The following is a 72,089-nucleotide window of genomic DNA, read 5'->3' as shown; positions in this document are numbered from 1 at the left end:
TTGATCTCTAGCAATTAGCAATCATTGAAGCCTTGCCCAGATTACACATGGCAAATATTGAGGATTAAGGGTTGGCGTCTACATATTGCGTAGTGCAGGGGTTGGGCATAAAGGCGGTTTTTAGTATGTTTTTGCAGGCGTTCTGCTTGCAAGCGGATGGAGCTGCTCATTGACATTGTATAATCCCGCCTGAGAAGAAGCGAAAATTGTGATATTTCAACAATTTCTTCTACCCTCCAAAACCCTTTTTGAAGAGAAGAGCTTTCTGATATATGCGTTTGTTTATTCGTTCCTTCTTTTCTTCATTCCGACATTCGTTCTTTAATCAGTTTTACCTTAATCGTGTTGTTGTTTGTTGTTGTTGTTGTTGCTGCTGTTGCTGTTGTTGTTGTTGTTGCTGCTGCTGTTGCTGTTGCTGTTGTTGTTGTTGTTGTTGTGGGGAGGTGGTGGGGAGTGGGTGGTGGTGTGGTTGTGGTTTTACGGCAGTAGTAGGAATCACTATGAACAGACCTAGAGCCAATATTTGAAACCATCTCAAAATTATCGGATGTAGTTAACAAATTGAAAAAGTTAAATTGCTTGTTTGTTTACTTGTTTGTTCGTTCGTTGTTGGCCCCAGAATCCGCTGCATGCAAATGCTAGTAAGTCTTCATTTACGCATTTGCTCAGTTTTCGTGACCGGCTTGAAGTGTCATGGCCAAATGTCTCGCTAATTAGGATTAACCTTTGTGTACCGCTTATGATTTCAGGAAGAATTAGGATAAAACCGTGACTCAGCGGCTGGAGTTTATTCTTTTTTTAAGCAGTGATTTGTATTGTGCGTCACATTCTATGTTCGTGATTATTACACCTCAATCGTATGTTCATGAACAGCATTGGGTAACTTTAACTGATGATTGATAGCTAGCTTTAATGGGATTACTTCGTCGTGATTCGATTACAGGTATTTCCGTTTAAGTCTTTGAAGCTTTACTTTTCTGTTTGTCATACCGAATCAGGTTTTTGATGATCGAAATTCATCACAGAAATATGGAATGTGTTCACCTCCCACACACATACACATTAGCACAATCACACACACACACACAATCACACACACACACACACACACACGCACGCACGCGCACACACACACACACACACACACACACACACACGGCACACACACACACACACACACACGCACGCACGCGCACACACACACACACACACACACACACACACATTGGGCTATGCCATCCCCAACACCACAAAAAAAAGCTCGTTAACCTAGAAAGACTGAATAGAGAGAGGGAGATACAGAGATGTGGAAAGGAGGGAGGAACAGACAGTCAAGCCCAAAAATTCAAAACGACACATATCAGAAAGAGAGGGTGGGAGGGAGAGCTAGAGACGAATCCAATCAAAAATAATGAAAACACAACATTATCCATTAAAATGTTTATTCCAATTAAAACCATGCACGCTTTCCCCTCACTGGCCTCGTAAGTAAAATTCAGTTTTATCACAGCCTTTCGCTTCCCACAATCAACTGTACAATAAACAAAATATGTATACGTCACTGAAGTATGTACAATTTCAACACGTCTCGAAAAGAATACATGAATATTTATAAAACAGAAACAAGTTTTTCTCTTCAGTTAAGTAACGCAAACAGAGCATCAGCAGCAATGTCAATATTTTATTTAAAAGCACTGACACATATTTAAATGAAAGACAGCATAATATGTTTTGTCGCTAAACACCCCGAGCAGAATCAAATAATAATTACATCGATAACAATATTCTTCAAAAGAAGTGTTTTTCTTTTCGAGTCAGACATCAAAAACAAACACCGATGCAACAATAACATAGATTAGGAGAATTGCAAAAACAGTAAAAGCGAGCAAGAAAAATACGGGAATATTTGAAAGTGATGTGAATCAATCGTTCAGACATTTGTACTATCGTTTTAGCACACTTTTGAAAACACACACACGCGCCTCTTTTCTTAAATAATCATTGAGAAATGCAGATGTGTGAACATTACCTTTCATACAAGTGTTCAATCTCATGATCTCAATTTTAAAAAGTCAAGTTTTTCAAGCAACCCGTATTTGTCTTAAATATATTCTATCAGTCCAGAAGAATGACCCATTTTTCATATCCCTCGAAGCATTTTGAAAGTACTTCCATGAATAAATGAGTGACTATTATGCACATCTTGCTAAACTTCCAGATATCAAATTTAGGTCTTGTACGAGAAGACAATCAGGGCCGGACTAGGCGAAGAGAAGGGGGGGGGGTTGCCAGTGGTGGCCCAGGGGGATGTCCCCCCTGGCGGCAGGGGTGGATCAGTTCATTTTATGACTTTTTTTTTCAAAAGTATATTGTGAAGATATGGGTGTGAAGGCGCGAAGCGCCTAGCTTGCTAGGGGGGTCCGGGGGCATGCCCCCCCGGAAAATTTTGAAAAAAAGGATGCAAAATGGTGCAATCTGGTGCATTCTGAGGATGATCATTACCAGTTTCAGGCAGCAGATTTTGTCACTGATTAATACCCCAAAAATTGAAACTCAATGTAAAATAAAGAAATGCATACCTCATTCAATATTTTAATTTTTTGGCTGGGGGGGGGGGGGTCCGGAAACCCTAGAACCCACCCCCCCACCCCCCTCGTTGTGGGGGTCAGGGGGCGAAGCCCCCTGAAGCTGACGGGTAGGTCATATTCTGAGATAGGAAAATGGTCGTTCCTTGCATGAAACGGCATAAAATAAGCAATAATAAAAAAAAAATTAAATAAGTAAGGTACATGTTTAGGCTAGGGGGGGGGGGGGGGGGGTTGCGCAACCCCCATAACCCCCCCGGTAGTCCGGCCCTGACAATACTCAAATCTACAGGGTCAGCGTTAAAAAATGAATGAAAATAACCTCGCGAGCAGGCCGGCTACTGACCTTCAATGTCTGCATAAATTACTCATCATAAATGCTATCATCAAGCTATTTTGGGTTCCAGTTACGACATGTATTGTTCCGTGAAGGCCCAGAGATATATCCAACAATATGCTAATGAGGCGGATTGCCGGGGCTTCGATGGTATTCGCCAACGTCACTTTTACCCAAGTATAAAGCAAACCCGGCAAATGTGTGTGTTGTCTACTTGACACCAGTGTGTTCCGAGCCAACAAACCATCGTACAGATAATGGGAGGTACTTAATATACTGTTAACGGTTACCTTCACGGGTGAAAGAAGAATGAAAATTTAGTCGAATGAGAAAACAAAGTTCGTTTTGAATTACATTTTTTGAGAGTATCATTTCGGCAGACACTACAATCAAACTACATCAAACTGTCTTTCTACCTGCATGTTAAACGGTTCCTTCGTAATCATTCACTCAGTAAAAGACCTTGCGTTCCATGTTCAAAAGATACCGGCACGGTTGGCCTAGTGGTAAGGCGTCCGCCCCGTGATCGGGAGGTCGTGGGTTCGAACCCCGGCCGGGTCATACCTAAGACTTTAAAATTGGCAATCTAGTGGCTGCTCCGCCTGGTGTCTGGCATTATGGGGTTAGTGCTAGGACTGGTTGGTCCGGTGTCAGAATAATGTGACTGGGTGAGACACGAAGCCTGTGCTGCGACTTCTGTCTTGTGTGTGGCGCACGTTATATGTCAAAGCAGCACCGCCCTGATATGGTCCTTCGTGGTCGGCTGGGCGTTAAGCAAACAAACAAACCAATGTTCAAAAGATTAGACACAAAAAACTTTGTGCGGTTCTCCGAAGATAATCTTCATTGATCATACCATGAAAATATCACAGAGGATTGAGAAATAACGGTTTCATCACAGATGTCTGATAATAGTTTAACAGGTAAAAGTATCACAGAAGTCTGAAAATACTGTGAAGAAGTATAATTGAGGCAATCACAAGTAGGCCGATAAGGTTTTGAACACAGAACTTCGGATTTTGAGAATAATGCGCAGTTATAACAAAAAACAGTAATTTCGTTTTTGATCTCCAGTGACCCTGAAGAAGCACCAGGTAACTCGTGTCAGAGGCCAGGTCAAGGTTATTAAAGATTTCTATCAACACCACATAAACACTAAACCTTTCATATCACCGCCTCTCGCGTGGCTGTTAATTGCCATAGAAAGCATGACAGGGTTGTTTGAGGGCTATGAAACCGCTTCTTCGAGCCTCACACACGGTCATTCAAGGTCCACGACACTTCGTCAATACAGTGGATTTTCCCTTTTGAGACCACCAGAAGTATTTGAAAATCACCTCTTACAAGGGAGGGAGTCTTAAAATGTTGATAGATTAACAAACGTCATGGACGGAAAATTCGAGAAAAAAAGGTCTTGAAATTAAAGGGGGTAAGTTTTACATCGGGGGGGGGGGGGGGGGGGGGGGGGTCTAGACGGGCGCAGTGGCGGGATGATAACACGTCGGCCTCTAAATCGGAAGGTCGTGAGTTCGAATCCCGGCCGCGGCCGCCTGGTGGGTTAAGGGTGGAGATTTTTCCGATCTCCCAGGTCAACATATGTGCAGACCTGCTAGTGCCTTATCTCCCTTCGTGTGTACACGCAAGCACAAGACCAAGTGCGCACGGAAAAGATCCGGTAATCCATGTCAGAGTTCGGTGGGTTAAAGAAACACGAAAACACCCAGCATGCTTCCCTGAAATCGGCGTATACTGCCTGAATGGCGGGGTAAAAACGGTCATACACGTAAAAACACACTCATGCAAAGACATGAGTGAACGTGGGAGTTTCAGCCCATGAACGAAGAAGAAAAAGAAGAAAACATTGGGGTGGGGGGGGGGGGGGGGTTCCACTCTATATCACCTGGTCATTCAGTGTCTGTGAGATGGCTTTTCAAAGGCTCATGCATGGGTCTTCGGTATGTAAAGAGTACTTCTTATTCAGTAGACAAGGACGGGTTTTCTCCCAAATGTACACTTGAACCTTTGAATCCGTCCCCTGCTGGGGTCTAAAAAAGCTATAACAGTGACAGCTGTCTTCAAGTGTACATGTACTGTACACAGAAAGCGACCTGAAAGTACTGAAGGTTCGACCGGTGCTTGAATACATGGATTGAAAGCACGCGCGTAGCTAACAACCCGTAAAATTGAGTAAAGAAAGTCTTCAAAGAATTTCCCCCGTGTGTGTGTTGTGTGTGCGTGCGAGAACGCTTTTTGCTGGCTTCCTCGTCTCTCCTCAATTTCTGCCAGCATCAAGTCCAGTTACAAAGACACAAACACACACACAAAAAGATACACATTTATCAAATCGTTTTGCCTTTTTCTACATTTATGACTGTCAAACTGCATCCTACTATTGTTGCGGTTCTGTTTGCACTAGTTTTGAAACGGTTTGTGTCCAAATTTTTTTGAATAGTAAAATTGTACCTTCCCCAATAACATAATAAATTGCGCAAAAATCTGAAGGTTGACACATTTCCCCAAGTCTGCAAAGTTTACTATCATGTGTAACTTTCACGTAATCAGGAGGACAAAATAAGTTAAGGTTATAAAGGCTTGCTGACTCAGTGCCAGAGTGTACACAAAACAATCTGTAATTATGCACAACTCTAAGCGAATGCACAACTTCTAATAGCCTTGTTGTGACGCAAGAAGGATCATAATTATACGACCATTAATTACATTTCTTATACTCACGTCAGGGCTTTTCCAGTGCCAGTTGCATACATCAATACACGGAACACAAAACACTTACCAAATGGTATTATTTTGATTTATGCCAGTGAACGGTATCATTATGATTAATGGCAGCGTCAATGCGTGCGTCTCACGTGCACACCGCTGCTCTACAGAAATGGTCGTAGCATGATGCACATAAATAAGTACATTTACAATGAAAGCGACGCCTAGGGTAACAGGTATAGCATAAAACGTATGAGGTCTGACGTATGAAGTTCGATTCTCATAATTCTTATTGTAGCAACTATGAACAGCGAATTTACTGAGCAAATTTGATTCGAATCAAAATCAAAGTTCAGATAAGAATTTAAATAAAATAAAACATTTGTTTTTAACCACGCCAAAGCTCAACATTCATTCTGTTCGTCTATTCAGACCTCTTCTGTCTCTGTCGTACATGATAAATGCTCGTATAATTTAGCGGTACACTGTTATCTGCACACTATGTTAGCTTTTGCAAGCTTTCGTCGAGAAACTTATATTCTGCGAACGTGTAATGAGGACTTGAGACAGAAACACTGCTGTTTTCCATAGATACTGAGCATTTTCAGAAGCTTCTCTTCGATGCATAAAAAGCATTATCCGTATTAAAGATTGTTACAGTCATAACATGGTCAAATTTCAGGTACCAATTTTGATCATGAAAATGGCTCCAACCAAAATTTGGTATTTAATAGCATCTGTGGTTTATTTGTCCTACATTCTTGCCTTTTGAGCAGCTGTGGAACTTCAGTTTATTTGCACACACACCCTTTCATCCACTTTTTTTCTTCCACACACATACACCCCCCCTCCACCCCCCCACCCCCACACACACACTCATACATGCGTACAGAGTAACAACAGCACAAATCAAAACCCTAACACTCGCTGGAGTTAAATTGCAATTTGCTGTCAGTGCATAGCCATAGTTTCGACATTTAGCAACAATGCCAGCCCTCAGCCCTTTTTTTTAACAGCACCTCACACATTTTTAAACGACTTTTATTCACGCATTACATAAGACAGGAGCCTTTTCAGCCGGCAGTTAATGTCTCCAGTGAAAGAAGAAAGTTCACCCCCGGACCCGTGGTTCCGTTTCCTGTCATTAAACACAGACACACAGGCACAATTGTTTGCGGAGCTTTCCTCACAGACTAGCATGATCTGTTTTCACACGTTTGCTGCCCTTTAACACGTTGTGCAAATAAGCAAATTTACTTTGCACGATCCATTACTTGCCCGATACTTCCATTGAAGTCATACAAAGTTTAATTAGGGTTGTGTGTATTCCACCAGAAGCAGCCTATCTGTTTCCAGAATACACTATGTGCTGTACGATGTGCATGCCAGTGAACTTGCTGGGCAAGCCGTCCAGCCATTCTAGACATTTTTTCTTCGTCCTTTTTCTTTCACGTTCTTCTTCAGGACTCAGCATCTCGCTCTCATCATTCGTTTCCACTTCGCTGGTTGCCGTGCCAACGGCGGACTTGGGGCACTCCGCGTTAGCCGAGACTTCGGATGTTTCACAAGCGGAAGCAGTTCTTTTGGGCGGAACAGACCCTGAGTTCGTGGTAGTGGATTTGGACGTGGTTACCGAGGGTCTGTGCGACTGCTGTGGCAGTCTGGGTAACGGCGTTGCGGTCTGGGAGCGACGTATGCTGACCGCGGACTGCATTCTTCTTGACCTCTGTCTGGACAACCTGGAACTGAAGGTGAAGGGGATGGTCACCGTGATGGCCGAAGTCCCCCCTCCGGCCCCTCCTCCCCCCATACTCTTCCTTCTCCTGGCCAGTAGGGCTTGGGGTGAATTGAAGAACACTTGTTTCGCTGTAGCCATGGTTGTACTGGTTGAGGCTCTTCGTTTTGATTTAACAGGGTGTTTTCATTGACCACGTCGAAAAAGTCATTGGTTTTTGTTTGGTCATTCGTGTTGCTTCACAAACAAAGTAGAAAAGAACAATCCAAAACCCGTAGTTCTCCGTCTGGCTCAGTGCTAAGCAAAAGACCACCAAAACAGCGTTCTAACATGTCCTCGTTTCACCACTGATCAACATAGTCACAGGGCAGAAGCATATTTCTAGAGCCGTACTTCAGACTCGAAGCCAAGATACTCAGCACAGGCAGAACGAGAGAGACAAACACCAAGATACACGACGCGTTCCAACCTTGTATCGATATACAAACTGGCGCACGATATACACACAGTTTTGAACCCGGCCGTATCGCAAAAAGGTTGGCAAATAAATGGTTTTCTCTTTCACTTAGCTCGTCCCTTCACACGTCTCGGCTCGAAAGTATGTTTTCCCTCGTTGGCTTCTTGGCAAGGGACACGCCAGTTCAAATAACCCAGCGCTCAGTTCTAAATCAAAACGGCTTTTTACACCAAGCCAACCGGTGAGAGCTTTGCTTCAAAATTAGATTTCTCTTCTGCGATTTTTGCTCGGCACTTCACAAGCTCCGGGCAGGGGTAGGTAAGGTGGTGTAGGGTGCTGGGACTTCCACCTGTGGAGATGTGCCAAAAATCAGGCAGGTAAAAGTAGAAGTGAGATAAGAAGAAGCGAAAGGCAAGAGCCTCGAAGGCAGGTGGAGATAAAAACTTGATCCACGTTGAAAAGAGCTGGCTCCCGCTTTTCCAATATTGATAACCCCTTCCCTTTTCAGCGTGTGCCAGAAAGTGATCGGCACACTGACAGCGAGCGGAAAAGCAGTATCGGCTTTCCCTGATCTCAGTTCTCAGGAACAGTGGTCTCGATGAAGATGGCGTAATCAGGCGCGAGATTTTGCCGACTCACGCGAGGTTTTGATCAGTCTTATGGTGGCTCCAGCTCCACAGTTGTTTGTGTTGGATAAGAATTTTTTCTTTCCGGGACGGTGGATAGGTTTTCTTGGGTTTTCTTGGAATCTTAAATTGTTTTCCTGAAACAGTAAAACCAACAATCAGTAGGCCTATAAGCACCAAAGGAACGTGGAAAATGAAAAAATGAAATAAAGAGTATAAAGCGTTACTTACCCCCAAACCCCAGACATAGAAACAAATAAATACACAAGAAAACAAGTCGCGTAAGGCGAAAATACAATATTTAGTCAAGTAGCTGCCGAACTCACAGAATGAAACTGAACGCAACGCAACGCAGCAAGACCGTATACTCGTAGCATCGTCACTCCACCGCCCGTGGCAAAGGCAGTGCCCGTGGAATTGACAAGAAGAGCGGGGTATTCGTTGCGCTGAGAAGGATAGCACGCTTTTCTGTACCTCTCTTCGTTTTAACTTTCTGAGCGTGTTTTTAATCCAAACATATCATATCTATATATTTTTGGAATCAGGAACCGACAAGGAATAAGATGAAAGTGTTTTTAAATTGATTTCGAAAAAAAAATTTTGATAATAATTTTTATATATTTAATTTTCAGAGCTTGTTTTTAATCCGAATATAACATATTTATATGTTTTTGGAATCAGCAAATGATGGAGAATAAGATAAACGTAAATTTGGATCGTTTTATAAATTTTTATTTTTTTTTACAATTTTCCGATTTTTAATGACCAAAGTCATTAATTAATTTTTAAGCCACCAAGCTGAAATGCAATACCGAAGTCCGGGCTTCGTCGAAGATTACTTGACCAAAATTTCAACCAATTTGGTTGAAAATTAGGGCGTGACAGTGCCGCCTCAACTTTCACGAAAAGCCGGATATGACGTCATCAAAGACATTTATCAAAAAAATGAAAAAAAACGTTCGGGGATTTCATACCCAGGAACTCTCATGTCAAATTTCATAAAGATCGGTCCAGTAGTTTAGTCTGAATCGCTATACACACACACACACACACACACGCACACACGCACGCACACACGCACGCACACACGCACATACACCACGACCCTCGTTTCGATTCCCCCTCGATGTTAAAATATTTAGTCAAAACTTGACTAAATATAAAAAGATAACTGACACACAAAAGATCGACTGATGTTCTCTCTCTCTCTCTCTCTCTCTCTCTCTCTCTCTCTCTCTCTCTCTCTCTCTCTCTCTCTCTCTCTCTCTTTCACTCCCTCGCTCGCTCTCACTCTCTCTTTTTATATTTAGTCAAGTTTTGACTAAATATTTTAACATCGAGGGGGAATCGAAACGAGGGTCGTGGTGTATGTGCGTGTGTCTGTGTGTCTGTGTGTCTGTGTGTGTGTGTGTGTAGAGCGGAGGAATTACTCAACTATTGATCATGTGTTTACCCTTTACGCTTGCGTCCAGAAACAATTTTCACAAAAGGCCAAACTGTATGTAGCCTACATAGATTTTTGTAAGGCTTACGATAGCATTAAGCGCCCCGTGCTCTGGTCAGTGCTTTTTCGATTAGGCATACAAGGCAAAATATTTAAGGTGTTAAAGAGCATGTATGAAAATGTGAAAGCATGCGTGCGGTGCGGAAACGAATACACTGATTTCTTTGAATGTATGCAAGGCCTTAAGCAAGGTTGTGTAGCCTCACCGACAATTTTCTCGTTTCTGATCAACGAACTGGCACAGGATGTCATACAACGAGGCAGACATGGGATACGTTTATCTCCGTCTGAGTTAGAACTGTTTGTAATGCTTTTTGCTGACGACATTGCGCTGTTATCCAGCACTGTAGTGGGCCTACAAAACCAGCTTAATGTCCTGCGCTGCTCTGCAGAAAAACTGTGTCTGAACGTGAACTTGACAAAGACTAAGGTCATGGTTTTTAGAAAGGGCGGGCACATTGCACAGAAAGAGAAGTGGTTCTACGGAATGGATCGTCTTGAGATTGTGAACTCGTTTAGATATCTCGGTGTAACCCTTTCCACCCAACTGAGCTGGAACATTGCAGTAGAAACAAAGACAACCATGGCGAAAAAGGGAGTGATCGAAATCGTTAGATTACTGAACAGACTTGGCTGCCATTCGGCAAAGGTGTTTTTCAAACTGTTTGACGCACGGATCGCTCCTATGCTCTTGTATGGTTCAGAGCTATGGGGATATGGAAAGTATGACTCTGTGGAAAGGGTCCACCTGTTTGCGTGTAAAAAGTTTCTGAAAGTGACAATTCGAACTCCAAACAACATTGTGTATGGTGAATTGGGAAGACATCCGCTGTATATTAACTCTGCAGTCAGATGTGTGAAATACTGGTTTACACTGCTGAAGCAACCTGATTCAAGATATTCCAAGATTGCATATAAAGCTTTATGTAATTTGGCATCGAAGGGCCACACAAATTGGGTCTCACATGTACAGCGATGATGTTGTAATGGTTTTGCTGCTGTGTGGATGTACGGAACGGTTGGGAATGAGAAGTGTTTCTTACAAGAGTTTAAAAGACGTTTACAAGATTGTTTTTGTCAAGAATGGTTCTCCTTTTTAGAATGCAGTGAACGTTTTGACATTTATAATTGTTACAAAACATGCTTGGAAAAAGAGAAATACATTGAATTAATCGAAGATATTAAGTACAGAGTTGCTCTTACTCGTTTCCGCGCAGGAGTATCCGAAATCAACGCTCACAAGTTTCGGTACGCACCAAACCAAACGACAAGAAACTGTCCTCTCTGTACAGCTGATAAAGAAGATGAACACTACGTTGTATTTTTATGTCCTTTTTATCAAGACCTTCGAGCAAAGTATTTGAAAATCTCGAACTCTAAGACGCTGCAACAACAACTTGTGTATTTCTGTGGCAATAATGAGGAAAATGTGATGAACAGCTTCAGCAGATTTGTGTTCTTCATGCTGCAGAAGAGACGAACCCTTATAAATGAGGTTCAGTGATATGTCATCAAGGTTTTAATGTATTTGTTGAATTTTATGCGTGACTATAATTTATAACTGTGCAGATACTATTGCTGTTATTTTAACCACTATTGTAAGGGGCTGTGGCCTTAGACAATTAAAGATTTGTTCTTGTTCTTGTTCTTGTTCTCTCTCTCTCTCTCTCTCTCTCTCTCTCTCTCTCTCTCTCACGCACTCTCTCTCTCTCTCTGTCTCTCTGTCTCGGTGCACACTCTCTCTCTTTCTCTCTCTCTCTCTCTCTCTCTCTCTTTCTCTCTCTCTTACTCTCTCTCTCTCGGTGCACCGTCTCTCTCTCTTTCTCTCTCTATCACGCTCTCGCTCTCTCTCTCTCTCACTCTCTCTCTCTATCTCGGTGCACACTCTCTCTCTTTCTCTCTCTCACTCACTCTCTCTCTCTCTCCCTCTCTCTCTCTCTCTCTCTATCTCTCTCTCTCTCCTTCTCTCTCTCTCTCTCTCCTTCTCTCTCTCTCCTCTCTCTCTCTTTCACTCTCTCTTTTTATATTTAGTCAAGTTTTGACTAAATATTTTAACATCGAGGGGGAATCGAAACGAGGGTCGTGGTGTATGTGCGTGTGTGCGTGCGTGTGTGCGTGCGTGTGTGCGTGTGTGTGTGTGTGTAGAGCGATTCAGACTAAACTACTGGACCGATCTTTATGAAATTTGACATGAGAGTTCCTGAGTATGAAATCCCCGAACGTTTTTTTCATTTTTTTGATAAATGTCTTTGATGACGTCATATCCGCCTTTTCGTGAAAGTTGAGGCGGCACTGTCACGCCCTCATTTTTCAACCAAATTGGTTGAAATTTTGGTCAAGTAATCTTCGACGAAGCCCGGACTTCGGTATTGCATTTCAGCTTGGTGGCTTAAAAATTAATTAATGACTTTGGTCATTAAAAATCGGAAAATTGTAAAAAAAAAAAAAAATTTATAAAACGATCCAAATTTACGTTTATCTTATTCTCCATCATTTGCTGATTCCAAAAACATATAAATATGTTATATTCGGATTAAAAACAAGCTCTGAAAATTAAATATATAAAAATTATTATCAAAATTTTTTTTTCGAAATCAATTTAAAAACACTTTCATCTTATTCCTTGTCGGTTCCTGATTCCAAAAATATATAGATATGATATGTTTGGATTAAAAACACGCTCAGAAAGTTAAAACGAAGAGAGGTACAGAAAAGCGTGCTATCCTTCTCAGCGCAACGAATACCCCGCTCTTCTTGTCAATTCCACGGGCACTGCCTTTGCCACGGGCGGTGGAGTGACGATGCTACGAGTATACGGTCTTGCTGCGTTGCGTTGCGTTCAGTTTCATTCTGTGAGTTCGACAGCTACTTAACTAAATATTGTATTTTCGCCTTACGCGACTTGTTCTTTCTCTCTCTCACTCTCTCGGTGCACACTCTCTCTTTTTATATTTAGTCAAGTTTTGACTAAATATTTTAACATCGAGGGGGAATCGAAACGAGGGTCGTGGTGTATGTGCGTGTGTCTGTGTGTCTGTGTGTCTGTGTGTGTGTGTGTGTGTGTGTAGAGCGATTCAGACTAAACTACTGGACCGATCTTTATGGAATTTGACATGAGAGTTCCTGGGTATGAAATCCCCGAACGTTTTTTTCATTTTTTTGATAAATGTCTTTGATGACGTCATATCCGGCTTTTCGTGAAAGTTGAGGCGGCACTGTCACGCCCTCATTTTTCAACCAAATTGGTTGAAATTTTGGTCAAGTAATCTTCGACGAAGCCCGGACTTCGGTATTGCATTTCAGCTTGGTGGCTTAAAAATTAATTAATGACTTTGGTCATTAAAAATCGGAAAATTGTAAAAAAAAAATAAAAATTTATAAAACGATCCAAATTTACGTTTATCTTATTCTCCATCATTTGCTAATTCCAAAAACATATAAATATGTTATATTCGGATTAAAAACAAGCTCTGAAAATTAAATATATAAAAATTATTATCAAAATTAAATTGTCCAAATCAATTTAAAAACACTTTCATCTTATTCCTTGTCGGTTCCTGATTCCAAAAACATATAAATATGATATGTTTGGATTACAAACACGCTCAGAAAGTTAAAACAAAGAGAGGTACAGAAAAGCGTGCTATCCTTCTTAGCGCAACTACTACCCCGCTCTTCTTGTCAATTTCACTGCCTTTGCCATGAGCGGTGGACTGACGATGCTACGAGTATACGGTCTTGCTGAAAAATGGCATTGCGTTCAGTTTCATTCTGTGAGTTCGACAGCTACTTGACTAAATATTGTATTTTCGCCTTACGCGACTTGTTCTTTCTCTCTCTTACTTTCTTTCTCTCTCTCTCTCTCTCTCTCTCTCTCTCTCTCTCTCTCTCTCTCTCTCTCTCTCTCTCTCTCTCATTCTCTCTCTTTCTACGCGCCACAATGCCGCACACTAATAGACCATAAAATGCACCACAAAACGGGGAAAAAATCTTGTCCTTCCAAACAAAACGCCGGTAAAGTTTGCCCCGTATAGCCTATATCTTTCGGTAAAGCTATTCATGCCACCGCATACATCTCGCATTCTACAAATCGAAGATAACGAACCGAGGTATTTGCTTTGCTGTGTTCCGAAAGGCATTAGTGGCTGAATTGTGAGACGGTTGTGTAAATACAACTCCGCAAATATAATTACCCGCCGATAACTTCTGTTCAGCGTTGTGTGTAATGTATCAAAGCCAATTTGGCGGAACATTGCAATTGATTGGGAGTCGAGTCCTACTCTCTCTGAGAGAGAAAGAGAGGGGTGGGGGGGGGGGAGAGAAAGAAAGAGAGAGAGAGAGAGAGAGAGAGAGAGAGAGAGAGAGAGAGGGAGAGGGAGAGAGAGAGAAAGAGAGAGAAAGAGAGAGAGGGTGCACCGAGAGAGAGAGAGAGCGAGAGAAAGAGAGAGAGAGAACAAACGAACTTTATTTTATAAGTAAAATGATTTAAGGCACAATGTAATGTCAAACAACTTGTCCTTAAACAAACAAAAGCATGTAATATTTACCAAAGAAACATTTGTTTATGTACAGATAAGCATAATGAAAATGCTAAATGCCATTTAAATTTTCTTCAAATACAAAAAAAAGTTAGAAAGACCACAAATGAATACAAAGAGAGAGAGAGAGAGAGAGAGAGAGAGAGAGAGAGAGAGAGAGAGAGAGAGAGAGAGAGAGAGAGAGAGAGAGAGTGAGTTTGCGTCTGTGCATTTACCCATATATGTATGTGTGTGTGTGTGTGTGTGTGTGTGTGTGTGTGTGTGTGGGCGTGCCGGGCGTGTGTGTGTGTGTGTGTGTGTGCCCGCAAACTTGGGCTTCGGTGATACAAGTTTGGCCAGGGTTGGTTTTAGATTTATCGATATTCAACGCAGAATGCCTTTGAGCTGTGACGTAAAAATCAATTGTTCATTCACTTTTCGTTTGTGTGTTAGAGCAGGTCTAACTTGACGTGTAAGCACTCGATAAAAACAAATGCAGAGCATTTTCCGACTCTACTCACATGCACACATGTACACATGCAGGCACTAACAAAGGCACACGTACAGAGCCAGGCATGCACACAGAGAGTGTGTGTGAGACAGGGGGAAAGTGAGAGGAGAGACAGACAGACAGACAGACAGAGAAAGATGGAGAGAGAGAGAGACTCAGTCACACACACATCCATTTAAATTTCCTCACTGACAATTAAGGTACTACTCTGGCATCGTTTACCAAAACGATTTATCTCAGTTAAAATAGCGTGATGTGTTAGATTTGAAACCTTGTATTAAAAAAGACTTTTAGGCAACAATAATAACAATTTTCATAGAAAGGGGAAAATAGTTTTCGTGTTAATCAAATGTTAACTGAAAGATATGTACTGTATTTCACTCTCTTGCTCTTTTATTTTTTCTCTTCCTCTAACTATTCCGGCATGATTGTTCGTATTCATAAGCCTTTTTACCAAAAATACTGTTGTCATATAAAGCATTATCAGAGTAGGCTTACATTTCACAAACGTCTGATTGAATTTTAGTTTACTTTTTTCGGAAAAGAATTACAGAGAAAAAACAACCAGTGACCAGCAGAGACAAAGAACAAAAGAAATACACAATAATGCAGCTTAAAAAAACAAATAACCAGAGATAGACAGCTCTAGACTGAAAGAGACAGAGACGGGGTTGAGGCGGGCACGAGGGCTGGAAGGGGGGGGGGGGGGGTGGGGGTGGGGGGGGAGTGCAAATCACGAAGAGACAAAAATTCAAAACAAAACCAAACTTAAGTTAAAACTCACATTTAATCATAAGAAATAAATGCCAACACTTGCCTTTTTTGTTTGAAATTTTTCCTCCGGTCTAACCAAACGATGAAACAATCACAACATTGCTTCCAGTTCTACTACTCACTGCCAAATACACAGAGGAATGCCTTCTTATAGCGTCCTAAACTTTAAGCCAAACCGAGGCACCAGTATAAATATACGCACACTCGGAAAACTCACAATAATAAACGGCAGCGTCGCATATATATACACAGAGGGTATGTCCCAGCGCGTTGTGTCTCAAGTCGAGGTACCGAAGAGTGTACAGAGGTAGGTATACTCTTGTATACTACCCTAGTGTCCCGTATGAAGAGGGTGATATAGTTCTGTTCTCCGCCTCGTTGGTGGTTTATTCATACATGCGCCTTTGTTGTGGTGACTATGTTTTGTAGTCAGCCAATCAGCGCTTTCACGGATTGAACTTGTATGGTAGACCGTTTCAGCCATTTTGACAGGATTTCTATTACTACGGAATGGATGACAGTGTGAACAGGGAAGGCAGAGTGAAAAAGGATGTAGTCTTGAATATGTTAACACCAATAATTAAAGTGGAAAGTATCTACTGGAATTTCGTGAAAAAGTAATACACTATCCCAGCTAGCTACTGTTATGCAGGTCTCATAAATTTTGTAGTACCTTCACTGTTTGTCATTTTCGGCGTCAATGCGCACATGACTATTTCATCCCTAATACACGGAATTGCAGTCGCATGCCACCCCCCCCCCCCCCCCCCCCCCCCCCCCCTGGGACAGTGTAGGTGTCGCTTTGACGTGGGTATCCATACCAATTGCCTTCCCCTGCATGTCGGCGTCAGTAAGTATTGATCTTGAGCGCGCACACATTGTACTGAATGTTTTTCACACGAAGATGCGATAGGCCGTACCTAAGAACGCAGCACTTGTTCATCTTTTAAGTCCAATTTGAAAACTCACTTGTTCCAACAACATTAATTACGGATAGTTCCTTAGTATAGAGTCTGGGGATGTGAGATGTGCATGATGTGTTGTTTGAATCTGACAGTGATTGTATGATTTTTGTATACATGTATTGTTGTCACGCGCTTTGAACTTCTGATAAGGCGCTTTATAAATGCCCGTTATTATTATATTATTATTATTATTATTATTATTATTATTATTATGTATTTGAGCTACAAGAAAAATACACGTTCGCAGAGATTTCTGAATTTCCTAAAGCCAGGCGATGATTTAACCAGCAATAGTAGGCACAGCCACTGTCAAAACTCTTCGGACTGAAAGGTTAACTTTGACATCAGAAGAGGAATAGTCCAAATGTATTTTACTGAGTAGTTTATGGATTTCCTCATCGCGAGATGGTTGCTGATTGCATTGATACCGTGTTGCGATGAGAAAATCCCAAAACAGCGGCGCAGCTTTTGATTACGAAGTGGCTTCAACAACGTGAACTTCGAGAGACGTAAATCATCATACATGTAGTGACACACAGGCCAAGTGTCAGGAGCCACTATTAATTGTATCGTTTTGACACAGTGGCGCTGTTGTTTTGTAAAAACGCCCCTGTAGAACGCTTAGCTCGTATGTGCGGTAACTTCCGTCTCGTGTATGCGACTTGACCATGTACACCACCATCAGATCTGAACATGCCTTTACGTGGGGTAGGAGCATCTTTCAACTGGGAAACTTACAAGGAATCAATAGCCTGGCTACAATTTGCGCGGAGTGTGAATTGTATGCAGAATCAATGTTTTGATAAGGGGCTACGCTCACCTATGTAACTTCAGCGGGACCGACGGACGACGCACTGCAGATTATACCAGCCCGCTACACGTTGCGTGAAAGGAAAACAGGCCAAGCTCTCGTCATAATCCCCAGCGCAGCATAAATAATATGCAGTGCGTCGTCTGTGCCGCTGACTCTGCGCAGATATACTCTGCCCTTAACGGGCACCAGCGTCAATCTGCAAAATTAGTTTATAAAACAAATCTCGTGCTGTACAGGCAGATGCCAGGGCTTCTTATATTGTGTTTTCTATAACCTTCCCTACTCTTACATGGATTACAGGATCTTTTTCGTTCGTATTTGGTCTTCAAGTGAAAGTGAACCTAAAATAGCATGTATCCTTATTCTAATTAAAACATTCATATGTTTTTAGTTTGAACATTTGATCGACCCTCTTTAAAAGGGGGTAAAGTACTACGTAACAGGTCTTCACATAATTTGCATTGGGAGATCCGGCGAAAGAATCAGTCTCTTCTTCTTCTTCTTCGTTCGTGGGCTGAAACTCCCACGTACACTCGTGTTTTTTGCACGAGTGGAATTTTACGTGTATGACCGTTTTTTACCCCGCCATTTAGGCAGCCATACGCCGTTTTCGGGGGAAGCATGCTGGGTATTTTCGTGTTTCTATAACCCACCGAACTCTGACATGGATTACAGGATCTTTTTCGTGCGCACTTGGTCTTGTGCTTGCGTGTACACACGGGGGGTGTTCGGACACCGAGGAGAGTCTGCACACAAAGTTGACTCTGAGAAATAAATCTCTCGCCGAACGTGGGGACGAACTCACGCTGACAGCGGCCAACTGGATACAAATCCAGCGCGCTACCGACTGAGCTACATCCCCGCCCAGAATCAGTCTCCACCTTTAACCCACCCGGCGCGGCCGGGATTCGAAAATCCCCCTCCTGTACACAGTTTCTGAGGATGAAAAGCGCTTGTTCATGTCAATGCTTGTTATTCTATATCTCAGATGCCAGGAGAATGGTTTTGAATAACTCTCACTTACATGTCGTACGCATTTAGAGCGCTTACTTCCCTTTGCTTATCAAACCCCTTCTGTACAGACAAAAGCCAGGTTTCTGACATTTGGTATCTATTCTTCTTCTTCTTCTTCGTTCATGGGCTTAGACTCCCACGTTCTTAAAAACACGAGTGGCGTGCGCACTTGGTCTTGTGCTTGCGTGTACACACGAAGGGGGTTAAGTCACTGTAGCAGGTCTGCACATAAGTTGACCTGGGAGATCGGAAAAATCTCTACTCTTAACCCACTAGGCGGCAGCGACCGGGATTCGAACTCACGACCTCCCGATTAGGAGGCCGATGTCTTACCACCACGCCACTGCGCCCGTCTGGTATCTATTCAAATTGAGGGATGCTCCTGCCCCTTGGCAGATCTGTAATGGTGTACATGATCGCTTACACGGGGAGGGATGTCTGTTCAAATATCTATTTTTGATATTTGCATATATATATATATCCAACAAATGCCTGTCTTCTTCGTGAAAAGAGGGTCCAACAAATTGTCAAACTGAAAACATGAATGTTTTAATCAGAATAAGGATATATGCTATTTTAGGTTCACTTTCACTTTATTCTGATGATTACCGATGCCTCTGGGTACTTCATTCCTCCCTTACCACCAGCTCAACTCTAAAACCGAAAAACAAAAGTTTGACCACATCCGCCTACCACACAACGCAACACCCTTCAACCTGCTGCCCCGACCGCCGGACATACGACAAGGTAAAAAAATAAAAGGCCTTACGACATTCCTGAAGGGATCAATACAAAACAATATTTGAACTCGAGCAGTTGGCCTTCTATTCTTTTCTCTGAACCCAAACACTCAGGCCACTGCTTGAAGAATTCGTTTCCAATTATCATACACGGGTCTGACCAGCGGAAAGGTCGGGTAACACTGCTGTGTTGATGTGCTCCAGTCTTTCGCTCAGACGATGACAAGAGAGGGAGAGAGAGAGAGAGAGAGAGAGAGAGAGAGAGAGAGAGAGAGAGAGAGAGAGAGAGAGAGAGAGAGAGAGAGAGAGAGAGACTGAGACTGAGAGAGAGACACACACACACACACAGACAAAGACTGAGAGAGACAGACCGAGAGAGAGAGACACACACACACAGACAGAGAGACGAACAGAGAGAGAGAGAGAGATAGTGAGAGAGAGAGAGACACACACACACTGACACACACACACACACACACACACACACACACACACACACACAGACAGACAAAGAGAGAGACAGAGAGAGAGAGACACACACACACAGAGACAGAGAGACGGACAGAGAGAGAGAGAGATAGTGAAAGAGATAGATAGTGAGAGAGAGAGAGAGAGAGATAGAGAGAGAGAGAGAGAGAGAGAGAGAGAGAGAGAGAGAGAGAGAGAAATCTATGGTTCCGGGTAAGAACTCGCCCTGGAAATTCCGTAAATAACATTTACCTGAGAGAAAGAAAAGGAGTAGGTGGGTTGAAGTGGTGAGAGGCGAACCCGGAATTTAATGTTGGTATATACCTACTTACTTTCTTTTGTTCCATTTGGTACATGGATGGAAGTGGGTTAGTGTGTGTGTGTGTGTGTGGGGGGGGGCTTTAATGTTCTTAGGACAAAGAGGGCAGCTACATTTTATTTCTAAAAGTAGGGACATGGAAAAGAAGAAGCTGCAAACTTTCGTGAGTTAATAATGAATTCTGATAGATGAACGTACCACACAAACTTCACAATCCTAAATGTAGGAGTACGGAAAGGAAGCTGCTGCGACTATCAGTGAATTAATAATGAATTCATATCGATGAAAATAAAATAAAAACTACAAAAAGGCAAGACACTTAAAATAGGAGGAAAAATCAACATAAAAGGCAACCCGGACATTGAATGCATAATTCATGTAAACTTTCAAATTACGACGTAGCAATGTTAGAAACAATCTGGCAAGGGCGTTTTCAAGGCACGATTTCAGAATAAATTTAGAATGGTTCTTTTCTGTTCAACTACTTAAAAGACAATAATGTTGTATAATGTGATATTGTTATGTTTAGTATGTTCTAACACTGGTTTAAAAAGCACTTTCTGAACACGCACAAAACTAATGAGAAACGTTTTCTTTGTAAAAACAAGAAAACAGACCCGCAAAAAACACATAAGGGGGAAAAAGAGACAAATGAACGAATCAAACTAACTAAATAACAAACAAATTAACTTACAAACAACACGTATCTAATTCTAAGATCTTTTAACTGAGATTGACATTCATTCAACAGGATAAACCCGGGATGTTATCTACCCATACCTAACGAAATGGAACGGATCAAATTAATCATTAAGACGAGCCCTGAAATCCATATCCTGAAACAGATCTGACAAGGTTCATTAAATCAATTCGTCGCAGTGGTGGAACCACCGAGAGATCTATAACTCAGTGGGGGAAACGATTCCAGTTGAATAAATTAACACTCCTGATAGAAACCTGTCTTTGCCATTCCAAGAAGAAGAAAGAAGTGTGTTTAAGGTGCAAACGTCCCGCCAACACGCCTAAATCTAACCTTTTCGCCATACAAAAGAAAGATGAGTGTACCAACGTCACAGAATCTGGAGTAATCTATGTATTCCAAAAATAACTCTGTTGGGATTTTCATTGTCTGTGGAAGAGTTGTATTCCTTGACGGGGCAGCAATGTGAGCTATAAATAGATCAGTGTGATTAATAACCCGTGGAGACAAGTATCCTTAGCGGATTATTTGTTTGTATGTTTGTTTGCTTAACGCCCAGCCGACAACGAAGGGCCATATCAGGGCGGTGCTGCTTTGACATATAACGTGCGCCACACAAAAGACAGAAGTCACAGCACAGGCTTCATGTCTCACCCAGTCACATTATTCTGACACCGGACCAACCAGTCCTAGCACTAACCCCATAATGCCAGACGCCAGGCGGAGCAGCCACTAGATTGCCAATTTTAAAGTCTTAGGTATGACCCGGCCGGGGTTTGAACCCACGACCTCCCGATCATCACGGGGCGGACGCCTTACCACAAGGCCAACCGTGCCGGTTTAGCGGATTATGACTTTATTCAGTTATGCTGCAGAAAAACAGAAATGCTGGAGAAAAACTGTTTGTTTCTACAGCATTTCTGCATAATGTCATCTTTCGCGAGAGCAACGTTTTTTTTCTGCAGTAAAACAGTCTTACTGCGGTAAAATTGAAATCAAGAATGCTGCAGTAAAACGGTGATGTTGTTTTACTGCAGAACAACTGTTTACACTTTTTCTTCAGCATTTTGGCATTATTCAGTTATTCTGCAGAAAAACAGAAACTATGCTGGAGAAAAACTGCCTTTTCTGCAGCATTTCTGCATAATGTCATCTTTCGCCGAAGCAACGGGTTTTTCTGGAGCAAAACATTTTACTGCAGTAAAATTAAAATCAAGAATGCTGCAGTAAAACGGTGCTGTTGTTTTACTGGAGAAAAACTGTTTACACTTTTTCTGCAGCATTTTGTACTGGCTCATTATAATGTTGGAGCATGCGAGCCCCCCTCTGTCGAGAGATGGACTCATCCAGAATTACCAATAGTTGTGCGTGACACGAATGTATTTTGTCTGTCTGACTTCCTTTCCGCCGGAAGTTCAAAGTTTCAAATCAAACAATGGCACCTGTCAGCAACATTGTCACATTTTCCCAGACGAACGCAGTAGTCCACTTCGTGTTCGATTTGCTTCAGAAATTGTTCACGTTCGGCCGCCATTGTGAAGTTGAATATAATGCCCTTATGCTACACGCCTTCTGATTGGTACACTGCGGAACAAACTATTATACTATCCCAGGGGGCGACGAATACAAACGCTACTTTACAAGGTCGTTTGTTTTTCTCCAGAAAAACTGTCACAGACTATTCTGAAGAAAAAGTTAATCGCAATAATGCTGCAGAAAACCAAGTAAACATTATACTGCAGTAAAAAACGTTGCTTCGGCGAAAGATGACATTATGCAGAAATGCTGCAGAAAAGACAGTTTTTCTCCAGCATTTCGGTTTTTCTCCAGAATAACTGAATAATGTCATAATCCGCCAAAAGCCAGTACAACATGCCGCAGAAAAAATGTAAACAGGTTTTCTGCAGTAAAACAACAGCACCGTTTTACTGCAGCATTCTTGATTTCAATTTTACTGTAGTAAAATGTTTTGCTGCAGAAAAAAACGCGGCTTCGGCGAAAGATGACATTATGCAGAAATGCTGCAGAAAAGAACGGTTTTTCTCCAGCATTTGTCTTTTCTGCAGAATAACTGAATAAAGTCATAATCCGCTAAGGATAGACAAGCCGTTAGCTTTACAATGAATAATGAGATCCGATTTCAAAAGAAAGTTTATGCAGTATCCGCTCAGCATGGTCACTGTTTCTTTAGAATTCAGGCAGATCGGAACTCTTAATTCATTGGGACGCCAACGGTAGCATTTGTTTCCCCTTGTTGGCTGACTTATTGACTTGATCTGTTTTACGTCCTCTAAGGACCTGTTGGCGCTATCTTTGGACATGATAATAGAGGTCGTACGCTACGTTTAAGGACAACACACAGGATGCGGGCAGACATTCATCAATGATTAGATCGGATTGTTGTTGTTGTTGTTGTTGTTGTTGGGGAACGGACAGATCGCATTGTCTGTAATTCTGTGAAAGAAACCAAAGCTGTCACAGTTGAGGGGTGGATTAACATATTGTCTGAGATTCCGCAAAAGAAACCAAAGCCAGTAATTTCTTGGCATTACTTATGCAGTTAAAGGCACATTATTCCCCCCTCTGCTTCTTTCTCTCTGTAAAGGTGTAGGGCTAGTTATTTTTCGGTAACTTACCCAACAACCAAAATCACTTACCCAACAACGGGCCTGAATCCTCGATAGCTCACAGGTTTGATGAGTTAGACTTTGAGGGAACTACTTTAGCGATTGAAAAGTTCCGAACGCTCCAATGTACGAAATATACATCTCTAGACCAAACAAACATACTGCATTTAAACTGGCAACTACAGGCTTGAACACATTAATCTCCATATAAAATCTTTGAGTTTGGTTGTTTTTTAAATCCAAATCTAACGATCAGTGCAGAGAAACTCGCTTTAGATCTCGTATGAGTGCAAGCAAACTCCCAAGGCAAGTAACTCTCGTACGACAACAGTAGTTCCCCTTCCAAATATTCTGAACTGAGTTGCTTGGACAAGAGACTGCAATCCGACGGTTAGTTTTCGACAATATTTCATTTTATAAACAGATCACACGCAACCAAATGCACACATCGCATCAATTTAAAGAACATACAGCGGTTTCATACACTATTTTGCCCCAGAAAACGGAACTTCATACAGTTTTTAACGTTGGAACACTGGTGCAAAAGTTCGTCTGCTTGTCCCATTCGAAGAAAGAACATTTCCTAAGCGATACCAAAACATGAACAGAACACACACTATCTGCCTTTACCGGCACAGCAGAATAACAAAATATAACTGTGTACTTGATTTTAGTTCAAAACAGGGAAACTGACAAGATTTGTTAACAGAATTGATTGATTTTCCCTGAACTATACAACCGCGCATTATTCAGTCGCCAGCGCAGGTAGACTGGTTGAGTGATTTGGATTCGATCAAACTTTCGCACAAAAACTCCTCTTTTCTTTGAATAACTGAAGAAAGGAGGAATAAAGAGGTTACATACCTCGTCTCAGTGATTATCAAAAATAATGGTCTCAGTTCGCGGTCATGAAAAAGCTCGCTGAAGCTCGCATTTTTCATGATCCGCTAACTTCGACCATTATTTTTGATAATCACTGAGACTCGGCATGTAACCTCTACGTAAGCCTCCCGTAAACCATCACAGATACTCTCAGGCTTTTACACACAGTACAAACACCCTTTCATTTGAACACTCACCGCTTGAGAACATCCTAGGTGCCCTCCGTAAAGAGCGAGCAATTTTCAAAGAATTTATTTTTGAGTGGTTTATCTTACCCCTGAGCCATCGTGAACCCGTGTGATCCAGTTTCCCTTTTTCAATGCAGTCGTCAGTTAGTAATTTGAATGCGACTCGCTGTGAGCTTATCTGCAATAGCACGTTTATTATTTACCTCTGACTATGCACGAAACAAACGGCTGTGGTTCACAAGAACTCTCGCGATGGCTTTTGACTGTTCAGAGGAACTGGCGATAGACATAAACCGTCGTCTGCTACGAGAACCACGACCTTGCGTGACCTTGCTTCCGGCCGTTTCTTTTTTCAAACTTTCAAAACTTCGAATTGTACTGATCTTGTCTTGATGAAAAAAAAAATCTTTTATGATTTAAGAATGTTTGTGTAACAAGCTGTCAATTTATTATTTAGATTTTAAACTTTAGGTCTTGCGCCAAAACGCACCACGGTCCGATTGTCTGACAGACAATCCGCAAAATTAATTCTTTGAAAATTGCTCGCTCTTTACGTATGGCACCTAGGATGTTCCCGTTTGGTGAGCGTTCAAATGGAAGGGTGTTTGTACTGTGTGTAAAAAGCCTGACAGTATCTGTGATGGTCACAGTTTACGGGAGGCGCACTGTGCCTTTAAGCTTCATTGCTTGGAGGTGTTTTCGAAGAATGGGCCAATGCGGATATGAAGTTAATGGTGTTTGCTTAATTACTTCTTAAATAGCATTGTCTTACATGCAGCTGTTCTTATCCGTTGGGTGTAATTCGTCTCACGTATATATATACGACAGACTTGTTCTCAAACCAAGAAGCTCAAACAGGATTTAAAACCTTGTTTCATAGGCTATATTTCGACATCGGACACTATCTATATATACTCCAACCTTCTTGATTTCGAAGAAGAGTATTTGAACATTTGTTTTTCAATGACTACAAACTAAACTTGAATTTCGTTAACAGCCCTGACATTTTAGGTGTGATATGCATTTGATCTTTAAAGATCCGGTGAGAACTAAATTTATTTGCCGGGTTTCAATCGCTTTCTGAGACTAGGCCTACGCGCTTTTCATAGCTGGCCATGACAAATTCTCCATATTTGTTTCATATTTATTATATATGGACGAATTCTGTTATATTTTTTATTTCCTCTGTTTTGTAGATATAATTTCGGTTGTTGGCAATAATGGGCGTGTCTGTGGAAACGCCCGCAGATGAATGTAGTCTGCGCCTAACCCCTATCCATCATTCAACTTTCTTCTTTATTCACTCTGCTTCAAAGATTGCAAACATAGCGGTACACCAACAAAAGACGTTGTGGGGGTGCACACATACACTTAGTGTCTAGGCGTGGTATGCACGAGAAAGTGACCAACCGGGTGGAATCTAGCCGCGGGTTCGGATTGGTTGAAACTGGGGTTTGTTTTTGACTTCAACTAATCCGATCCTGCGGCTGGCTATTCGGTAGGTAACTTTCTCGTGCACACCTACCCAAGAAGCCGATGTGTCAATGTTCACACAGTCTTACCCTCTGCCTGACCAGCACAGCACAGAAGCCAGCAAGAAACAAGAAATTTCTCACTCAGTCACAGCCACCAACTGAGAAGGTTATTTCCCTTTGACCATTATAATGTTTCTCTATAAGTCCTTGTAGAATCCTATACACACCAATAACTCCCTAACCGTGTGTTTGACTGGTCCCAATTTTTGTAAGGACCGTCTCAGGAACCTGTTCACCAAGTTTGGTGACGATCGGTCCGTTCATTCTTGAGATCTATATGCGAACACAAACACACAAACAAACACACAAACACACAAACAAACACACAAACACACAAACAAACACACAAACAAACACATCGACCGAAACCTATACACACCCCTATACCGGGGGTGTAATGACAACAAACCGCTGTCTGACACGAGTTAAAGACTTGTTAACTTACTTTCGTCTTTGTTTCCACAGTTGCTCTTCGGTCGTAAGAGTGTACACAAAGCATTGTTCGGCCATTCGGTTAAACGGCTAAGAAATTGCTTTCCGTCTTTTTAAGCAGGTGAAGCACATTTATTTTGCCGACGACTCAGGTGATTAGGAGGAAATGAGATACCCAAAGGCCTAGCGATTCATTATTTTCCTTAACCTGTTGTATAACGAACTAGTTGATCGCATTTTAGAAAAAAAGAAGGCTGTTGAATGGAAGCCGTTTTACATTTACATTAGTCTTTTTCTTGCTTTCGGTGTTTTTTTTCTCGTGTTTTTTGTTTTGTTTTGTTTTTGTGGATTTTGTTGTTTTTGTTACTTTGTTGTTGCTATTTTGGTGTTAGTATTATTTTATTTTATTTTTATTTGCTATATTTGATTGGGGGGGGGGGGGGACTGAAAAGTGTTGGCTATTTCGATTGACATTTTCCAGTTATTTCACCAAATTTTAACAAATGTGTTGTGAATATTACTGTTTAGGTTACTCCTCCAAAGGCACGTGTAAACAAGAAGGGCAAAGCCCATACGACTCACATGCTTTACACATTTTTCCTACCAAAATACATGTGACCTTGACCCAAGGTCAAGGTCATCCAAGGTCATGCAACACAAAGCTGTTAATTCAAGACATAGGAAGTGCAATGGTGCTTATTGGCTCTTTCTACCATGAGATATGGTCACTTTTAGTGGTTCACTACCTTATTTTGGTCACATTTCATAAGGGTCAAAGTGACCTTGACCTTGATCATATGTGACCAAATGTGTCTCATGATGAAAGCATAACATGTGCCCCACATAATTTTTAAGTTTGAAACAGTTATCTTCCATAGTTCAGGGTCAAGGTCACTTCAAAATATGTATACAATCCAACTTTGAAGAGCTCCTGTGACCTTGACCTTGAAGCAAGGTAAACCAAACTGGTATCAAAAGATGGGGCTTACTTTGCCCTATATATCATATATAGGTGAGGTATTGAATCTCAAAAACTTCAGAGAAAATGGGAAAAATGTGAAAAATAGCTGTTTTTTAGGCAACATTTATGGCCCCTGCGGCCTTGACCTTGAAGCAAGGTCGAGATGCTATGTATGTTTTTTGGGGCCTTGTCATCATACACCATCTTGCCAAATTTGGTACTGATAGACTGAATAGTGTCCAAGAAATATCCAACGTTAAAGTTTTCCGGACGTCCAGACGGACGGACGGACGACTCGGGTGAGTACATAGACTCACTTTTGCTTCGCATGTGAGTCAAAAATGTTTGTTCCCATGAATTTTCCGTTGTGCAGTCAACCCACAAATGAATGGATTATATACACAAATACATAAAATAAATATCAATTTTTGGATTGATGGGTTTTAAACAGTGTCCTATTTGTTCATCATCAACCCACCAGATGAAAAGGCAGCACACACACACACACACACACACACACACACACACACACACACACAGAAACACACACACACACACACACACACACACACACACACACAGGCACACCTTCCTCCCCTCGCCCCTCGCCCCTCTCCCCCCCCCCTCCTCTACCCCCTTTTCAATAATTCTGCTCCCTCATCGAACATTGTACTTCAGTCGCCAAATAGCCAGTTCCTGTGAATCAGCTAGCAACAGCGCGTACACAAGACGTGTATTGTAGACAAACTCTGCCGACTTGTCCTAATCCGCAAAGACGACACCGATTGAATTACGCACACTTGACCACAGCTGCGACCTATGACGTATGGGATCGAGAGCGTCTACTCACAATTAATTTACTTCTATGTTTGGTGTACTCTGTTAGGCGTTGAAATGTTTTTAATACGAGGTTTGGATTATGAAATGTTTCCAAACATACGTTAGCTACCATTATTGTAGCTCGGCTTCTGCCGTTGAAAGGTTTCTCAATACACTTACTCTAATATCATGTGTCTGTTTTGTTCGGTGGTGTTTTTTTGTTTTTTTTAACAAGCGCCTAAAATTAACTTCTTTGGCACAAGGATGTAATCCCAACTGTCGCGATATTAAGGTTGGTGTCATATGCTGTTTTGGTTGTTTTAAGAGCAGATGAACCACACTTTTCCATCCATTGTAATTAATTGTATAGACAATAAATGATCTTATCTTATCTTATCTTATCTTATCTTATCTTATCTTATCATATATTGTACGCTATCTTGCGACGAATACGGAATTAGATTTTTCTGTCAATATAAATTAAAAATATAACTTGAAATCTGTCAAATCGCATTTTTTTCTAAATAAAGAAGCTATCATTACAATTGGGTCAACCTTTAAAGTGGCTCGAAATGGGGGGGGGGGGGGGAGAGACAGGGAGGGTATCATCACGGATGTTTTGTCATTCTTAGAAAATGCACGTCAGACGTGAGTCGTTGTTGTTGTTTTTGGTGGAGGTGGTGTGGGTGGGGGTGGTGGTTGAAGCAGATTTGTGTTGTATAAACATCGACTATGAGCAACTATGGGGTCTTCGTTCAGTTTGGCACTCTTCCTTATCACTTCCCACATCACACGCACTTATACAAACCCTGTCTGGAGTTGAGACAGCCACCACTATCACTCGACAAGTCTACGAACACAACCTTATAAATTATGCATGCGCCGCGCAACAGCTAAGCCCACCCCACAACTTCCTGGTCGGCATTTGTTTAGCAGCTTTCAGGTACCTCGAGCATTAAATTATCACTACGATCTGCGGCTGTCATGCTGCCATGCGAATCAAAAGTGCCCGTGATTCTCTTGAACATTTAAAAAAAAGATTATACAAATTACGACTAGGCATAAATCCCGTTCCCGACGTGTCATCTTTACGACCTGCAGAAGAAGGAATTTTAGTACCTCTCTCTCTCTCTATATACTAACTGGTTGTGCAGAAAATCTCAAGACTTCCTTTTTGGGGTAAAACTGTCTTGCGACAGAGACATTCGTTCAGGACATTCTGCTGGGTTTTGATGAATTTGGAACGTGATGTGTGGGTAAAATAATGACTTTTTTTTTTAGAAACATAACAGAGCGCTCATAACTGTAAAAATTTCAGAAACAAAGTGGTTTAGGCGCTCACGTATGTTCATTTCAATGAGAATGTGTCATAAGACATAACACTCACTTTCTGTTGTTGTCTATACTTAGACTATAGTGCTTATACGTCCCTTTGTTACTTGAAATAATTCGAGTTAAAGCTCCAGTATAACACTGACATCTTCGTTACATACATGGAGCTACTGTTTACACTAACCACAGGAAACAATATCATTTATTGAGAACATTACCGTATCTATAACTCAGTTATTTATCCTTTATTTTTCATTTCTTCGTCACGTACTTGATGGTTTCCTCTCATGTACTTATTTAGTTTTATTCAGTGAGTCTCAATTATCGTACCTAGTAATTATAAATTAAATGCGGACAGTGTCCTTTCTTTAATTCATTGTGCTTTGTGCGGAACATTCTGTTCCGAGTAATATTTGCTACACAACACTTCACATGGCTTGACCTGGCGTAGGATCTCAGATCTCAGATCCAGCACTGCTTAATAAATACTGTTGTACTATTTCAAATGTTATGTCTGCACGGCGATTTAACAGAGTGTTTAAATCCAAGGAATAAATTTTGTGTATGCATATTCAAATTTGAACTAATGCTTCTGCCACAAAAACCCAGGTATCCCGATGTGATTAACAGCCTACGTGGGTGGCCGAGTGGTAACGCACTTGCGCTCGGAAGCGAGAGGTTGCGAGTTCGACCCTGGGTCAGGGCGTTAGCAATTTTCTCCCCCCTTTCCTAACCTAGGTGGTGGGTTCAAGTGCTAGTCTTTCGGATGAGACGAAAAACCGAGGTCCCTTCGTGTACACTACATTGGGGTGTGCACGTTAAAGATCCCACGATTGACAAAAGGGTCTTTCCTGGCAAAATTGTATAGGCATAGATAAAAAATGTCCACCAAAATACCCGTGTGACTTGGAATAATAGGCCGTGAAAAGTAGGATATGCGCCGAAATGGCTGTGATCTGCTGGTCGATGTGAATGCGTGATGTATTGTGTAAAAAATTCCATCTCACACGGCATAAATAGATCCCTGCGCCTTGAGTCCGAGTCTGGAGATACGCGCGCGATGTAAGACTTCATATAACTTACGTCGGCCATTAGCTAAGCTCTTCCACCACTGCATCTGTCCGCCCATCTCTCGCTCTCCCTCCCTGTCACTGTCTGTCTGTTTGTTTGTTTGTTTGTATCTCTCTCTCTCTCTCTCTCTCTCTCTCTCTCTCTCTCTCTCTCTCTCTCTCTCTCTCTCTCTCTCTCTCTCTCTCTGGATGGATGAAAAACGATCTTTGCTGTATCTACTCCATTACCCTCAAAAAATAAAGTTGGTTGGTTCGTTCGTTCGTTCGTTCTCTCTCTCTCTCTCTATCTGGTGCATGAGGAAAGTTCCCAGTCTTCTTCTTCTTCTTCGTTCGTGGGCTGAAACTCCCACGTACACTCGTGTTTTTGCACGAGTGGAATTTTACGTGTATGACCGTTTTTACCCCGCCATTTAGGCAGCCATACGCCGCTTTCGGAGGAAAAAGTTCCCAGTAATCTCAGAGAGAGAAAAACATACCGTATGATACGATGTCTATCGCTTCAAACATCCTGGCCCACAGACGTTTCTAAGTAGCTCTTCTGAGTTTCTATGTAGCAAGTGTTTGTGTCCCACAGCCATGATCTTTCTGTGCTTAAGATGAAAGCCCGTGCCGTTCATAGGTAACAAGCCCCGTGTTTGTTAAAACTGACTCAGTGATAACATCCATTCCACCTGCCCACACTGATCTGTTTGTCTCATGCGAACGTCTAACTTTGTAATCTCACAGGAGCATATTCTATCTACAGCCGCTTACACACCGGTAGCTGGTTTGTAGACATTGATATCTTTGTCTAAGAAGATGTTTGACTTTGAAATCACAGAAACGAAGATCATAGTTTTCTCTAACTGTAGTTAACTGATACAATTGGAAACTAAAGTTGGCAAAAAAATTATTGCAACAAATTTCAAACCCAAATTAAAGCATTAATTCCTGTGTCAATTCATTAAAACTGTATATGCCAGTTAAGGCCGTTCCTTCTGGATTAAATATTTATTTTACAGGGATCACGTGACCGCCGATCAAGTAAGGCTACCGTCAAGATCGACCAGACAAAAACGGAAGAGCCGAATGAAAAATCGACAACAAATCACAATAGGCAAAATTTGCAACTTTGACATACGAGAAGAAGGTCAAACCAATTATCTACCCTGAACAGATTGTTTTGTTTTGTTACCTTGCGTATTTCGCGTGCTATGCTATTCCTACTGATGCAGGTGTCGATCGCAAGAGCGGTCAAAAACGGAACGTTTTACGTCAATTTGTATGGGTATCATGTCAAAAAGCGCTACATTTTAGCAATGACTTGGTGGATTGCTTTGAAACTTTCAGAATATTTTACCAACATACTAGAGATACTTTGTGCGAAAGTTTGGATCGTTACGGTTATTTATCCAGATGTGACGCAATGTTTCGGAAAATGTTGTTAAACTTGTCATAGGATTGTTCACTTGTGTCCAAAAAATTCATGACTTTGCATATCTACAGATAAATGATTGATACAGATTTTTTATATGTTTCATGTGCGTGTAGCCGCTGGCGTTAATTTGCTAGTCATGCAAACACATGAGGAAAAAATGGAACGTTCACGGTGTTTCGCGCTTACAGCTGTTATCGCTGCGTGCCTCTTAAAACATGCGACGGTCACGCTTGGCTGGGCATCGCTGTGGCACCAGAATCATCGCTTAAATATGTAGCGTGTTTACAAGCCCAGCAAATTTGCGTCAGTGCTTACACGCACATAAAACTTTAGCACTGTGTGTATCAATCTATTTTCTAAAGACATGCAAAGTCATGAATTTTTTGGACCCAAGGAAACAATCCTATCTTTCTTTATTTCTTTATTTGGTATTTAACGTCGTTTTCAACCACGAAGGTTATATCGCGACGGGGAAAGGGGGGGAGATGGGATAGAGCCACTTGTCAATTGCTTCTTGTTCACAAAAGCACTAATCAAAAATTTGCTCCAGGGGCTTGCAACGTAGTACAATGTATTACCTTACTTGCCAGTTTCCAGTACAAAGGACTTAACATTTCTTACATACTGCTCAGTTGACTAAAATCTTTACACAAATTGACCATATTCTATACAAGAAACACTTAACAAGGGTAAAAGGAGAAACAGAATCCGTTAGTCGCCTCTTACGACATGCTGGGGAGCATCGGGTAAATTCTTCCCCCTAACCCGCGGGGGGTCTCGTGTTACTCAAAAGTCACGGTTCAACGAACTATGACCAGATCAACAGGATCTTAGAAATCGATGACTTCATTGCGAACTCGGGCACTGAGAAATTGTTCGACACCAGCAATGAACAGGCCAACATGGCTAGCAAACAAACAAGCCTGCGTGCGTGAAGGGGGTGAAGAATATCGAGATGACAAAGTATACTCACTAATTTATGGATTTTCTTTTAAGCGTCAACGACAAACTTCAATTCTGAATTATTATCTCCGGTGAAAGATGCGCATATCGGTTCTTAGTTGTTGTTTTTGTCCTCGAAATTTTAAATACTGAATCCACGTACATGGTATAGGACCTAAATTTCGAGGGGTTTTCTTCTATTTTTGTCGTTCTTTCCTTTTCCCTCTCTTTTAGTTTTTTTGTTTTTTTGTTTAGTTTTTTTGCCACTCGATATCTTTCTTTTCTTCATGTCTTTCTTTCGTTCTCAACCTTTTTGAATTAATAGCCGCTACTGCCGTCAGCCTAACAGCCATTTAGCTAAAGCCCTTCAACAATAAGCACTAAAGTCGATCATTTGTACTTTTACTGGTGCCCGACACCCCATTCAAAAACAGCACGACGTAAACACGGATATGTCCGAGTCTGTTGTACCTACGTCACGTGTCACGTGACTCATGAAGGGTCACAATAAAAAGTAAAATCGCCGGGATTGACACAGTGCGTATCGCTTGTTATGGGTGGAGAGTTTTATTTCCTCTCCAGGGCCGGACTACCGGGGGGATTATGGGGGTTGCGCAACCCCCCCCCCCCCCCCAGCCTAAACATGTACCTCACTTATTAAAAACATTTTTTATTATTGTTTTCTTTTATGCCGTATCATGCAAGGAGCGACCATTTTCCTATATCAGAATATGACCTACCTATCAGCTTCAGGGGGCTTTGCCCCCATCCCCCTGGACCACCACTGGCAACCCCCCCCCCCCCCTCCTCTTAGCCCAGTCCGGCCGTGATCACTGAAGTTGTGCGCTTTCCTGGCGGTAGATGGATATATCAGTCACAATTAAGTATTCTGACACTTCACTCGCCCACAGTCTGCCGTAGATCTATCTGTGGTCGGTAATCTATCTGTGGTCGGTAATGTCCTAAATTTTCTTTGCTAATTTTGCTGTGATTTATCTCCGGTCAGTTTGGGCCTTCCACTTCTCAGCCAAATAGAATCTTGCAGACAACAAATTCCCGTGCTTTTTTCCCCTCTTCGTGCAGAAGAGTAAACTGAAAATGACACATGATGGAATAGGGATTTTGCACCGATAATTGCCGCGAAATCTTGTTTACTGTATAAAAAAAAAAGTGGGTTATTGGAACGTTCAAATTAAAGTCAAAACAAAACAATACATCAACGAGTACATCGACCCTCTGGTCTTTATAGCGGACAGACAAACTGTGACAAACAAAATGTGAGAAATGAATGAAACTAATCCGATGAATTTCGTCCGATCTCTGGCAAGGCGGTGTCGTCAGTACAAGTTTGATTCATCTCTGATATTAAATGTTTCTGTTTGTCTGGCCACTAAAAAGACGGTTGGGTCGTTGTACTCGTGAATTATTAGTTTTGTCATAAAATAAACGTTCGACTATACTACCTAACCATTCTTGTTTTTTTAATTCTGAATTTTGGAACGTAAGCTAAATAAAGTTGTTTTTAATTTCTTCTGTTGTGCGTGTGTGTGTGTGTGCGTGCGTGCGTGCGTGTGTGTTGTGTGTGTGTGTGTGTGTGTGTGTGTATGAGTGCCAGGGTTTGCTGGTCAGTGTGTGTGTGTGTTTGTGTGTGTGTGTTTGTTTGTTGGTGTGTGTGTGTCCGCCCTGCTGTTGTACATTGGAACTCTGGCGCGCAAACGCGCGCACACACACACACACGCGCGAGCTTTCCAGCTTATATTGTGTATTCATCTGTAAAAGTCGAACAGTAGGCCTACATGCGTTGGTTCACCGCACTGATCATTTTTTTTATCTGAGATACTTCAATGCCTGGTTGTAGAGCGCAGCTAAAGGGAAAGTACTATGTCCCAAATTGAATACATGTGACTGAGTTGACTTCCTTGTTGGCTAAGTTTGTACACACACATACACACACGGCGAGCGAGGGAGCAAAAGCAAGCAGAGAGAGAGCGAGAGAGAGGAGAGAGAGAAAGAGATAGAGAGAGACTTTCCAAGAAAACGCAACGCAAGAATTTCGAACTTAGTTTTATTAGACACGGGAGCAAAACGCAAAAAGAACAAAGAACAATGTGGAATCAGTGGTATTTAAACGCCCCACATGATGTGCTTGGCAAATTCAAAAGAAACCCGTCGGATTTTAAGGAACTCCAATCAGCAATCTAAGAAATGCCAACCAGTCCCACTGTGTGTTCAGTGTAGCTTTTTCTTCTAACAGCAGTCTGTAGTGAATCGATTGTTCACACGTTAACACATAAGTATATGGTGCTGCAAACATGTTTTCTACTGCTACTAGAGCCTTGATCTACCCTTGGCCCAGGAATCAGATGAAGACAAAACAACATTTCAAAAACAATCATCTAGAATGTGCTGTTAACAATCTGTTATTTCTGGCCCCCTGACGCGAGTACAACCAATTACTTGTATTATCTATTATCCCATGACCTGCCTCTTTGTCTCTGTTAGCTGAGGAGGTGATTATTCTGCATATTCCATCACAACCATATGGATATCCCATCACAACCGAGTTTCGATCTCAACTGTCATTGGTCATTGTCTTTGATTTCAGAGTACAATTGAATAATTTATAGAGGTCATCTGCATATTCAGAGTTTACAGATGGACTACTTTTTTCAACATACGACTGAAATATTTTGTGGTGTCAAAGTCAATATCACGTAGTGAATAGGCACAGGCCTACATGTGTCAATATTGAGAAAATAAAGAATACTTCATACGATACGCACATTCTGCATGGATTTAAAGAGCGGAGTCGAGATATTTCGCTGGCTGAAGCGCCGACTGCATGGTCAAAGGCATGTTCAACGAGTATCGCGAGTGGGATCAAGGGACGATACTCCCTAATTTTTACACAGACAGCCATCTACACAGAACCGTGAGAGAGAGAGAGAGAGAGAGAGAGAGAGAGAGAGAGAGAGAGAGAGAGAGAGCAATCAAAACACAACCCAGTCACCTGGTAGTTCGAAAACTCAATCTGAAACTGACATTGATTGTCGAAGGCATGCCTGCGGTGCATAACTCTGGAAAAGTTGTCGTAGCTGGGAACCCGTTGAGATCCATTCCAACGCAAAAAAAATTATCAGAAGACTCACCATGAAGTCAAATCAAACGTTAGGTTTTCTCATTTGGTTATTTGCTTTGGCTTTAAGTGTATTGCTTCGATTGATAGCTGAATCTGCTTGCAACCGTGCTGTTCAAGACTGTTCGAACTGTCGTCTGCTAGACGGGCTTGTGTGAATCCGAGTCGAGTCAACTGCGGGGTTCAGCGACAAATGAGGGAGTGGCACCAAAATGAAAAGAAGAAGACGAAAAGAAGTTGGAGATACAGTTAAGATATATGGGGAAGAGAAGAGGATGTGAGGTGTTAGATGTATCCAACCTTAGGTGTTCAAACTCAAGACCGGGACAAAGTAGAAAGCGATGTACCGCGACCGACTCTCAGTGCCGACATACAACTTCCAAGCTTTATTGCTTAACGTCTACAACAGGCGAAGTATTGAAGCTTTGGCTCACCTAAACCCGACGACTGAATATGTAAGTGATCCACGTGTGAAAACCAAAACAGAACAGCGCGATGACAGCCAACATTTACTGACACTGAAACAGTAACACTGCATGCGAACTGACTTGGGTCAACGATCAAACCAGCCCGGCCCGAACTGAATTTGTTGCGCAATTCTCGTGCGCAATTCTGGTAAAAATATAAACCCGGTATGCCGAATTGAGTATAACGAAAGCCGATGTCAAATATACACAGGGATATTTTAAAATGACTTTCAAAATGTAAAAGCAGATAGCAGACCTTTTTATAAGCAATATAAATGACTGAATGTCCACATACAAGTCGAATGACGCCGTCCATTATGCTGACAAATGGGAACTAGCTTTGCGCATGAATTCATTGACATGAATTTCGACTGCGGAGGCTTTTGGCAAGCTGAAAACAGGCACGGGCAGGTTTTAGTGGAAAAAGCAAGTCGGAGTAATGGGATAAATAGCTTACACACCTCGTCCTGAATATCTTGCATATTTTCCCTCGGGTCGATTTTCAGGTATTACCTCGCCAAAGGCTCGGTAATACATGAAAATCGACCCTCGGGAAAATATGCAAGATAATCAGAACTCGGAGTGTGTAACCTATATTTATTTTATCTATTAATGTTGGTTGCGAGCAATCGCTTCAGGTGCTAGGCATTGTGTTGTTGTTAGTTGTGTGACATGTACGTCCAGTCACAAGACACCAGCACGTGGAATCGTGTCTAGATGTTAAGTAAGACAAGTGACAAGAGAAGGATCAACATAAATAAATCAACTTCTATTCGAAAAAAAGAAGAAAAAGAACAATGTTTGAAATCTAAAGATAAAAAGAAAATCGTCTTGCTTTGGGGGGTCTTTTCTTTTTTGCTATTTTGAAATTTGGACAAACTGAGAAACTCAATATGATAAGTGAAGATATGTAGGAAGAAGAATCAAACTCTGCTCCTGTTGTTGATAAGTAAGGAAACCTCTGGCTGCATGGGGCACTGGTGTCACCCGCTGAAATGTCGAACAAATATTGGTGTCATAGTTTGGTCATCTGGTGGTCAGAGCGTCAACACGGTCTTTGTCAGTTCAGAGTCACCGCATTACTTTCTTATTCAGAGACACAGACTCTCTCTCTCTCTCTCTCTCTCTCTCTCTCTCTCTCTCTCTCTCTCTCTCTCTCTCTCTCTCTCTCTCTCTCTCTCTCTCTCTCTCTCTCTCTCTCTCTCTCTCTCGATCGGATGTTCCATTGTTGTGTTGTAACTATAGACGCTTGGTCTGTGCACCTTGAAGAAGGCCTGCGGGCCGAAAATTTGGATTTAAAAAGATGCGACATTCTGGCTTGGTTTTGGACTTTTTATTGTGTTGTTTAAATAAGCTTTTTTAAGTTTTAAAAGGTTTTCCAGCCTTCATTGTGTGGAGTGGTGCAGAGGAAAAAGAGTTTCTTGAATTCTGTATATATATATATATATATATATAATATAATATGTATACAGCAACAATTAGTTGAACAGTAAAACCAAACAAACAAGATATTAGTTGGCTACCCAAATTTTCGGTCAAAGACCTTCCTCAGGGGCGTGTAATGCATATAATTATATATCTGTCTCTCTCTCTCTCTCTCTCTCTCTCTCTCTCTCTCTCTCTCTCTCTCTCTCTCTCTGTCTATCTGTCTGTCTGTCGCTCTCTCTCTCTCTCCCTCCACCCCCCCCCCCTCTCTCTTCCACCATATCTATCTCCCTCAGTCTGTCTGTCTGTCTGTCGCAGTGTACTGTCGTGGCTCTCCCTTTTCTCTCAATGAGAATAGATCCACGTGTCATCCCACATTAGTGTATATATAAACACAAGCACACATGTAGATGCAAGTTTCAGGCGCACACATACGAGGTATGGACCATATGCATTGACATGATCGCGATCGTTGGATATTTGTAATACATTAATCCCCCCCCCCCCCCCCCCCCCCCCCTTTCTCATTTCTAGCAACCCTCTCACTCGCTGGTTGTTAGAAACGGAACAAAACTTACGCGACGCAGCACACAAGCATTGGCGAAGAAAGCCAGCCTCACACCAGGCATGCCATCCATCTGACCGTCCACCCATAGATATGGGTGTCACCCCAGGCTCCTGCTTTTAGTTTGAAGCCTCTTGCGGACACGTCATTCACAGCCATCGCCATCCTCATGTTGACCCCGCCTAGAAAATCCATGTGGTTGTGGCTGGCGATGACGGCAGGTTTGTTGGCGAAAGGCTTGCTGAAGGTGATGTATTGATCGCCTCTATATGCAAAATGGTTTGCGGGAGTATACATAGTCACAACGCCTGTCTCACCTAAAACACGATAAAACACACGTACGTGTATGGTATCCTCAAAGCATCAAAAAGGTATCATACCTCCTGACGAAAAAATAACGGGGTACTCATGCTCACCTGCCACACGCTCCAATGCAGGCATATTTAAGTCTTAAGGGGTTACTAGTGTGTTCAAACCGCAGCTTAAATCCATTACACATTTTCTGCACAGGTTCCTCTAAGCAATATGAACACATCTGTGCAACCAAAAAAGGGGGTCACCTTATTAACTTTTAAAAAAAATTTTTTTACTGGGGGTGGTCAAATATGATTTTGCGAAAAACACTGTGATTCTTAACGTGATCCTAACTGACATATTTAGCTTTACAAATGATAAATAAAACATTACTTTGTGTAGATAAATGAGTGGAGAGTATCACTTTATCATAATACGTTACTTATCATGTGCATTTTCAGAAAATTATCGAGGTTTGTCGAGGGCGTACACATAAAATTAGCGGTAAAAACGTTTTTACACAAAAATGTCAGCTTATATCACAACCAAATTTAAACACAGCTAAGTTCACTATATGATGTTACAATACCTAAGAAAAAATAAGGAGTTACCTTATTGCCTACTCCACAAGTATCCCCGCCCCAACCCTACCCCGATATCTTGACTGACAAAAATGATTAAAAAAAATTCATTTGGGAGCCCAGTAATCCAGTCGGTTGGTGGTGCACTGGACTTGTGATCCATGTGTTTGAATCCGGGGTAAGGGGTGGGGGTCGGTACATTTGGGTGCAAAGTTTCATTAAGATCTGTCCAGTAGTTTTCTCTGAATCGCATTACACATACACACGCACACACACACACACACACACACACACACACACACACACACACACACACACACACACACACACACCATGGTGGATCAGTCAGTATAGAAGGGGGATATACTTAGAATTCAAGAGTGCAGATCGAGGTCGCGAAGCGCCCCAGACAAAGACTGATCGGGGGCATGTGTCCCGCCCCCCCCCCCCCTCCCCCATGACATAAAAATCGCTTGTGAGATTCTTTACACATTTTCTGCATAGGTTCCTCAAAGACACACAGACAGACACACAGACACTAGTCGTATATATATATAGATGTCACAGTGGAAATGAGAATCCAGTGAGATTCCGAATCGCACTAGTGGAGATTGGAATTCCAGTTTGCACTAGGGCAAACTAGAATTCTCATCTCCACTGGATATTTGTTCGTGAAGATTGGAATTCCAGTTTGCCCTAGTGCAAACGGGAATCCAGTTTCAGTGGAGATGGGATTTCCAGTTTTCACTAGGGGAAATAGGAATTGGGGGAAATTGGGGGAAATAATGTGTTTAAAGGTTTATAATTGTTGAGTCATTCATGACTTTAAGGCTTACTCATTTCAGGTATTGAAATGCAGACATAAATTTTTTTTATTGAATTGATATAATCGAACAACACAGAGTAATTGCGCACAATAAGGTTTTATCATCAATATCATTAAATCATATCACAAAGTTAAAAGTTTATAAAAGATGAAGCATGAAAGGTAGGCCTATCTATGCTACATGCCTTCACACACACTCCCACACATATGCATGCACTCACGCACACACACAAACATGCCTTTTTTGCTTTTTCTCATTTCACTGGAAATCCATCAACAGTTCTTGCAAAATGTGCTTTCTGGGTGACATTTTGTACAGCAGTCTATGTTTGCTTTTCGGCAATTGCACCGTTTCGTTAGACAGTTGCCCTTGCATTTGCAGACTGTTCTCGAAGAGCAAGCGACAGACTTGGTGCTCCATCTCGTAGAAGACCGTGATGTTTGTATCAGAGTTATTTCTTTTAAATTGCTTGGTTCAACATGACACTCTTAAGTTCCAGAAACTCTACAGAGCGCATGTCCACAAGTTCAACACCATCGAACCAGTTTACAATGATTACAGCAACGCTGAAGACTTTGTATTGTAATCTGTTTCCTGCAGTGGATCTGGATGTTAGTATTTTACAAGGCAGAAGGCGTGCATCAGTGTTTGTTCTGTCGGCTTGGTGGATTTTAATGCCAACTGTATCATCAATTGAGTACACCTTGTGCAGTTTTTGTACCTGCTTTTGATACCGGGAATCTTGTCTCTTATTGTGCGCAATTACTCTGTGTTGTTCGATTATATCAATTCAATAATATTTATTTTTATTTCTGCAGTTCAATACCTGCAATGAGTAAGCCTTATAGTCATGAAATGGTTTTAACAACAATGTTAAACCTTTGAACACATTATTTCCCCCAATTCCTATTTCCCCTAGGGCAAACTGGAATTCCAATCTCCACTAACAAATATCCAGTGGAGATGAGAATTCTAGTTTGCCATAGTGCAAACTGGAATTCCAATCTCCACTAGTGCGATTCGGAATCTCACTGGATTCTCATTTCCACTGTGACATATATATATATATATATATATATATATATATATATATATATATATATATATATATATATATATATATATATATATATATATAGAGAGAGAGAGAGAGAGAGAGAGAGAGAGAGAGAGAGAGAGAGAGAGATGATGTATTAATAAATAACCAAGAAGGTATTGGCCAGAAAAGTAAAACATTTCCTTTTTCCCGAAAGTTAGAGCAAAATCAGCCATTTTTATGTCTTATTTTCAGCACAGGTGTAAGAAAAAATCATGAATCCACAACGCTTTCATCCATATTCCCGTTACTATTTTTAGAAGGTCACTGTCCACAACGCTTTCCTCTACTTCTTCCCGGCAAAGCCGGCGTACGGTGCGCCACTCACCAATGGCGAAGGGCCATATCAGGGCGGCTACCCGGCGAAGCGGGTATTCATCTAGTAAGTATTATAATATACGTTGAAAGTGAAGCCTATTTTGAGTTAATTAATTAGTGACTCTGACGATGAATTACGTAAAGTGGTTGTGGGAGAAAAATGCAAAAAAATAACCCAAACCATTGTGAACCTGCATGGGTACGTGCCACCTAATGTGCTACGATACGTGCCGCCAACGAAAATCAGAAGGTACAATCAATCACGATACTGACTGCATTCCTTTAAAATTGGGTAAAATGAGCCTACGCCCGAAGCGCAATCAAACGGACTTTGGTGTTCAAATCCCAGAAGTGTAATGCCGTGTGTGTGTGTGTGTGTGTGTGTGTGTGTGTGTTATCCAGAGAGCAAGGTGGAGAGAGTCAGAGAGAGGGTGGGGTGTATGTCTGTGTTTGTAGTCCAATTGCGAGAGAGTAAGTGCATGTATGTGTATAAGCACGTGCGTACGCGTGTGTGTGTGTGTGTGCGTGTGTGTGTGTGTGTGTGTGTGTGTTTGTGTGCGTGCGTGCGTGTGCGTGTGTGTGTGTGTGTGTGTGTGTGTGTGTGTGTGTGTGTGTGTGTGTGTGTGTGACTTCGTTTGTGTTTGTTCCCTTGTGTGTGTTTGTGGAGGGATGAGTCGTTCGGGGCTGGTCTTGTGTGTTATCTTTTTTCTTTTTCTGAAATTCCGCAATGATAACAAGGCAAAGCGGCCTCAGTTTTAGAGGCAAAGCCCAGTCAAAATGTTTTCAGAAATGTAGAGCTAATATGGACCGGTTCCTAATAAGGACCACCTCCTGTTCTGACAAACTAACGGCGCTAGAGCGCTTAAAACAATTCCATTCACTCTTTCCGGCGGATATTTAGCAAGTGTCAACTAAAAACAAAAAACAAAAAAGTTGCAGAAACACAAACCTCTAAATCCTTATGTAAATAGTCCCGTAAAACCTGCGGTACGACCGAAAGGTTACAAAAAGCATTCACGGAGACAGAAGCATCCAGACCTCGCTATGCTACATTGGGGTGTGCACGTTAAAGATCTCACGATTGACAAAAGGCTCTTTCCTGGCAAAATTGTATAGACATATATAAAAATGTCCACCAAATACCCGTGTGACTTGGAATAATAGGCCGTGAAAAGTATATACTCGCCTAACACGCTTGAGATTTACTGGCCGATGTGAATGCGTGATATAATGTGTAAAAAATTCCATCTCACACGGCATATTGTAAACGCCATGAGCCTCCCCAAATAGGAGAGGGTATGTGCGTAGAAATACTCACTAATAATAAAATGCTAACTTGGTTTTTGTGTCCCCAGAACTAGTGTCCATTTGGGACATGACGTGGTTATATGCTAGGAACCATCCAGACCCAATCACAAACAGACCTTTACATTTGACAGGTGTCTAACCAGCCAAGTAAGAGGTGCTCTTCTGACTTAATATTTCTGTCTCCAGAACTAGCGTCCATTTGGGACATAACGTGGTGTAAATGTTTGTTTGTTTGTTTGTTTGTTTGCTTAACGCCCAGCCGACCACGAAGGGCCATATCAGGGCGGTGCTGCTTTGACATATAACGTGCGCCACACACAAGACAGAAGTCGCAGCACAGGCTTCATGTCTCACCCAGTCACATTATTCTGACACTGGACCAACCAGTCCTAGCACTAACCCCATAATGCCAGACGCCAGGCGGAGCAGCCACTAGATTGCCAATTTTAACGTTTTAGGTATGACCCAGCCGGGGTTCGAACCCACGACCTCCCGATCACGCGGCGGACGCCTTACCACTAGGCCAACTGTGCCGGTTGGTGTAAATGTAACAACTCCCAGAAGTCTAATGCCGTGTGTGTGTGTGTGTGTGTGTGTGTGACACACAAAGTGGAGATTCCATCACGCTAAGAGAAACGTTGATCTACTAAAAAGTAGCCCACGCTCTTTGAAGCAAGTAATCAAAAACTTACATCTCATGGCATCGACTCGATGTCCTAGTTTCCCAGACGTATGCTTGTTTTCTGATAACAAAACAACACAAGTGGCGTTAGTCAATATCAAACCATTTAGTAAATATGTCGGCCTGAAACTAAAAGATCAACACTGAAAACCAGTCATCACCGAGTAGGAGAAGGCTTCGCAAGCCGAAGACAAGACTGGTCACGCCCGACTCCACGAAGCATGCACACGCAAAAGGGTTGTTCTCTGGAGCTGGGTACCAAACAGGGACACTGGAGTCAAAAACTGAACTAACTTCAAATTCATCAACAATGTGACATCAACATCAGGACACTGTGAGCATAGAAATGTGTAAATAAAGCTTGTTCGTGAATTGCAAAAAAATCTTACTTTTTGGTCAAATCAACTTTGTATTATGAGCGAGCAGACGATCGAGAAACGAAACTTCAAACCGTCTGAAAGTGGCGACGTTACCACGCAACGGGACAACGGGTGCATATATAGCCTATCCTTCCGCATACATTCTGTGTGGTTTATATTAATACAAAAGAAGTTCGCCACAAAATCATTAAATTACATATTCTTACTCCGAGTCACATATTAGCATTGACGCAGTCGATAAGCTAAGGTGTCTGAAACGCTATCCCGCCTATAGTCTAAGGGAAGCAACCCAAGCTAAAAAAGTAGCAAGCTTGCTACCCTGGGTTGCCTCCCGTAGCGTATCACGCCACAGATCTCGTACCCGGTACGAGACACCCTCATTCGACTCCTTTCAGCCAGAGAGATAAGGTCGTTTTTTGCGCTATGCTCCGAGGCCGTTTCGTTTTGTCAGCCTGACACCCACCGGCCTCGGCCTCCCGTCTTCTCCTAGCTGTTTCCAGTTGGTGAGATTGTTCCTTATTTTATTTTGACATTGTATTTGATTCTGCTGGAAATTGCTTACGTCCTCTGGACTCAGAAGTTTCTTCAGCGGTTTCTAGTTGCGTTGGTCGCCATTTTGGTGGCCATTTTTTGCTAGCACGTGGTGTTTCTACTGAGTTGGTTTTCGTCCGTGCTCGGACGGTGAGCTTACTCGGTAGGAAGTTAGTTTTAGATGCCTTGTAGGTATCTTTTTCTTGCTAGTAAATATTTTTTCTGCTGAATTTCTTGTCCGCTCTGGACTTCGATTTTACAGTAGTTGTTTTGTTGGCCTCCAGTTGGAGCCATTTTTCGCTAGCACGCTGTGTTTCTACTGAGTAGTTTTTCGTCCGTGCCCGGTCGCTTTACTATCTTGGTAGGCTGTTAGTTTTAGCGGCTACTGCGCTAGAGCTAAGTTTATTTTCTACTAGGATTCTTTATCCGTTCTGGACTTAGAATTCTACAGTAGTTGTATTCGGCGGCCGCCTTTTGGTAGTCGTCCTTTATCCTAGCATGTTGTGCTATCGAGATGTTTACGTCCTTTCTAGGAATGTAAACTACCTTGGTAGGCTGTTATTTAGCTTCTTACGAAGCTATTATTATTTTGCTAGTTGATTATTCTGCTGATTTTTAGGTCCGTTCCGGACTTAGTTAAATTTTCAGTAGTCTTTGTTTACCTCTTGTCAGCTTCCGTTTTCGGCAGCTGCACTTCCGGTTAGACTGGTATGCCTGTTTGGGTCCGTGCTCGGACTTTGAACATTTTGCCAGTAGCAGTTTTTGTAGCTACTTTTGTGGCTTGTTTGCTAGTGCTAGTTCCGGTTCTGCTGAAGCTTACGTCCTCGAGACTTGTTACTTTTCAGTAGATTACTTTCTCACGTCGCCGGCAGGGCGTTTAGTGAGAAAAGACGGGGGGGGGGGGGGGGGGGGGGGGGGGGGGGCTTCTTCGTCTTATGCCAATAGCCCCATGGTACATGTTTCTGATCCTAAGACTAATTCGGTCTTTTCTGTGCCTTTTTCGGCGCCGGAAGAGACTCCGTCTGTCTCTCAGACGTCAGTTTCGGCCGCTTGTGCGGCCGTTTCTCCCCCTTTGTTGACACCAGAGCCTAGCGCTCTGGTGGCTAGTCTTATTGCTTCTTTGCTTACAGAGATCCGTACTTCTGGGGGCGGGCGTCCCTTGCTTGGTGGCTTCGAGGGTGACGACGGCAGCTTCGGATTCCGGACGTTTTTTTTTCCCGGGTCCTTGTCGCTCACTTGCGTTTCCGGAGCGTCGGCCCAGTCTACTGGCGCTCGTGTTGTCTCTGGATTCCACTCGCTGGGACAAGCTTCCCTTCGTGGCCGGCCTCGGTGGCTTCCGCTTGCGGGAGTGCACCTGAGCGTGTCCCTTCGGGGACGCGGCCAGTACAAGGTATGTGCTCGCAGCAGCCGTCTTCGGCAGCTGCACTTCCGGTTCCCGGAAGTAGTGGTTCACTGGTTGCGGACAGACCATGGTCCCCTCCGGTTCGAGCTGCGCTTTACGTCAGCAGTCGTCCGCGACAGCTGCTTCCAGTTTCGGCCGGAAGTAAGAGGTTCACCGGCTAGTGCACAGGCTGCTGTCACGTCCGGTTCGAGCTTCGACTTACGTCAGCAGTCGTCCGCGACAGCTGCTTCCAGCTCCGGCCGGAAGTAAGAGGTTCACCGGCTAGTGCACAGGCTACTGTCACGTCCGGTTCGAGCTTCGACTTACGTCAGCAGTCGTCCGCGACAGCTGCTTCCGGCTCCGACCGGAAGTAAGAGGTTCACTGGCTAGTGCACAGGCTACTGTCACGTCCGGTTCGAGCTTCGACTTACGTCAGCAGTCGTCCGCGACAGCTGCTTCCGGCTCCGACCGGAAGTAAGAGGTTCACTGGCTAGTGCACAGGCTACTGTCACGTCCGGTTCGAGCTTCGACTTACGTCAGCAGTCGTCCGCGACAGCTGCTTCCGGCCTAAGCCGGAAGTAAGAGATTCACTGGCTAGTGCACAGGCTACTGTCACGTCCGGTTCGAGCTTCGACTTACGTCAGCAGTCGTCCGCGACAGCTGCTTCCGGCTCCGGCCGGAAGTAAGAGGTTCACTGGCTAGTGCACAGGCTACTGTCACGTCCGGTTCGAGCTTCGACTTAAGTCAGCAGTCGTCCGCCACAGCTGCTTCCGGCTCCGGCCGGAAGTAAGAGGTTCACCGGCTAGTGCACAGACTACTGTCACGTCCGGTTTGAGCCTTGCCCTACGGCAGCAGTCGCCCGCGACAGCTGTTCTTCCGGTTCCGGCCGGAAGTGTAGGTTCACTGGTTAGTGCACAGGCTACTGTCACGTCCGGTTTGAGCCTTGCCTTTCGTCGGCAGTCGTACGTGACAGCGGCGCTTCCGGTTCACGGAAGTAGTGCCTCGTTGGAAAGCGGACAGTCAATGATTCCATCCGACTTGAGCTGCGCTATACGTAAGCAGTCGTCCGCGACGGCTTCTCTCCCGGCTCCGGCGGGAAATGTTAGTTCATCGGCGTGTGGGCAGCCCATGGCCCTTTCCGGTTTGAGCTTTGCCCTTGGCTCAGCAGCTGTTTCCGGCAGCTGCGCTTCCGGCCTTGGCAGTAAGTGTAGGTCAAGCAGGTTACTGTCACTTCCGGTTCTGGCCTACGGCCTACCTTTGGGTTCCGAGCTTCAGCTCGTACGTGGCTCAGCACCAGCTTTGGCATAGCGCTGCTGTTGCTGCCGCTCTTCCGGCTCCTCCCGGATTTTCAGGTTCAGTTCCCGCTGCTTCCGTTTGGTCGCCGGTGAATTTCGAACAAGGCTTGCCCTATGGGCATACAGGCTTCTTGCCTCTGTTGGGACAGCAGCATCCACACACTCCGGTGGTGGCCGCTAGCTCCTCTCTCCCACTTTCCTTGGAAAATCTCCTGCGGGCGCTTTCTCGCGCTCTGGCAGATTCCTTGGCGCCCTTTACCCTTAGTAAAGAGCAGGACGCGGAGGAAGTGTCTTCCTCCTCTCCACACTTACAAGGGTGAACGAGGCACAGATGAGGCTGTCCTCTCTGCACTATCTCCATGCGGTCTCGTGCAGAAGGGACTTGTTTCTTGCCCACTCCCGGTTTTCTGAGGAGTCGACAAGGAACATTCTCAGATCGCCATCCTTGGTGGACGGTCTCTCTCCGGCAGCCTGGCCCCTCATGCCAGAAGCAGGAGATTGAGACCAACAGAGAACAGCGGTTCCCTTCTTTTGAGCTTCAATCTGAAAGCAGCAAAAGCAGGGCGCTCCTAAGCAGGCTATACCTCAGCGGACTCAGCCTAAGCGGCCTCAGTCCTCAGCTCAGGTGAGATTGTTTCTTTCACAGCCGTCATAGGTACGCTGGGTTTTTGAAACAACAGTTGGCCTTAGGGCTTCGGGGTTTTAGCCTCGGCCGGAGCAACAGCCATCTCATCCGTTGGCGGTGGTGGTTGTTGCTTTCCTTGTGCTTGTGGCTTCGGGCTTCGACATTCTTTCTGTTTCCCAGCGTATGGGTGCTGAGAGGTCGATTTCCGTTTAAAAAGGGGGTTTCTGCCTTTGGGCTTCCCCGTTTTCTCTTTGCCACGAGCTTCTGGACTTGGTCCAGGTTTGTCTTTCGCCGAGTCTGACTCTGTCTTTCTCTAGCGATCAGACGCGTTCTGGTGTTTCGTCCAAACTTAAGGTTCACTCGAGTTGGCCTCGGAAGTAACATTCAGATCTTCCTGAGGGTGCATTGTCTGGGCAATGCATGTTTGAGAAGTCATTCTTGGCTTGTCACTTTTTCTCAGGTTTTTTGGCTACTCCTCCCCTTTTTGGGCAGAGGTCTAGCTAACGTTCCAGTTTTCTCGGTGCTGGCCTCTAGGCCAGCATCTTTTTCGGCGGCCGAAACTTTTGGTTTCTTACTTTGCCTGTGTACTTTGGGTACTTCGGTGCAATTAGTCAGGTCGTCATTTCCCGATTTTGACCTTAACCCCTCAAAAAATACCTCGGAGAATGTTTTGAACTCTGTGATGTCTGTAGATTACAGATCCGACGGATGACACTCTGTCATCCTTGGGCATTTTGATGTATTCAAGATGGCGGACAAGATGGATTCCAGACTGCAAAATAGTCGAAACTGCATGCTATAAACTAGCAGAACTGTATTTATTTATGTTTTCCGGGAGATAAAACGGGAGTTAATATGCATAACAACAGTTACATGATTAGCAGACACTATAACCCGAATGGCTGGTCTGTTGAGGGACCGTTAAAACTGGTTAACGGAGCAGGATGATATAGTTAGTTTTAGCAATATATTTTTTCAGTTACAGCTAATGGTTTAAGCTTATATGTGTTGTGGGCTTTGATTACTGTTGCACTTTGCTTGACCTTCATCGCATTTCAAGGTCATATGAATGTCAAATGTTCATTCAAATGATAAAGGATTATACTATTTTTGAAGATAAAATGACGAAATGTCTTCTTAAAACTTGCCATGAATAAAAACGTTCACCAACACTGAAGGTCACACGTTTTCAAGGTCAAACAATTTCAAGGTCATATATTTTAATGTCTGCAAAACCATCACTTAGCACGTGCATCACTACAAAGATCACTGTCAAGAAGACGAAGCTGAGATTGTATGGCAATGTAACAAGAACAGGCGGGCTCTCCAAGACCATCTTACAGGGTATGGTGCGCGGAAAGAGAAGATAGAGAAGACAAATGAACAGAGGGACAGATATCATTACAGAGTGTATTGAGAAATGTTTTGCAACTTTCGAAAAATTGCTCACAGCCGCCAGAGGTGGAGATAGCTTATGAAGCGCTCGTCGTTGAAGTGACCCTACCATCCTGGTGGGTTCCAGAATCAATGAGTGACTTGGTCGGTGAGCAAGCAGATAACAACTTAATCCTGGAAAAGTGGCTGTAATACCCAGAATAACTTAAAGTTATCTTGTGCTCTTTTTAAAAAAAAGATCAGACGAAAGGCCTTGTAAGGTGTCACAGCGCCAAGCGATTGACACCATATACACAGTGTTGTGTCAGTTAGTGACGCCCCGAGGAGGTGTATTAGGCGTCATGTCAAGAGGCTAAACCTGATGTACCATGTCTCATATACAAAAGACCTCTATCTCATAACGTAAAGGTCATGGCGACGAACCAGGGATACTGGTTAGTATGCACTTTACCTCGCCGATGACCACACAGGATGATGTGTAGTTTACCACTCCAGATGACCAGGCGGGATGACCACGCTGGTTTACCACACAAGATGACATGGTCATGCAGTGAGTTTCCAGTTTGAGGGCAGCCACCATCGATCCTTTTTTCAATTGCCGAAATGGTAGCGGATGACTATGCCTGATGACCAATAAATGACCACGCCCGATGATTACGCAGGATGTCATGTAGATTACCAGTACGGTGACCGGTGAGAATTGCCAGTGCGGATGACCAGTGTGGATGACCTGTGCAGATGACCATGAAGGATGACCAGTGCAGATGACCAGTGCGGATTACCGGTGCGGATGTCCAGTGCAGATGATCATGAAACATGACCAGTGCGGATGACGAGTGCGGATGATTAGTGCGGATGACCAGTGCATTATTATCATGGACGATGACTAGTGCAGATGACCAGTACAGATGATCATGAAGGATGACCTGTGCGGATGACCAGTGCAGATGATCATGAAGGATGAATAGTGCGGATGACCGATGCGGATGATCACAAAAGGATGACCAGTGCGGATGACCGCAAATGATGACCAGTGTGGATGACCGATCCAGATGACCAGTGCTGGTGACCGGTGAAGGTGACTGTTGCACATACCCAGTGCGGATGACTACGATGGATGACCAGTGCGGATTTGTGCAATTTCCAAGGAGTAGACATCGACATAAGATGGCACACGCACATTGACCGACTGCGCAACCACAGCATGCTGTTGCACATGGTAAATTTCTCCACAGCCACACTTCAAAATTAGCATGACTTCAGTTGGTGTAGGTTCTACTCCAGGCGGTTTTCTGCCCATCCTACAACCACCCAGAGTCAACCGGATCAAGATTTGGAAGATCCCCGTAGAATTGCAATACAGCCCTTTTCAGATGGACGTTCAGCAATGGGCTGATGTGGGCGGTAGTTTTTGATTTATGTGGACTGGTGCTTGGAGGTTCTAGCTAGCCAGGTTTTATATCTCTCACGTGATATGTTGTTTGAGATTTTGCACCTGTAGCACTCGCTTACAAACTGCGACATTTGCTGAAATACTTCACCGATTTTCACGCATGGATCTCTGGGACAGGCTGATCTTTCTTAACCCAGTGTGGGATTTTCAGTGGGGCGACCACCCCCAACCCAGCGCGTCCCCGGGTGGCGGATAGGGGAACGGTCTTCAGATATGGAGATCAGCCGCTTGCGGCCGCGGACCAAACTGGCTCCGGGTGGGATCCCGGAAAATCCTCCCCCCTGTGCTCTCAGGGTAGGACGTACGGGCCATGAGCTAAGGGTGAGGTAACCCCGACAGAAAACCCCGAATGCTGAAGACGGAGGACCCGGGCCGCACGGCGCATTCTAACAAACCACGGGTACACGCACTTACGCAAATGATGACACAATCAACCAGCACAGATGGAAATGGCGCTCGCCCATTGAGGACCCCCCAGGGTGGAGCAGCGTCGGGTCCCATGCCTCAAAGGGACCCAGCCCCAACTACTGGAGGTCCCTCCCGTCTGTCTTGTCACGCCAGGGGACGCGGGAGGAAAGTGACTGGCACCACCACAACCAGGAAGAAACCCAGTCAGCAGCGACCTTTTCAGGTCATGCACTGGAACGCAGAAAGTATCCTGAACAAGAAGACAGAGTTGGAGCATATCCTGCATGAGAAGAACATCAACATCTGCTGTATTCAGGAGACGCACCTGACACCCCAAAAGTCCTTCAAAGTGAGAGGCTACCAATGCCTTAGGTCCGACAGAACAGACCGAAGCAAAGGAGGAATCCTGACCCTCATCAGGAACAACATCAATGCCTGTTTGATAGAAACGCACATGGAGGACTCCGAATATCAGGTGATTCGAATTCAGACGAAGACATCAGAATTCCATCTTGTCAACTTCTACTGCCCCAATGATAGACACCTCGCCCTTGACACGATCCCCGCAAAGGCCTCCAACTTCATCGTGGTGGGTGACTTCAACAGTCATTCACAGAGTTGGGGATATGACCACCTGGATCGGAGAGGAGAAGAGGTGGAGAACTGGCAGGACGACAAAGGTCTCATCCTTTTGAACAGTCCCTTTGACTGCCCTACATTCTACTCCAGAAGATGGCACACTACATCCACTCCTGACCTAGCCTTCTGCACGGAAGACATGCACCAGCTAACCAGCAGAGAGGTCGGAGAACAGCTAGGTGGAAGTGACCATCGGCCAGTCTTTTTGACCCTGGGCATGGAGTCCTGCACTGAAGCTTCCTTCCCACGGTGGAACTACAAAAGAGCGAACTGGTTCCTCTTTAGACACCGCACCAGCGAACTCACCAAAGACATCAGAGTCGAGGGTCGAGACATCAACATGGTGGCGAAGGACTTCAACATGAGCATCCTCAGAGCAGCGCGTGAGTCCATTCCCAGGGGTGCCAGGAGAGACTATAAGCCCTACTGGAGCAATGAATTGCAGGAACTGGATGATGATCTGGCAGACGCCAGAAGGGAAGCAGAAGTCAACCCGTCACAAAACAACAACATCCGCCTCCAGGAAGCCAAAGCCAAATATCTCAAAAAGAAGCTACAGGCAAGACGGAGAAGCTGGCAAGAGAAAACAAGCTCTCTGAACCTTGAGAAGGATGGCAGAAAGCTCTGGAGGCTCACCAAGCAGTTGAATGATGAGAACACCAGCAGAGGAAAGATCACATTAGAAGAGAACGGGAAGGTGCTAACTGGAAAGCATGCTGCCAACCAATTTGCTGAAAGCTATGCAGCTGAGAGCAACCTCCATGTTAGCCCCGAGAAACAGAGAGAAGCAAGAAGAGAGAAAAGAGAGAGACCTGCCAGACAGTCGACAGTGGACGCCATGAGTCAACCACTCACACTCCACGAGCTGCACTCAGCTCTGAAAAAGTCAAAGGCGAAGAAGTCCCCTGGCCCAGACGGCATCACCAACGAGATGCTAACCCACCTTGGTAGTGCAGCAGAGAACAAGCTACTCGAGGTCTTCAACAGCAGCTGGCAAGAAGGATCGCTACCACAACTCTGGCGAGAAGCGATCATGATCCCCATCTTAAAAAAAGGGAAGGATCCAAAGAAGGCCACCAGCTATCGCCCAATCAGCCTCACCAGCTGTGTTGTGAAGACCCTGGAGAGAATTGTGAACGAGCGCCTCAGGTGGTACCTGGAATCCAGGAACCTCCTCGCCCCTGAACAAGCTGGATTCCGACAGTTCCGCAGCACTGAAGATCAGGTCACTTACCTGGCGCAAGAAGTTGAAGATGCCTTTCAGGAACAGAAGCTGGTCTTCGTCACCTGGATAGATCTTCAGAAGGCCTTTGACAAGGTCTGGAAAGATGGACTCCTTCTAAAACTGCTGAGGAAAGGCGTGTCCAGCAACATGTACCAGTGGATTCGCTCTTACCTCTATAACCGCAGGGCAAGAGTTAACGTCGACCAGACCAAAAGCAAGAAGTTCCTCCTTCGTCATGGCGTCCCTCAGGGCGGAGTCCTCTCCCCCACACTCTTCCTTCTCTTCATCGACGATCTGGTGTCTGAGATGCCCAAGGGGATCAAAGCTGCTCTCTACGCAGACGACCTTGTGATCTGGTGCAAGGAGGAGCACGCAAGTACTGCCACCTACAGAATGCAGCAAGCGGCAGATAGGCTGAACGCATGGGCAGAAGATTGGTGCGTCTCCATCAACAAGGAGAAATCTTCCACCACCCTATTCACACTGTCGCCAAAGCAGAAAGCCGGAACCATTAGGCTTGGTGGAACTCCTCTGAGAGAGGATGAAGAAGCAACGTACCTTGGTGTCACCTTTGATAGACGGCAGACCTGGAAACCACACATTGCACAGGCAGAGACGAAGGCCCGGCGCAAGCTAGCCATACTCAGGAAGCTGGCAGGTACCACCTGGGGAGCGAACGAGAAGATACTGAAGACAGTATACCAGGGAACAATCAGACCCCACCTCGAGTACGGCTCCACAGCGTGGTCAACCTCAGCCAAGACAAACCTGCAGACCCTTGACCGTGTGCAAAACCAGGCCCTCCGACTCATCACCGGTGCAATGAAATCCACGCCCATCAAGGAAATGGAGAAGCTTACCACCATCCAACCCCTCTGTCAGAGAAGAGAAGCCAAGACTATGGTACAGGCCGAGAAGCTCAAGTGCCTACCCGACCACCCCATGAAGCACAGACTGAGCAACCTCACCAAGAACCGGCTTAAACGGAGCAGTTTTGTACACGAGAGCAAGAGACTTTCTCGACAGTACAGGGAAGTCCTTCCACAGAACACTCTACCTCTGACTCAAGAAGAAGAGGAAACCCCCAAGGCAACAGAGAAACCAGGCATCCAGATCTGCACCAGTGTTCCACATGTTACCTCAGGAGACGATCAGAATGACACAGCTCGACAGGCACTCACCTTAGCCCTGATCGACGAACAGTACCCAAAAGAGGCGTGGATCCATGTATACACCGATGGATCAGCAACTAACGCCGTGCTCAATGGAGGTGCAGGCATTCTCATCCAGTTCCCTGGGGGACATACAGCTACATCCAGCGTTGCCACTGGCAAACACTGCACAAACTATAAAGCAGAAGCAGAAGCTCTCATGCAGGCCGCCTCCTTCGTTCAGGACTCCGCAGACCCTTGCTACCAAGTTGTCTTCCTCTCGGACGCCCTTTCAGTCCTTCAGGCCCTAGAGAACGACAAACTCCCACAGCTGGCCAAAGCATTACAGATGGTCAGACAAACCAGAAGAGTTGTCCTCCAGTGGATACCAGCACACTGTGGGATACCAGGAAATGAAAGGGCAGATGAGCTGGCAAAAGAAGGAGCCGTGGAAGACCAACCTGAAAACAGTGTCAGCTTTAGTGAGCAGAAGACAATCATCAAGGCATTGATGAGGCCAAGGACAAACAGAGATGACTACCACACAATGTCCAGAGAGCAGCAAGTCAACCTCATCAGGCTGCGTACTGGCCACAACAGGCTCAATGCTCACATGAACCGAAAGTTCAAGCTGGCGCCATCACCAACCTGTGCCTGCGGTCAAGAGGACCAAACAGCGGAACACATCTTACAGCGATGTCCCTTACTAGATGAGGAACGAAAAGAAGTGTGGCCGTCACCAACTCCCTTGCAGACCAAACTATACGGCAGTCGACAGGAGTTGGAGAAAACGACAACATTTATCACCAGTGCTGGACTGATTGTGTAACCTCTGCGAACGCCAAGAAGAAGAGAAGACGCATGGATCTTCTGCAGAGAAATTAAGCACTCCTACGAACACACTGGTTAATGAACAGCTGTCACCAGATGGCATACGCTTCCATCTAAAATAGCTCTATCGTCTGGTAAACAATCAAATCGGAGAAAACTAGTCTCTCACGATGTTCTTTGATCATCGCCCGCCATTTTGTAAGATCAATTTACAAGTTTTATCTTCGACAGTGAAACCTGTGCTTTGGAACACCATACGCACTAATCACAAGTCCACGAATAACACAGGTTTCACATCTTCTCAGCCTGGATGTAATTCCATACACACTCATGTGCAAATTGTTTCCATTTAGCAGAATGAAACACGTCAAATGCCTTTGTTTTTTGTCTTGGAAGAGGAGCTGAAGTACGGACACGGACAACACTACAGGCCATACTGTACGTGTCGTCATATTACTCATTACGTTTTCCCGACGTCATGAAGTTATGACGCCATTCTAGCCCTTTTTTCTATGGAATGCCTTTTGTGTCTAAACAAATAAATTAACATTTGCTAATTTTCCTATAATTAATTTTGTCTCAATTTGCCCAAGGATTTAAAGATGTCATCCTGCGGATTTGTAAACTTCAGGAGTTAAACTACCCAAAACCATTAAAACATTTTCCGAGGTATTTTTCAAGGGGTTATTGCCCTGCCGTAAGGACTAAATGGCCGGCCTACGGGCAGCAAGGCTCTCGGCCTTAGCCTGTGTTATAGTCTCCTGCCTGTCGTGTTGCGACTTTGGCAATTTGGTTCTTGTGCTTGCATGATGTGAGTTGGGACGATTTCTGCCGGGTTGGGCTTCCGGCCTGGTCACCCCTTTTTCACTTGCAACTATGACTATTACTTTTTTCTCCTGAGAACTCTGGTCTCGGGAGTCTGACTGCTGGTTCGCTTCACGGTTTTCCGTCTTTCTTACCAGCCTCGTTCTTTCTGTTTCGGTTTTTTTTATTCATTTCAATTACCTACAAGCAGTCTGCTCTGCGAACACGCTGGCTTTTGTCATTTTGTTTCCGGCCTCCGGTCACATTAGGATTTGGCCACTGCGGGTCCGCATTTCCGGTGCTTACGCACTACCTTAGGTCGCTTCGTCCTCTTTTTTACCCCTCTCTCTGCTTTCGCAGGGATGGGCAGGGGACGACTGGTGACCGTCTCCCTTGAGTTTTGCTCATTGAGTTGGACTCTGGTACTTGGTACTCAGGCGTCTCTCTCTTTCCAGTTTGGAGTTTGGTCACTCTTCTGGAGCTGACTGTTCTCTCAGGGGCCTTTTTGGCCTCACTCCATCCCAAAGTTTTCTTACTTTGGCATTTTTGCCTTATGGTCTCCGTGAGGGTCGGTCCTTTTCAGGGCTTAGCCGGCAACCTTACGCACGGATCTTTTCCAGGCCATTAGCATTTCCTTCCAATTTTAAGGGGGGGGGGGGGGGGCAGCTTGTCCTTCCCTCTACTTGGTCGGGTTTATCCAAGACTGGGGTCCTTTTCCGGACTGTTTTACGGTTCAGAAGATTGGAAGAAGTGCTGGGCACAGCTTCTGGCTCTCTTATGTTGTCTTTCGCATTTCTTGCCTGAGAGACATTTAGGCTGTCAATCAGGGTGGTTCTCGGTCCGTTTCTGTCCTTTGGCAGTGGGCCAGTTCCTGGCAAGGGTTTAGAGTGAGTCAGTGGTTTCTTTCTCACGGGATCCTTTCCTGACTTTTGGCAGTGGGCCAGTTTCTTGGCAAGGGATTTTCTTTCCCTCCGCCTTGTCATAGCGTTATGCTATCTTTCCCTCGGCTCGGCCCGAGCTCATTTCCAGGGCCTGGGCCTCCTCCTTAGCCTTTTTGGCTTATGAGGTTTGGATGATGTCCTGCGCACAGCTTCTGGCGCTAGGATTTTGTCTTATCAGGTTCTGCAGACATTGCTGCCCTCTGTCAGGATGGGTCTCGGCCCATTCCTTCCTTGGCGGCAGCTGGTTTTGTCTCTCTAGAACTTTAGAGTGAGTTTGAACTTTTTGATCTTACCCACCACCTTGTTGGAGTTATCTGCTAATATGTGACTCGGAGTAAGAATATGTAATTTAATCGAACATTTTTAATTAAATTTTCATTTGATTAATATACTTACCCGAGTCACATAGGTAATTCCCTCCCACCTTCCCCGCTTTTAGTTTCTTTGTATTCTAGAAGTCGAATGAGGTTGTCTCGTACCGGGTACGAGATCTGTGGCGTGATACGCTACGGGAGGCAACCCAGGGTAGCAAGCTTGCTACTTTTTTAGCTTGGGTTGCTTCCCTTGGACTATAGGCGGGATAGCGTTTCAGACACCTTAGCTTATCGACTGCGTCAATGCTAATATGTGACTCGGGTAAGTATATTAATCAAATGAAAATTTAATTAAAAATTTTCGATTTTGATTGAAATAACAGGACAAATAACGCCAACTTCGTAACACGTAAAAGAGGAAACCACGTGCACTGACAGTTTTTAATGGACAGATTGCAAAAATTGTGGTCGTCATTTGCTTCTATCTTGCGTTCTACACGCGTGTTACGAACTGTGCTAAAGTAGTTACAACTTAAAATTAAATAGTGGTTCGTTTGTGATGATTATAGGTCTGTGTTGTGCAAAAGTAAGGGCTGCGGGGAAACCACACGTTACGAAGTTGACCACGGAAAAGTATGGTTAATATTTCAGACAGGATTGATCTTCTGCAAACAGCACTCATTCTACTAAAAGTTCATGCATTTCTGATGTTATACTTGTCATTGCTCATGGGCGTTTACTTGTTTCTTTCATTCAGCACGTCCGAGTTACTTGCTTCATCCAACTGCACGTCACAAAATACCCGCCATTTTGGCCTCTCGATTTGTCACATTCGCGGAAATTCCGAAATCACAAAACTTTGTGTTTAAGTAGAAATATTGTTTAATAGCTATTGCATCATCAAGCAACATTCAGAAACACATAAAGTAGCGTAGTCACAAATAAAACGTTCACATTTGTGATTTCAACGCAATGACCCTCTTATTTGTGGTAGCTAACTCCAGAGAAGAACCCAAAACCAATTATTTTAATTGTGAGCACATTTTCAAAGTTAACATAACTTATGTATATATTTTGGATTCAGAGATTAATGCGGATTACAATGCAACCATAGCGTTCTCTATTATAGTTAAGATCGCCATGAATGCAACCATTTGTAAATATGTTAGAGAGAATTTTATTTTAATGACAACTTTAATTAACAAATTTGTTCATTGATGTTCATCAGTCCGGACTGAGACGAGGATTCCTTGACTAAAATGTCGATCAATTTGAGTGAAAAAGGAATGTCACCACAGTGCGGCCTCAACTTTTGTAAAATAAAACAAGTCGCGTAAGGCAAAAATACAACATTTAGTCAAGTAGCTGTCGAACTCACAGAATAAAACTGAACGCAATGCAATTTTTCAGCAAGACCGTATACTCGTAGCATCGTCAGTCCACCGCTCATGGCAAAGGCAGTGAAATTGACAAGAAGAGCGGGGTAGTAGTTGCGCTGAGAAGGATAGCACGCTTTTCTGTACCTCTCTTCGTTTTAACTTTCTGAGCGTGTTTTTAATCCAAACATATCATATCTATATGTTTTTGGAATCAGGAACCGACAAGAAATAAGATGAAAGTGTTTTTAAATTGATTTCGAAAATTTAATTTTGATAATAATTTTTATATTTTTAATTTTCAGAGCTTGTTTTTAATCCAAATATAACATATTTATATGTTTTTGGAATCAGAAAATGATGGAAAATAAAATGAACGTAAATTTCGATCGTTTTATAGAATTTTTTTTTTTTACAATTTTCAGATTTTTAATTACCAAAGTCATCAATTCATTTTTAAGCCACCAAGCTGAAATGCAATACCGAAGTCCGGGCTTCGTCGAAGACTACTTGACCAAAATTTCAACCAATTTGGTTGAAAAATGAGAGCGTGACAGTGCCGCCTCAACTTTCACGAAAAGCCGGATATGACGTCATAAAAGACATTTATCAAAAAAAAGAAAAAAACGTCTGGGGATATCATACCCAGGAACTCTCATGTCAAATTTCATAAAGATCGGTCCAGTAGTTTAGTCTGAATCGCTCTACACACACACAGACACACACACACACGCACATGTAACGCACATACACCACGACCCTCGTCTCGATTCCCCCCTCTACGTTAAAACATTTAGTCAAAACTTAACTAAATGTAACAAGTCGCGTAAGGCGAAAATACAACATTTAGTCAAGTAGCTGTCGAACTCACAGAATGAAACTGAACGCAATGCAATTTTTCAGCAAGACCGTATACTCGTAGCATCGTCAGTCCACCGCTCATGGCAAAGGCAGTGAAATTGACAAGAAGAGCGGGGTAGTAGTTGCGCTGAGAAGGATAGCACGCTTTTCTGTACCTCTCTTCGTTTTAACTTTCTGAGCGTGTTTTTAATCCAAACATATCATATCTATATGTTTTTGGAATCAGGAACCGACAAGGAATAAGATGAAAGTGTTTTTAAATTGATTTCGAAAATTTAATTTTGATAATAATTTTTATATTTTTAATTTTCAGAGCTTGTTTTTAATCCAAATATAACATATTTATATGTTTTTGGAATCAGAAAATGATGGAAAATAAAATGAACGTAAATTTCGATCGTTTTATAGAAAAAAAATTTTTTTTTACAATTTTCAGATTTTTAATGACCAAAGTCATTAATTCATTTTTAAGCCACCAAGCTGAAATGCAATACCGAAGTCCGGGCTTCGTCGAAGATTACTTGACCAAAATTTCAACCAATTTGGTTGAAAAATGAGAGCGTGACAGTGCCGCCTCAACTTTCACGATAAGCCGGATATGACGTCATCAAAGACATTTATCAAAAAAATGAAAAAAACATCTGGGGATATCATACCCAGGAACTCTCATGTCAAATTTCATAAAGATCGGTCCAGTAGTTTAGTCTGAATCGCTCTACACACACACAGACACACACACACACACACACACACACACGCACATACACCACGACCCTCGTCTCGATTCCCCCCTCTACGTTAAAACATTTAGTCAAAACTTAACTAAATGTAACAAGTCGCGTAAGGCGAAAATACAACATTTAGTCAAGTAGCTGTCGAACTCACAGAATGAAACTGAACGCAATGCAACGCAGCAAGACCGTATACTCGTAGCATCGTCAGTCCACCGCTCATGGCTAAGGCAGTGAAATTGACAAGAAGAGCGGGGTAGTAGTTGCGCTGAGAAGGATAGCACGCTTTTCTGTACCTCTCTTCGTTTTAACTTTCTGAGCGTGTTTTTAATCCAAACATATCATATCTATATGTTTTTGGAATCAGGAACCGACAAGGAATAAGATGAAAGTGTTTTTAAATTGATTTCGAAAATTTAATTTTGATAATAATTTTTATATTTTTAATTTTCAGAGCTTGTTTTTAATCCAAATATAACATATTTATATGTTTTTTGAATCAGAAAATGATGGAGAATAAGATGAACGTAAATTTGGATCGCTTTATAAACAAATTTTTTTTTTACAATTTTCAGATTTTTAATGACCAAAGTCATTAATTCATTTTTACGCCACCAAGCTGAAATGCAATACCGAAGTCCGGGCTTCGTCGAAGACTACTTGACCAAAATTTCAACCAATTTGGTTGAAAAATGAGAGCGTGACAGTGCCGCCTCAACTTTCACGAAAAGCCGGATATGACGTCATCAAAGACATTTATCAAAAAAATGAAAAAAAAGGTCTCGGGATATTATACCCAGGAACTCTCATGTCAAAGTTCATAAAGATCGGTCCAGTAGTTTAGTCTGAATCGCTCACACACACACACACATACACACACATACACAGACAGACAGACAGACACACACATACACCACGACCCTCGTCTCGATTCCCCCCTCTACGTTAAAACATTTAGTCAAAACTTGACTAAATGTAAAAATCGGGATATGACGTCATCAATATATCTATAAAAAAATAAAAAAACAAGTCGCGTAAGGCGAAAATACAACATTTAGTCAAGTGGCTGTCGAACTCACAGAATGAAACTGAACGCAATGCCATTTTTCAGCAAGACCGTATACTCGTAGCATCGTCAGTCGACCGCTCATGGCAAAGGCAGTGAAATTGACAAGAAGAGCGGGGTAGTAGTTGCGCTAAGAAGGATAGCACGCTTTTCTGTACCTCTCTTCGTTTTAACTTTCTGAGCGTGTTTTTAATCCAAACATATCATATCTATATATTTTTGGAATCAGGAACCGACAAGAAATAAGATGAAAGTGTTTTGAAATTGATTTCGAAAAAAAAATTTCATAATAATTTTTATATATTTAATTTTCAGAGCTTTTTTTTAATCCGAATATAACATATTTATATGTTTTTGGAATCAGCAAATGATGGAGAATAAGATAAACGTAAATTTGGATCGTTTTATAAATTTTTATTTTTTTTTTACAATTTTCAGATTTTTAATGACCAAAGTCATTAATTAATTTTTAAGCCACCAAGCTGAAATGCAATACCGAACCCCGGGCTTCGTCGAAGAGTACTTGACCAAAATTTCAACCAATTTGGTTGAAAAATGAGGGCGTGACAGTGCCGCCTCAACTTTCACGAAAAGCCGGATATGACGTCATCAAAGACATTTATCAAAAAAATGAAAAAAACGTTCGGGGATTTCATACCCAGGAACTCTCATGTCAAATTTCATAAAGATCGGTCCAGTAGTTTAGTCTGAATCGCTCTACACACACACACACACAGACACACACACACAGAGTTAAAACTAACGCATCAGGGCCGGACTAGGGGGGGGGGGGAGTTACAGGGGTTGCGCAACCCCCCCCCCCCCCCCCCGGCTTAAGCATGTACTTCCCAAACGCTTTTTTTTTCTTCTTCTTCATTGCCTATACAGCTTGCTGTCGAATTTACTTTTTTGTTCAAGGAGAGGCTCCCTTTCCCTCCAGAAACATCAAAAAACGTTCAGCTTCAAAGCCCCCTTGCAACCCCCACCAAGGGGCTTAGCCCCCTGGACCCCCATCTGTAACCCCCCCCCCCCCCCCTAGTACTTACCTAGTCCGGCCCTGCGCATCATATCTAGGCTACTCCATGTATAATTTTCAAAAAAAGGCAAACAGATAAAATGACTGTGTATTTGTTGTTGGTGTAGTTGTCCCTGAAGGAGATCTTGTGCAATCCTCTCTCACACACACACACACACACACACACACACAAGACCGCACAAACACGCACGCACACACAGAATGGTCGACTTCGACAGTGATCTCCGTTCTGTTCTTCATAGTTAGGATAAAGACATCGTTCTAAGGTCAAAACAAGTCGACATTTTGAGACTGCTGCGGGAAGGAGACCGTGATATTGTTGCATCATTCTCAACTACATGTAGTTACAGAAAAAGTGTCGTCTGCTTCGTAGCCAAAGTTGATTATCAGGTGACACTTTTGCCATATTTAGAATTGTTTGCACAGTAAATACACCCGCGAAAGATAGCTCGCTTGAAATTGTCATACATATCAATTCCTTTGTAATTTAAAAATTACACAACACCATGAAAAATCATTATCGACGATTGCGAATCTGCTTATATCAATAACACATTACGAAAACCTCTAAATATGTTTTAAAAAATCGATTTCCTCTCCAGAAAAGGAAAACAAAGGCATCATGTCAGGGATAAATGAGACCCGAAGGGAAGTAACTCATTTTGACCGAGTTCAGGATGGGTAAAGCTTCTACAATCATTAACCTACCCTAGAGCTTGCGTATCAAGATAATATATTCTTGGAATTGTCATACTAAGAGTTAAAGATATGGTCACACTCAGACAGGTTCACATTAGGTTATTTTTCCTGGTCCTCGCACTCCGAAGTCTATGATATTTTCCAGTGACACGTTGTTCTGCTGGCAACCAGCTCCGCCGCGAGCTTGGGCATGAACGGTCACCAAGAAGACCATTATCTCTCATATGCATGCTGTGTAAAAGCTATTAAAGCTGTGGTCTATTTATGACTTTCTGGGGCTACGAGGTTGAAAAATAGGGATAAAATCATGTACAGAATTCTGTACAGCACTACCCGAAACCCCACCTATACGGCGTGTATGACCTTGAGAGCTTCAGTCAACGCTTGGATTTTGCAGTGGTAACATCCGGTTTGCTCTCTCAGAGCTGAGCATATTTGTCAAGAAGGATCGAGCAGAACAAAATAAACGACTTGGTAGGGATTCGAACTCAAGGCCTCGGGGCCTCGAAATGTCGGGGCCGATGTCTTAACCGCTAGGCCACTTCACCAGTGTTGTCAAAGAGCGACCACAATCCTGAAAAACAGCAACAAATCCAGGGTTTTTGTCGTGTTTTTGCTGGGTAGCTGCAGTTGATATGCAATAAATCTAAAACTACAAACAGCAGCCTCGCCAAATTTCACAGAATGATAACAAAGACCCTCATCTGGATTCGCGCTAGTACTTGGAGCAAACAGAACTCGAGAATGGACGTTGTAACTGTTTTTCGTTAACAATTTGCAAACGTTCGTAACGTCCTAGAAACAAACGTGACATGCACGTTACTGTGTACACTTTGCAAAAAATGGTGTCATTACATGTGTGCCAAGTTTCAGAAACATTCTTTAATGGGCTCAAAAGACATAGCCTCACGACTTTGAAGAAAGAAAAAGTAAAATCTTACTCTACTACGCTATTCTATTTTTAGACGATGACGTCTGCAAAACTCATATCAAGGTGGCCGAGTGGTCAGGACACACACTTTCCACTAGGTTAATTGCACAAAGCGCAGCGATTGAAACCTTTTTCTTTTATATAAGATCTGCTGTTAGGTGTGTTGTTTTTGAAATTTGTCTTTAGCACGGTGTTCTGGTGTGCAAGCGCGTGCGTTTATGCATCTGTCTGTCTGTGACTACGTGTGTGTTTGTATACATGTGTGTGTTCTGCGCGAACTTAGAATCCGGTTTCATTCTAGAATGGACCGGGTCCAGGTTGGAATTCTAACCCTGCGCAAGTACAGGGGTGCCATTCTAGAATAAAACCCTTGTTGCTGGTCCATTCTAGAATCGGCCGTGCGCAAGGTTGGAATTTGGGTCCAAGTTGGAATAGTCATTTCAGTTAGACTATCACACAGCCAAAGCCACAAATGTGGATTTTCTGTTTGTTTTTGTTTTTTTGTGTGTTTGGTTGGGGTTTTTTTCCGGGTTTTTTACACTTTACTCAAAGACATCGTGAATTGGGATTGTGATGTTCTGAAAGTGATTACGATTTTGAGAGACACTCAGCACTGATCGCTACGAACGGAAATTTCCGGACTGACAGTGTTTTGCTGATCTCGCTTGTAACTTTTAATCTTATTCATATACATGAAGTTGGTCTTCTGAATTGTGAAGATATAATGTCAACTTTTTTTAAACCTGTGACAACAGCTCTATAACTCACTCTGTCCTTCTGTTGGTCTGTCTGTCGGTTAGTCGGTCTGACCGTCTGTCTGTCTGTCTGTCAAAAAAATTGTCAAAAAACCGGACATTTCCGAGAGGGAGACAGCGCTGACATTGCAAGCGGCCGCAACCGGCTCTCATCACAAAAACAACTGCCCTGCAAACAATACCGCCCTGGTAGTCCCCCTTGCTATGGTCTGCCTTTGTTTATTGCGTACTCAGGAGTGTCAACTTTCTTGACATGACATCGCAAGATCGCCAAAGGATTTTTTTCAGGGGTAGACAAATCAGCCCCATTTTATCAAAGGGAAGGTGCAGGTGGAGATAATTCAAGGGAAGACAACTCTGTCTTACCTACAAACATTACGGCCCCCTTTATTCAAGGGTTTCATTCTAGAATGGCACCCCTGTACTTGCGCAGGGTTAGAATTCCAACCTGGACCCGGTCCATTCTAGAATGAAACCGGATTCTAAGTTCGCGCAGAACAGGTGCATGATAAAAAATAACCCGAAGACCTCCAAATAATTATACTTTTTGAGTTTGTGTGACTGTTCCCGTAGCTTGATGTTCACGGTTTACGAATTAAGGGACAACCAAAAAGGCGTTCTCTCTGTGTTATAACGGACAGATAACGGTTCTCTGTATACTAGACCGTTATGACCTCGAGACAATGCTCTTACAGACTTAAACACTTGGCGATGTCCATCCCCACAGCTCTATTTCGTAGCATTCCAACTGTCTGATTCGTCACAGCAAATGCCAGATTGTGTCTCGCCGCTATCAAGACGACGATGAGAAAAAAACCAGTGTTGTCTCCATCTGACGTCATTTTTTTTTTAATTTTATGACGTCATGTCTGCATTCTTCTGTCTTTTTGAGTCTTCTTTATTTCTTTCTTATACAGCACAGCTGTGTTCAAAACACGTGAACAGTTCTTTTCTGCAACTGCTACTGAGCAAGTTGTTCACATCATCCGTGAAGGCTATACGCATCCTATCGGAGAACGAGAAACAAAATTATAGAAAAAGTCCTTTAAAAAAGTTGCGCGAAAGACACCAGGAACAGTATTTTTTACCTCTTTTCAAACGATCATAACTTTTGAGCCCGTTGCTTTTTCAAATAGTGAACAGCTCGCTTTCGCTCGCAGTTCAATATTTAAAAAAAAACCTCGTGTAAATCTGGTACGACACAGCAAGCCGTGTAGTATTCTCTATACATACATACATACATACATACATACATACATACATACTTACATACATACATACGCACAGACAGACAAAGTTGACGATCGCATAGGCTACACTTACGTGAGCAAAAAAACTTTTAAATACAAAATCATCTAGGGATATTATCTGCCGGAATTCACACGCAAAGTTACACAAACATCTGTCGGTTCTTTTTCTAGGAATGGCTGTGCGCGCGCGCACACACACACACACACACACACACACACACACACACACACACACACACATATATATATATACACACCATAACCTCATCTCGATTCCCAGTCTATACGTTACTTAAAACATTTAGTCTAAACTTGACTGAATGTAAATTCATACATTTTACTCTGCACGGACATCAGCCTGGGTGCAGGAAGATGTGTGGTATGTGTCTAAGTGCCTGGATGGAAATGGATGGAAAGGTCGATGCTGATTTGCAACGTGGTGTACATGAAAAGGGAGGTACATGTATCTTGAAAGTCACAGTCCAGCGCGTGTAAACATTTTGGATTCACCATCTCAGATCTGGTTAGGTATTAACAGGGTTCGTACAGGTCATGGAAAACCTGGAAAGTCATGGAATTTGATTTTTTTTTAATTTTCCAGGCCTGGAAAGTCATGGAATTTCAATTCAAGTCATGGAAAGTCATGGAATTTAACAAAAATAAGAAAGAAAAAAAAAACTTTAGCACGCCAGCGGCTATTTTCGTCGCCCAGCCATTATCCCCCCCCCCCCCCCCCCCCCCTTTGCCAGCCAGCAGCGATTTTCGTCGCCAGCACAAGGCTTGTTCGTATGACCAACTTCTCGTTCGTATTTGCATACGAGAATAACGGTATTTTTAACGGCACTTGAGCCAAAGCGAGGCTCACTTCCTTCCGTTATCTCGTCGTGTCGTCTGCGCTGCATTTGAGTCGGTTTCGTCGAAGTTTTCTGCTTTTGTTTTTGCATCGATAAAGTACTTTAGCGCTTCGACAAGCAAGATGGAGGATGATGAGTTTGAAACTTTCTTTCGAGTTGTTTCTTGACAACAAAAAGTATGCGGAATTGGAACGAATTACCCAGGAAGATCTTCGCAATGAACTGTGTATCGCGGTGAAAAAAAATGACAGTTCGTCAAGTCACAGTGACGGTTACGAAACGGAATTTACGAAAGTGCAGATGGATACAAACAGTGGCTGGTCCAGTTTAGTGAAATGACAGGACCAGCAAACATTACCGATAATCTGACTGCGTAGCTTGTCGAAGAGACACTGCGTAGAAACTGACTCAAATTCAGTGCAAAGCAAGCCAGTGTCAAAACTGGCAGTGACAAGACGTAACAAGTTTGCGTGTTCGGAAATGGCGACCTGTGGATCTAGTCATGGAAAATGTTATTGAGGCTCATGGAAAGTCATGGAAAAGTCATGGAATTTTGTTTCTAAAAACCAGTGGGGACCCTGTATTAACAAGGTATAATATCTTCCTTCCACTTGAAGTTGAACACATAATATATCCAAAATCAATATTCTCGGTGTGTTCTGCATGTGGAGCATGGAATTTGTTTCTCATGTATTCTCTTAACAGACACCAATAGCAATAGCAATCAGTTGAATTAATTCATCCGAAAAAGTCTTACTCGGCACAAGAAGCAGTCATGATGCTGATATTTGGAGCGATGTACTTTGCCGATTATAACTGTATTCAGCTGTGTCTTTCAGAAAACAGGCAGGCCAAATATACGCTTTACATCTTGTGTCTTTCAGAAGACAGGGAGGCGAAGTACTTACGTTTTACATCACGCTGTGTCTTCCGACAAGACAGGGAGGCCAGATACTTACGCTTTACATCACGCTGTGTCTTTCACAAGACAGGGAGGCCAGATACTTACGCTTTACATCATACTGTGTCTTTCACAAGACAGGGATCGGGGCCAGATACTTACGCTTTACATCATACTGTGTCTTTCACAAGACAGGGATCGGGGCCAGATACTTACGCTTTACATCATACTGTGTCTTTCACAAGACAGGGATCGGGGCCAGATACTTACGCTTTACATCACGCCGCTGTGTCTTTCAGGTGACAGGGAGGCCAGATACTTACGCGTAACATCACGCTGTGTCTTTCAGAAGACACGGAGGCCAAGTACTTACTCTGTACATCACGCTTCACGCCTTCCAGTGTCTTCTTGGTCTGGTCCTGTTTTTGCTTGGCCTGGTTCAACTCTTGCTGGGTGTTTTGCAGGGTCTGCTTGTCGTGGTCGTGTTCTTGCTGCAGTTGGCTCAGTAGATGCTCAAGCTTGTTTAACCTGTTGGGTTAAAAAAAAAAAAAGATGAAGGGTCCATTCCAGAAGAACTATCACCATCAACACACAAAAATACAACAACAACAACAACAACAACAACATCAGAACAAACAACAGACAGACAGACAGACAGACAGACAGACAGACAGACAGACAATCGGACAAGCAATACGGACCTTGAGGATATCCGACAGACATACAGACTTAACCCATTATAACTGACAGACAAAACGGAACAGAACTGAACGAAATTGAACTGAACGGAACGGAACTTTATCTAACAAAGATTAAAATTTAAGACTGTGGCAAACGGGCAAAAAAACCCGGCACAAGCTGAAGCAAATGCCCTCAACAAAATGTACATCAATTTTCATTAATAATCCGTTAGGTAGTTCAGGGCCGGACTAGGGGGGGGGGGGGGTTATAGGGGTTGCGCAACCCCCTCCCCCGGGCTTAAGCATGTACCTCCCAAACGCATTATTTTTTTGTGGGGGAGGGAGGGGGGGGGTTGCATTGCCTAATTTGCCTAACTGTCGAATTTACCTTTTTCGTTCAAGGAGAGGCTTCCTTTTTCTCCAGAAACATCAAAAAACGTTCAGCTTCGCCCCCTTGCAACCCCCACCAAGGGGGCTTCGCCCCCTGGACCCCCACCAAGGAGCTTCGTCCCCTGGACCCCCATCTGTAACCACCCCCCCCTAATACTTACCTAGTCCGGCCCTGTAGTTTTTGAGCTATGTTTTTCACACTCGTACATACATACACACATACCTAGGGAGACAAACCTCGCCCTCCACCCTCGTAAAACGGAGATCTAACTCGACTTGTCCACAAAGCACGAGTTATCCGAACGCGCGCAGAAAAATGTGCCTTTACAAACTATAACAAGACAAGAGGCGAAGCCATCAAGGCTCACGTAAGAAATCGACAAACAGTAACACAAACTCAATCACTCCGTCACACATACACACACACATACACACACACACACACACACACACACACACACACACACACAGAGAAAGAGCATAGGTGAAACTGTGCAAGAAAGCGAGACACTAGATCTAGATCTGTCTGTCTGCATGTAGCCTACTTACAGGACACGACTGCCAACTAGTCTCGGCGCGCTCAAAATAATAATGACCGAGACTTTCAGTACTTCCTTCGCGTGACGTCTAACCCTCTTACGTCATAATGTGACGTCAATGTAATGTGACGTCTTCAAATGTTAGAGTTTCTACCACAGACATACACACACACGCACGCACAAACACACACACACACACACGCACAAACGCACAGACAGACAAAGTTATGATCGCATAGGCTACACTTACGTGAGCCAAAAATTGGTTGATTAAAATCAACATGGCCGAAGGAATGTTTTCATAAAAGATGCGGTATTGTACGGGCACATGTTGAATTTGGGTTACATGTGTTGCAGAGTATTTAAAAATCCGTAGGCATAAAAACATGCAAAGAAGAGTGATAGGTCCCTGTTGTGAATATAGTCAAGTGGATAAATTGATTACTTATGTTTCACACTAGTTTTGCTGTTACAGCAGTCCATCTCATGAACGGACACCCTTGGGCCAGTGCAAACCTGTCCGTACATTGCAGGTGGCCGGCCACGGGAGAGCCCCCCCCCCCCCCCCTCACATATGAAACACACTCAGGCACACTGACGGACTGAGTGAGTCTTTGCTACTGGTGAACGAGCTCTACTTGTCCTAAAACAATAAGGTCAAACTACTACAACTTATAACTGAAAGGAAAACAAGTCGCGTAAGGCGAAAATACAATATTTAGTCAAGTAGCTGTCGAACTCACAGAATGAAACTGAACGCAATGCCATTTTTCAGCAAGACCGTATACTCGTAGCACCGTCAGTCCACCGCTCATGGCAAAGGCAGTGAAATTTAATTGACAAGAAGAGCGGGGTAGTAGTTGCGCTAAGAAGGATAGCACGCTTTTCTGTACCTCTCTTTGTTTTAACTTTCTGAGCGTGTTTTTAATCCAAACATATCATATCTATATGTTTTTGGAATCAGAAACCGACAAGGAATAAGATGAAAGTGTTTTTAAATTGATTTCGACAATTTAATTTTGATAATAATTTTTATATATTTAATTTTCAGAGCTTGTTTTTAATCCGAATATAAAATATTTATATGTTTTTGGAATCAGCAAATGATGGAGAATAAGATAAACGTAAATTTAGATCGTTTTATAATTTTTATTTTATTTTTTTTTTACAATTTTCTGATTTTTAATGACCAAAGTCATTAATTAATTTTTAAGCCACCAAGCTGAAATGCAATACCGAAGTCCGGGCTTCGTCGAAGATTACTTGACCAAAATTTCAACCAATTTGGTTGAAAAATGAGGGCGTGACAGTGCCGCCTCAACTTTCACGAGAAGCCGGATATGACGTCATCAAAGACATTTATCAAAAAAATGAAAAAAACGTTCGGGGATTTCATACCCAGGAACTCTCATGTCAAATTTCATAAAGATCGGTCCAGTAGTTTAGTCTGAATCGCTCTACACACACACACAGACACACACACACACGCACACACGCACATACACCACGACCCTCGTTTCGATTCCCCCTCGATGTTAAAATATTTAGTCAAAACTTGACTAAATATAAAAACTGTCCTGTAAAAATGACGTTAAATCAACAGTGTCAGAAAAAGAGAGATAAAAGAAATCCTCAAATTCCTGAGGATACAGGCACCCCATGAAAGCAGCCACGAACATACTCACAGAGGCACACATGCTTGTGCAGGTATTTTGCAAAAATATGATTTGAAAACCTGTATAATGTGGTAATTTCTTTTTTTGTGTGTGTCTTTATTGAATACTTCAGGCAGTAACTATTCCCTGTCCAGTTTTTTCTTTCGTCTCTCTTACCCCTCGCTTACCCCACCCCCCCCCCCCAACCCCCTTACCCTTCACTCCCTTTACCCAGCCCCGACAGCACAAATTTGTAATCTGCAAGGCAGAGTACACATTTTCTAAAAGGAAGACTACTCCTCCTCAATTATATCCAGAGATCTTCAAGCTGTCTCCACCATAAGCCAAGTGGTCGAGTCTCATACCCCCATTCCACACAACCGTTCTAGGTCCCGTTCCCGTACCGACCCAGGAACGGTGCGGGCACGGGAGAGATCGGGACAGAACCGCAATGAACGTAACTGATCGTTAACGGAACTGCTTTGAACGGTAGGGTCGGTAGGGACGGCTGAGTTTGGGCTGCATGTTCAAAATTGTTAGCCGTTCCCCTCCCGATCAGAATGGAACCTCAACCCATCGGTAACGGAACGCTTGGATCGTTAAAGGAACTTAAAACAACAGTAACGCAACGGTAGCGCTCTCACACACTGAGTTGTCATATTACCCGCATTCCACACATCCGTTCTAGGTCCCGTTCCCTTACCGACCAAGGACGGCTGCCACAATGGTCAGACGCTGCTGAAAGATGAAAAAAAAACGGCGGTTTGCGCAGCATTCCATTGTTGTGGCAGCAGTCCTCGGTTGGTACGGGAACGGGACAAAGAACGGTTGTGTGGAATGGGGGTATAACTTTTGACACAGACAAACTGAAGAATGAACAGATCTATGAGGTAACCGTCTCAATGGTCCAGGCTCAGGAAACAAAGAGTATATAATTATGGCCTGGGGCGATTGTAGCTTCCCTTCTTCGTGTCCGATAGACAAGGACAATAAATAGTAGAGCATAGTGCAATTTCATGTTGGCATCTTCTCCACTAAAAGCTATAACCCAAAGACTGAAGACCAAAGTGCTTTACTCCACTTCTGACCCGAATTACCCCCTCCTGCTAGGTACACGTGCACTCAAGTTAACCTCTGCTTTGACCTGTGTGCCAGGAGTCGGATGAGAGAGAGAGAGAGAGAGAGAGAGAGAGAGAGAGAGAGAGAGAGAGAGAGAGACACACACACACACACACACACACACACACACATATATATATATATATATACACACACTCCACACACATAGACAGAGACAGACATAG

At 43.2% G+C, this 72,089-nt stretch overlaps 1 protein-coding gene and 1 long non-coding RNA gene across 2 annotated transcripts in view; both read right to left on the bottom strand.

Moving 5' to 3' along the window:
* Positions 1–35,040: 35,040 nt before the first annotated feature.
* Positions 35,041–39,350, bottom strand: LOC138968978 (uncharacterized). The gene is made up of 2 exons (XR_011456336.1): positions 38,596–39,350; positions 35,041–37,582 (listed from the first exon to the last, which is right to left on the bottom strand). It is a non-coding gene; the product is annotated as an uncharacterized lncRNA (long non-coding RNA).
* Positions 39,351–67,799: 28,449 nt separating this feature from the next.
* The window catches only part of LOC138969623 (uncharacterized), a 16,197-nt gene continuing 11,907 nt past the window's right edge, over positions 67,800–72,089 (bottom strand). Inside the window, exon 6 of the mRNA XM_070342482.1 lies at positions 67,800–68,049. Coding sequence (XP_070198583.1) covers positions 67,800–68,049 — 250 coding nt within the window. The remainder of the gene's footprint in view (positions 68,050–72,089) is intronic.

The sequence above is a fragment of the Littorina saxatilis genome, linkage group LG6 (genome assembly GCF_037325665.1).
Source record: "Littorina saxatilis isolate snail1 linkage group LG6, US_GU_Lsax_2.0, whole genome shotgun sequence".
Classification (NCBI taxonomy): domain Eukaryota; kingdom Metazoa; phylum Mollusca; class Gastropoda; order Littorinimorpha; family Littorinidae; genus Littorina; species Littorina saxatilis.
The sequence above is the reverse complement of the archived record's forward strand: the minus strand, read 5'-3'. Positions and strand labels throughout refer to the sequence as shown.